We start from the raw sequence: 69,454 nt of genomic DNA on the forward strand, positions 1-69,454 counted from the left end.
ACCTAGGGGTTCACCTCTCTCCTAGACTTGCAGAATAGGCCCCAGGGTAAGCCCTGGCTCTCCACCTAGAGGCCTCCGACCCCAGCAAGCTACCCAGGGGTCCAACTGTCTCCCTGGACTTGCAGTAGAGAGCCCAGGGTGCCCCCTGTCCCTCCACCTAGGGGCCTCTGACCCCAGCAAGTTACCCAGGGGTCCACCTCTCACCCTGGACTTGCAGTATTGGCCTAGGGTGCCCCTTGGAGCTCCACCTAGGGGCCTCTGACCCCAGCAAGCTACCCAGGGGTCCACCTGTCTCCCTGGACTTGCAGTAGAGAGCCCAGGGTGCCCCCTGTCCCTCCACCTAGGGGCCTCTGACCCCAGCAAGTTACCCAGGGGTCCACCTCTCACCCTGGACTTGCAGTATTGGCCTAGGGTGCCCCTTGGAGCTCCACCTAGGGGCCTCTGACCCCAGCAAGCTACCCAGGGGTCCACCTGTCTCCCTGGACTTGCAGTAGAGAGCCCAGGGTGCCCCCTGTCCCTCCACCTAGGGGCCTCTTACCCCAGCAAGCTACCCAGGGGTCCACCTCTCTCCCTGGACTTGCAGTTGAGGCCCCAGGGTGCCCCCTTGCCCTCCACCTAGGGGCCTATGACCCCAGCAATCCACCCAGGGGTCCACCTCTCTCCCTGGACTTGCAGTATAGGCTCCAGGGTGCTTTCTGCCCCTCCACCTAAGGGCCTAGGACCCCAGCAAGCTACCCAGGGGTCCAAATCTAGTCCCTGGACTTGCAGTAGAGGCCCCAGGGTGCCCACAGGCCCTCCACGTAGCGGCCTCTGACCCCTACAAGCTACCCAGGGGTCCACCTCTCTCCCTGGACTTGCAAAAGGGGCCCCAGGGTGCCCCTGGCCTTCTGCCTAAGGGCCTCTGACCCCAGCAAGCTACCCAGGGGTCTACTTCTTTCCCTGGACTTAAATTCTAGGCCTTAGGGTACCCCTGGCCCTCCACCTAGGAGCCTCTGACATCAGCATGCTACCTAGGGGTTCACCTCTCTCCTAGACTTGCAGAATACGCCCCAGGGTAAGCCCTGGCTCTCCACCTAGAGGCCTCCGACCCCAGCAAGCTACCCAGGGGTCCAACTGTCTCCCTGGACTTGCAGTAGAGAGCCCAGGGTGCCCCCTGTCCCTCCACCTAGGGGCCTCTGACCCCAGCAAGTTACCCAGGGGTCCACCTCTCACCCTGGACTTGCAGTATTGGCCTAGGGTGCCCCTTGGAGCTCCACCTAGGGGCCTCTGACCCCAGCAAGCTACCCAGGGGTCCACCTGTCTCCCTGGACTTGCAGTAGAGAGCCCAGGGTGCCCCCTGTTCCTCCACCTAGGGGCCTCTGACCCCAGCAAGTTACCCAGGGGTCCACCTCTCACCCTGGACTTGCAGTATTGGCCTAGGGTGCCCCTTGGAGCTCCACCTAGGGGCCTCTGACCCCAGCAAGCTACCCAGGGGTCCACCTGTCTCCCTGGACTTGCAGTAGAGAGCCCAGGGTGCCCCCTGTCCCTCCACCTAGGGGCCTCTTACCCCAGCAAGCTACCCAGGGGTCCACCTCTCTCCCTGGACTTGCAGTTGAGGCCCCAGGGTGCCCCCTTGCCCTCCACCTAGGGGCCTCTGACCCCTGCAAGCTACCCAGGGGTCCACCTCTCTCCCTGGATTTGCAGTAGAGGCCCCAAGGTGCCCCCTTGCCCTCCAACTAGGGGCCTCTGACCCCAGCATGCTACCCAGGGGTCCACCTCTCTCCTTGGACTTGCAGTATAGGCCCCAGGGTGCTCCTTGGCCCTCCACCTAGGGGCCTCTGACCCCTGCAAAATACCCAGGGGTCCACAACTCTCCCTGGACTTGCAGAAGAGGCCCAAGGGTGCCCCCTGGCCCTCCACCTAGGGGCCTCTGACCCCTGCAAGCTACCAAGGGGTCAAACTCTCTCATTGGACTTGCAGTATAGACCCCGGGGTGCCCCCTGGCCCTCCACCTAGGGGCCTCTGACCCCAGCAAGCTACCCAGGGGTCCACCTCTCTCCCTGGACTTGCAGTAGAGGCCCCAGGGTGCCCACAGGCCCTCCATCTAGGGGCCTCTGACCCCTGCAAGTTACTCAGAGGTCCACCTCTCTCCCTGGACTTGCAGTTTAGGCCCTAGGGTGCCCCCTGGCCCTCCACCTTGGGGCCTCTGACCCCTACAAGCTACCCAGGGGTCCACCTCTCTCCCTTGACTTGCAGTATAGGTCCCATGGTGCCTCCTTGCCCTTCACCCAGGGGCCTCTGATCCCAGCATGCTACCTAGGGGTCCTCCTCTCTCCCTAGACTTGCAGCATAGGCCCCAGCGTAAGCCCTGGCTCTCCACCTAGGGGCCTCTGACCCCAGCAAGCTACCCAGGGGTCCACCTGTCTCCCTGGACTTGCAGTAGAGAGCCCAGTGTGCCCCCTGTCCCTCCACCTAGGGGCCTCTGACCCCAGCAAGTTACCCAGGGGTCCACCTCTCACCCTGGACTTGCAGTATTGGCCCAGGGTGCCCCCTGACCCTCCACCTAGGGGCCTAAAACCCCAGCAAGCTACCCAGGGGTCTTTTTCTCTCCCTGGACTTGCTTTAGAGGCCCCAGGGTGCCCACTGGCCCTCCACCTAGTGGGCCTCTGACCCCTGCAAGTTACCCAGGGGTCCACAACTCTCCCTGGAATTGCAGTAGAGGCCCCAGGGTGCCCCGTGGCCCTCCACCTAGGGGCCTCTGACCCCTGTAAGCCACCCAGGGGTCCACCTCTCTCATTGGACTTGCAGTATAGGCCCCGGGGTGCCCCCTGGCCCTCCACCTAGGGGCCTCTGACCCCAGCAAGTTACTCAGGAGTCCACCTCTCTCCCTGGACTTGCAGTTGAGGCCCCAGGGTGCCCCTGGCCCTCCAACTTGGGGCCTAAGACGCCAGCAAGCTACCCAGGGGTCGACCTCTCTCCCTGGACATGTAGTAGATGCCCCAGGGTGCCCCCTGGCCTTCTACCTAGGGGCCTCTGACCCCAGCAAGCCAACCAGGGGTCCACCTCTCTCCCTGGACTTGCAGTAGAGGCCCCAGGGTGCCCCCTGGCCATCTACCTTGGGGCCTCTGACCCCAGCAAGCTACCCAGGGGTCTACCTCTCAATTTGGACTTGCAGTATAGGCCCCAGGGTGCCCCTGGCCTTCTACCTAGGGGCCTCTGACCCCAGCAAGCTACACAGGGGTCCACATCTCTCCCTGGACTTGCAGTAGAGGCCCCAGGGTGCCCACAGGCCCTCCACCTAGGGGCCTCTGACCCCTACAAGCTACCCAGGGGTCCACCTCTCTCCCTGGACTTGCAGTATAGGTCCCAGGGTGCCCCTGGCCCTCCATCTAGGGGCCTCTGACCCCAGCAAGCTACCCAGGGGTCCATCTCTCTCCCTGGACTTGCAGTAGAGAACCCAGGATGCCCCCTGGCCCTCCACCTAGGGGCCTCTGACCCCTGCAAGTTTCCCAGGGGTCCATCTCTCTCCCTGGACTTGCAGTATAGGCCCCAGGGTGCCCCTGGCCCTACACCTAGGGGCCTCTGACCCCAGCAAGCTACCCAGTGGTCCACCTCTCTCCCTGGACGTGCAGTATAGGCCCTAGGGTGCCCCCTGGAGCTCCTCCTAGGGGCCTTAGACCCCAGCAAGCTACCCAGGTGTCAAACTCTCTCCCTTGACTTGCAGTAGAGGCCCAAGGGTGCCCTCTTGCCCTCCAACTACGGGCCCCTGACCCCAGCAAGGCTACCCAGGGGTCCGTCTCTCTCCCTGGACTTGCAGTATAGGCTCCAGGGTGCCTTCTGCCCCTCCACATAGGGGCCTAAGACCCAAAGAAGCTACCCAGGGGTCAACCTCTCTCCCTGGACTTGCAGTGGAGGCCCCAGGGTGCCCACAGGCCCTCCACCTAGGGGCCTCTGACCCCTCCTAGTGACCCAGGGGTCCACAACTCTCCCTGGACTTGCAGTATAGGCCCTAGGGTGCCCCCTGGAGCTCCACCTAGGGGACTAAGACCCCAGCAAGCTACCCAGGTGTCCACCTCTCTCCCTGGACTTGCAGTAGAGGCCCAAGGGTGCCCCCTTGCCCTCCACCTAGGGGCCTCTGACCCCAGCAAGCTACCCAGGGGTCCACCTCTCTCCCTGGACTTGCAGTATAGGCTCCAGGGTGCCTTCTGCCCCTCCACCTAAGGGCCTAAGACCCAGGCAAGCTACCCAGGGCTCCACATCTCTCCCTGGACTTGCAGTAGAGGCCCAAGGGTGCCCACAGGCCCTCCACCTAGGGGCCTCTGACCCCTACAAGCTACCCAGGGGTCCACCTCTCTCCCTGGACTTGCAGTATAGGTCCCAGGGTGCCTCCTTGCCCTCCACCCAGGGGCCTCTGACCCCAGCAAGCTACCCAGGGGTCCACCTCTCTCCCTTGACTTGCAGTATAGGCCCCAGGGTGCCCCATGGCCCTCCACCTAGGGGCCTCTGACCTCTGCAAGCTACCCTGGGGTCCACCTCTCTCCCTGGACTTGCAGTATAGGCCCCAGGGTGCCCCTTGACCCTCCACCTAGGGGCCTAAGACCCCAGCAAGCTACCCAGGGGTCAACCTCTCTCCCTGTACTTGCAGTAGAGGCCCCAGGGTGCCCACAGGGTCTCCACCTAGGGGCCTCTGACCCCTGCAAGTTACCCAGGGGTCCACAATTCTCCCTGGACTTGCAGAAGTGGCCCCAGGGTGCCCCCTGGCCCCCCACCTAGGGGCCTCTGACCCCAGCAAGCTACCCAGGGGTCCACCTCTCTCCCTGGACTTGCAGTAGAGGCCCCAGCGTGCCCACAGGCCCTCCATCTAGGGGCCTCTGACCCCTGCAAGTTACTCAGAGGTCCACCTCTCTCCCTGGACTTGCAGTTTAGGCCCTAGGGTGCCCCCTGGCCCTCCACCTAGGGGCCTCTGACCCCTACAAGCTACCCAGGGGTCCACCTCTCTCCCTGGACTTGCAGCATAGGCCCCAGGGTAAGCCCTGGCCCTCCACCTAGGGGCCTCTGACATCAGCATGCTACCTAGGGGTCCACCTGTCTCCCTGGACTTGCAGTAGAGAGCCCAGGGTGCCCCCTGTCCCTCCACCTAGGGGCCTCTGACCCCAGCAAGTTACCCAGGGGTCCACCTCTCACCCTGGACTTGCAATATTGGCCTATGGTGCCCTCTGGAGCTCCACCTAGGGGCCTCTGACCCCAGCAAGCTACCCAGGGGTCCACCTGTCTCCCTGGACTTGCAGTAGAGAGCCCAGGGTGCCCCCTGTCCCTCCACCTAGGGGCCTCTTACCCCAGCAAGCTACCCAGGGGTCCACTTTTCTCCCTGGACTTGCAGTATAGACTCCAGGGTGCCTTCTGCCCCTCCACCTAGGGGCCTAAGACCCCAGCAAGCATCCCAGGGGTCCACATCTCTCCCTGGACTTGCAGTAGAGGCCCCAGGGTGCCCAGAGGCCCTCCACCTAGGGGCCTCTGACCCCTGCAAGCTAACCAGGGGTCCACATCTCTCCCTGGACTTGCAGTAGAGGTCCCAGGGTGCAGCCTTGCCCTCCACCCAGGGGACTCTGACCCAAACAAGCTACCCAGGGGTCCACCTCTCTCCCTGGACTTGCAGTATAGGCCCCAAGGTTTCCCCTGGCCCTCCACATAGGGGCCTAAGACCCTAGCAAGATACCCAGGGGTCCACCTCTCTCCCTGGACTTGCAGTAGAGGCCCCAGGGTGCCCACAAGCCCTCCACCTAGGGGCCTCTGACCCCTGCAAGTTACTCAGGGGTCCACCTCTCTCCCTGGACTTGCAGTTTAGGCCCTAAGGTGCCCCCTGGCCCTCCACCTAGGGGCCTCTGACCACAGCAAGCTACCCAGGGGTCCACCTGTCTCCCTGCACATGCAGTAGAAAGCCCAAGGTGCCCCCTGTCCCTCCACCTAGGGGCCTCTGACCACAGCAAGCTACCCAGGGGTCCATCTCTCTCCCTGGACTTGCAGTAGAGGCCCCAGGGTGCCCACAAGCCCTCCACCTAGGGGCCTCTGACCCCTGCAAGTTACTCAGGGGTCCACCTCTCACCCTGGACTTGCAGTATAGGCCATAGGGTGCCCCCTGGAGCTCTTCCTAGGGGTCTAAGACCCCAGCAAGCTACCCAGGGGTCCACCTCTCTCCCTGGACTTGCAGTAGAGGCCCCAGGGTGCCCTCTTGCCTTCCACCTAGGGGCCTCTGACCCCTACAAGCTACCCAGGGATCCACATCTGTCCCTGGACTTGCAGTAGAGGCCCCAGGGTGCCCGCTGGCCCTCAACCAGTGGGCTTCTGACCACAGCATGCTACCCAGGGGTCCACCTCTCACCCTAGACTTGCAGTATAGGCCCCAGGGTGCCCCTTGGCCCTCCACCTAGGGGCCTCTGACCCCAGCAAGCTACCCAGGGGTCCACCTCTCTCCCTTGACTTGCACTATAGGCCCCAGGGTGCCCCCTGGCCCTCCACCTAGGGGCCTCTGACCCCAGCAAGCTACCCAGGGGTCCACCTTTCTCCCTGGACTTGCAGTATAGGCCCCAGGGTGCCCCCTGCCCCTCCACATAGGGGCCTAAGATCACACCCAGCTACCCAGAGGTCTACCTCTCTCCCTGGAATTGCAGTTTAGGCCCTAGGGTGCCCCCTGGCCCTCCACCTAGGGGCCTCTGACCCCTACAAGCTACCCAGGGGTCCACCTCTCTCCCTGGACTTGCAGTATAGGTCCCAGGGTGCCTCCTTGCCCTCCTACTAGGGGCCTCTGACCCCAGCATGCTACCTAGGGGTCCTCCTCTCTCCCTAGACTTGCAGCATAGGCCCCAGGGTAAGCCCTGGATCTCCACCTAGGGGCCTCTGACCCCAGCAAGCTACCCAGGGGTCCACCTGTCTCCCTGGACTTGCAGTAGAGACCCAGGGTGCCCCCTGTCCCTCCACCTAGGGGCCTCTGACCCCAGCAAGTTACCCAGGGGTCCACCTCTCACCCTGGTTTTGCGGTATTGGCCTAGGGTGCCCCATGGAGCTCCACCTAGGGGCCTCTGACCCCAGCAAGCTACCCAGGGGTCCACCTGTCTCCCTGGACTTGCAGTAGAGAGCCCAGGGTGCCCCCTGTCCCTCCATCTAGGGGCCTCTGACCCCAGCAAGCTACCCAGGGGTCCACCTCTCTCCCTGGAATTGCAGTAGAGGCCCCAGGGTGCCCCCTTGCCCTCCACCTAGGGGCCTCTGACACCTGCAAGCTACCCAGGGGTCCACCTCTCTCCCTGGACTTGCAGTAGAGGCCCTAAAGTGCCCCCTTGCCCTCTACCTAGGGGCCTCTGACCCCAGCATGCTACCCAGGGGTCCACCTCTCTCCTTGGACTTGCATTATAGGCCCCAGGGTGCTCCTTGGCCCTTCACCTAGGGATCTCTGACCCCAGCAGGCTACCCACGGGTCCACCTCTCTCCCTGGACTTGATATATAGTCCCCAGTTTGCCATATGGCCCTCCACATAAGGGCCTCTGACCCCAGCAAGTTACCCAGGGGTCCACCTCTCACCCTGGACTTGCAGTATAGGCCCTAGGGTGCCCCCTGGAGCTCCATCCAAGGGCCTAAGTCCCCAGCAAGCTACCCAGGGGTCCACCCCTCTCCCTGGACATGCAGTAGAGGCCCCAGGGAGCCCCCTTTCCTCCACCTAGGGGCCTCTGACCCCTACAAGCTACCCAGGGGTCCACCTCTCTCCTTGGACTTGCAGTAGAGGCCCCAGGGTGCCCCCTGGTCCTCCACCTAGGGGCCTCTGACCCCAGCATGCTACCCAGGGGTCCACCTCTCTCCTTGGACTAGATGTAGAGGCCCCAGGGTGCCCCCTTGCCCTCCACCTAGGGGCCTCTGACCCCAGCAATCCACCTAGGGGTCCACCTCTCTCCATGGACTTGCAGTATAGGCTCCAGGGTGCTTTCTGCCCCTCCACCTAAGGGCCTAAGACCCCAGCAAGCTACCCAGGGGTCCACATCTAGTCCCTGGACTTGCAGTAGAGGCCCCAGGGTGCCCACAGGCCCTCCACCTAGCGGCCTCTGACCCCTACAAGCTACCCAGGGGTCCACCTCTCTCCCTGGACTTGCAGTATAGGTCCCAGGGTGCCTCCTTGCCCTCCACCCAGGGGCCTCTGACCCCAGCAAGCTACCCAGGGTTCCACCTCTCTCCCTTGACTTGCAGTATAGGCCCCAGGGTGCCCCTGGCCCTCCACCTAGGGGCCTCTGACCTCTGCAAGCTACCCTGGGGTCCATCTTTCTCCCTGGACTTGCAGTATAGGCCCCAGGGTGCCCCTTGCCCCTCCACCTAGGGGCCTAAGACCCCAGCAAGCTACCCAGGGGTCCATCTTTCTCCCTGGACTTGCAGTAGAGGCCCCAGGGTGCCCCCTTGCCCTCCACCTAGGGGCCTCTGACCCCTGCAAGCTACCCAGGGGTCCACCTCTCTCCCTGGACTTGCAGTATAGGCCCCAGGGTGCTCCTTGGCCCTCCACCTAGGGACCTCTGACCCCAGCAGGCTACCCACGGGTCCACCTCTCTCCCTGGACTTGCAGGATAGGCCCCAGGGTGCCCCCTGGCCCTACACTTAGAGGCCTCTGACCCCAGCAAGCTACCCAGTGGTCCACCTCTCTCCCTGGACTTGCAGTATAGGCCCTAGGGTGCCCTCTGGAGCTCCACCTAGGGGCCTTAGACCCCAGCAAGGCTACCCAGGGGTCCACCTCTCTCCCTGGACTTGCAGTATAGGCACAAGGGTGCCTTCTGCCCCTCAACCTAAGGGCCTAAGACCCAAGCAAGCTATCCAGGGGTCCAGATCTCTCCCTGGACTTGCAGTAGAGGCCCCAGGGTGCCCACAGGCCCTCCACCTAGGGGCCTCTGACCCCTACAAGCTACCCAGGGGTCCACCTCTCTCCCTGGACTTGCAGTATAGGTCCCAGGGTGCCTCCTTGCCCTCCACCCAGGGGCCTCTGACCCCAGCTAGCTATCCAGGGGTCTACCTCTCTCCCTGGACTTGCAGTAGAGGCCCCAGGGTGCCCACTGGCCCTCCACCTAGGGGCCTCTGACCCCTGCAAGTTACCCAGGGGTCCACAACTCTCCCTGGAATTGCAGTAGAGGCCCCAGGGTGCCCCCTGGCCCTCCACCTAGGGGCCTCTGACCCCTGTAAGCCACCCAGGGGTCCACCTCTCTCCCTGGACTTGCAGTATAGGCCCCGGGATGCCCCCTGGCCCTCCACCTAGGGGCCTCTGACCCCAGCAAGTTACTCAGGAGTCCACCTCTCTCCATGGACTTGCAGTAGAGGCCCCAGGGTGCCCCCTGGCCCTCCAACTTGGGGCCTAAGACGCCAGCAAGCTACCCAGGGGTCTACCTCTCAATTTGGACTTGCAGTATAGGCCCCAGGGTGCCCCTTGGCCCTCCACCTAGGGGCCTCTGACCCCAGCAGGCTACCCAGGGGTCCACCTCTCTCCCTGGACTTGCAGGATAGAGCCCAGGGTGCACCCTGGCCCTCCACCTAGATGCCTCTGACCCCAGCAAGCTACCCAGGTGTCCAACTCTCTCCCTGGACTTGCAGTAGAGGCCCAAGGGTGACCCTGGCCCTCCACCTAGGGGCCTCTGACCTCTGCAAGCTACCCTGGGGTCCATCTTTCCCCCTGGACTTGCATTATAGACCCCAGGGTGCCCCTTGCCCCTCCACCTAGGGGCCTAAGACCCCAGCAAGCTACCCAGGGGTCAACCTCTCTCCCTGTACTTGCAGTAGAGGCCCCAGGGTGCCCACAGGCCCTCCACCTAGGGGCCTCTGACCCCTGCAAGCTACCCAGGGGTCAAACTCTCTCATTGGACTTGCAGTGTAGGCCTCGGGGTGCCCCCTGGCCCTCCACCTACGGGCCTCTGACCCCAGCAAGCTACCCAGGGGTCCACCTCTCTCCCTGGACTTGCAGTAGAGGCCCCAGGGTGACCACAGGCCCTCCATCTAGGGGCCTCTGACCCATGCAAGTTACTCAGGGGTCCACCTCTCTCCCTGGACTTGCAGTATAGGCCCTTAGGGTGCCCCCTGGCCCTCTACCTAGGGGCCTCTGACCCCATCAAGCGAAAAAGGGGTCTACCTCTCTCCCTGGACTTGCATTATAGGCCCCAGGGTGCCATATGGCCCTCCACCTAAGGGCCTCTGACCCCAGCAAGTTACCCAGGGGTCCACCTCTCACCCTGGACTTGCAGTATAGGCCCTAGGGTGCCCCCTGGAGCTCCATCTAAGGGCCTAAGTCCCCAGCAAGCTACCCAGGGGTCCACCCCTCTCCCTGGACATGCAGTAGAGGCCCCTGGGTGCCCCCTTTCCTCCACCTAGGGTCCTCTGACCTCTACAAGCTACCCAGGGGTCCACCTCTCTCCCTGGACTTGCAGTAGAGGCCCCAGGGTGCCCCCTGGTCCTCCACCTAGGGGCCTCTGACCCCAGCATGCTACCCAAGGGTCCACCTCTCTCCTTGGACTAGATGTAGAGGCCTCAGTGTGCCCCCTTGCCCTCCATCTAGAAGCCTCTGACCCCAGCAATCCACCCAGGGGTCCACCTCTCTCCCTGGACTTGCAGTAGAGGCCCCAGGGTGCCCCCTGGCCTTCTACCTAGGGGCCTCTGACCCAAGTAGGCTACCCATGGGTCCACCTCTCTCCCTGGACTTGCAGTAGAGGCCCCAGGGTGCCCCCTTGCCCTCCACCTAGGGGCCTATGACCCCTGCAAGCTACCCAGGGGTCCACCTCTCTCCCTGGACTTGCAGTAGAGGCCCCAGGGTCCCCCCTGGCCTTCTACCTAGGGGCCTCTAACCCCAGCAAGCTACCCAGGGGTCTACCTCTTTCCCTGGACATAAAGTATAGGCCTTAGGGTGCCCCCTGTCCCTCCACCTAGTGGCCTCTGACCCCAGCATGCTATCCAGGGGTCCACCTCTCTCCCTGGACTTTCAGCACAAGCCCCAGGGTGAGCCCTGGCCCTCCATATAGGGGCCCCTGACCCCAGCAAGCTACCCAGGGGTCCACCTGTCTCCCTGGACTTGCAGTAAAGAGCCCAGGGTGCCCCCTGTCCCTCCACCTAGGGGCCTCTGACCCCAGCAAGTTACCCAGGGGTCCACCTCTCTCCCTGGACTTGCAGTATAAGCCCCAGGGTGCCCCTTGGCCCTCCACCTAGGGGCCTCTGACCCCAGCAAGCTACCCAGGGGTCTACCTGTCTCCCTGGACTAGCAGTAGAGAGCCCAGGGTGCCCCCTGGCCTTCTACCTAGGGGCCTCTGACCCCAGCAAGCTACCCAGGGGTCTACCTCTCTCCCTGGACTTGCAGTATAGGCCCCAGTGTGCCCCATGGCCCTCCACCTAAGGGCCTCTGACCCCTGCAAGCTACCCAGGGGTCCACCTCTCTCCCTGGACTTGCAGTAGAGACCCCAGGGTGCTCCTTGGCCCTCCACCTAGGGATCTCTGACCCCAGCAGGCTACCCACGGGTCCACCTCTCTCCCTGGACATGCAGGATAGGCCCCAGGGTGCCCCCTGGCCCTCTACCTAGGGGCCTCTGACCCCATCAAGCTAAAAAGGGGTCTACCTCTCTCCCTGGACTTGCAATATAGGCCCCAGTTTGCCATATGGCCCTCCACCTAAGGGCCTCTGACCCCAGCAAGTTACCCAGGGGTCCACCTCTCACCCTGGACTTGCAGTATAGGCCCTAGGGTGCCCCCTGGAGCTCCATCTAAGGGCCTAAGTCCCCAGCAAGCTACCCAGGGGTCCACCCCTCTCCCTGGACATGCAGTGTAGGCCCCAGGGTGCCCCCTTTCCTCCACCTAGGGGCCTCTGACCCCTACAAGCTACCCAGGGGTCCACCTCTCTCCCTGGACTTGCAGTAGAGGCCCCAGGGTGCCCCCTGGTCCTCCACCTAGGGGCCTCTGACCCCAGCATGCTACCCAGGGGTCCACCTCTCTCCTTGGACTAGATGTAGAGGCCCCAGGGTGCCCCCTTGCCCTCCACCTAGGGGCCTATGACCCCAGCAATCCACCCAGGGGTCCACCTCTCTCCCTGGACTTGCAGTATAGGCTCCAGGGTGCTTTCTGCCCCTCCACCTAAGGGCCTAGGACCCCAGCAAGCTACCCAGGGGTCCAAATCTAGTCCCTGGACTTGCAGTAGAGGCCCCAGGGTGCCCACAGGCCCTCCACGTAGCGGCCTCTGACCCCTACAAGCTACCCAGGGGTCCACCTCTCTCCCTGGACTTGCAGTAGGGGCCCCAGGGTGCCCCTGGCCTTCTGCCTAAGGGCCTCTGACCCCAGCAAGCTACCCAGGGGTCTACTTCTTTCCCTGGACTTAAATTCTAGGCCTTAGGGTACCCCTGGCCCTCCACCTAGGAGCCTCTGACATCAGCATGCTACCTAGGGGTTCACCTCTCTCCTAGACTTGCAGAATAGGCCCCAGGGTAAGCCCTGGCTCTCCACCTAGAGGCCTCCGACCCCAGCAAGCTACCCAAGGGTCCAACTGTCTCCCTGGACTTGCAGTAGAGAGCCCAGGGTGCCCCCTGTCCCTCCACCTAGGGGCCTCTGACCCCAGCAAGTTACCCAGGGGTCCACCTCTCACCCTGGACTTGCAGTATTGGCCTAGGGTGCCCCTTGGAGCTCCACCTAGGGGCCTCTGACCCCAGCAAGCTACCCAGGGGTCCACCTGTCTCCCTGGACTTGCAGTAGAGAGCCCAGGGTGCCCCCTGTCCCTCCACCTAGGGGCCTCTTACCCCAGCAAGCTACCCAGGGGTCCACCTCTCTCCCTGGACTTGCAGTTGAGGCCCCAGGGTGCCCTCTTGCCCTCCACCTAGGGGCCTCTGACCCCTGCAAGCTACCCAGGGGTCCACCTCTCTCCCTGGATTTGCAGTAGAGGCCCCAAGGTGCCCCCTTGCCCTCCAACTAGGGGCCTCTGACCCCAGCATGCTACCCAGGGGTCCACCTCTCTCCTTGGACTTGCAGTATAGGCCCCAGGGTGCTCCTTGGCCCTCCACCTAGGGGCCTCTGACCCCTGCAAAATACCCAGGGGTCCACAACTCTCCCTGGACTTGCAGAAGAGGCCCAAGGGTGCCCCCTGGCCCTCCACCTAGGGGCCTCTGACCCCTGCAAGCTACCAAGGGGTCAAACTCTCTCATTGGACTTGCAGTATAGACCCCGGGGTGCCCCCTGGCCCTCCACCTAGGGGCCTCTGACCCCAGCAAGCTACCCAGGGGTCCACCTCTCTCCCTGGACTTGCAGTAGAGGCCCCAGGGTGCCCACAGGCCCTCCATCTAGGGGCCTCTGACCCCTGCAAGTTACTCAGAGGTCCACCTCTCTCCCTGGACTTGCAGTTTAGGCCCTAGGGTGCCCCCTGGCCCTCCACCTTGGGGCCTCTGACCCCTACAAGCTACCCAGGGGTCCACCTCTCTCCCTTGACTTGCAGTATAGGTCCCATGGTGCCTCCTTGCCCTTCACCCAGGGGCCTCTGATCCCAGCATGCTACCTAGGGGTCCTCCTCTCTCCCTAGACTTGCAGCATAGGCCCCAGCGTAAGCCCTGGCTCTCCACCTAGGGGCCTCTGACCCCAGCAAGCTACCCAGGGGTCCACCTGTCTCCCTGGACTTGCAGTAGAGAGCCCAGTGTGCCCCCTGTCCCTCCACCTAGGGGCCTCTGACCCCAGCAAGTTACCCAGGGGTCCACCTCTCACCCTGGACTTGCAGTATTGGCCCAGGGTGCCCCCTGACCCTCCACCTAGGGGCCTAAGACCCCAGCAAGCTACCCAGGGGTCTTTTTCTCTCCCTGGACTTGCTTTAGAGGCCCCAGGGTGCCCACTGGCCCTCCACCTAGTGGGCCTCTGACCCCTGCAAGTTACCCAGGGGTCCACAACTCTCCCTGGAATTGCAGTAGAGGCCCCAGGGTGCCCCGTGGCCCTCCACCTAGGGGCCTCTGACCCCTGTAAGCCACCCAGGGGTCCACCTCTCTCATTGGACTTGCAGTATAGGCCCCGGGGTGCCCCCTGGCCCTCCACCTAGGGGCCTCTGACCCCAGCAAGTTACTCAGGAGTCCACCTCTCTCCCTGGACTTGCAGTTGAGGCCCCAGGGTGCCCCTGGCCCTCCAACTTGGGGCCTAAGACGCCAGCAAGCTACCCAGGGGTCGACCTCTCTCCCTGGACATGTAGTAGATGCCCCAGGGTGCCCCCTGGCCTTCTACCTAGGGGCCTCTGACCCCAGCAAGCCACCCAGGGGTCCACCTCTCTCCCTGGACTTGCAGTAGAGGCCCCAGGGTGCCCCCTGGCCATCTACCTTGGGGCCTCTGACCCCAGCAAGCTACCCAGGGGTCTACCTCTCAATTTGGACTTGCATTATAGGCCCCAGGGTGCCCCTGGCCTTCTACCTAGGGGCCTCTGACCCCAGCAAGCTACACAGGGGTCCACATCTCTCCCTGGACTTGCAGTAGAGGCCCCAGGGTGCCCACAGGCCCTCCACCTAGGGGCCTCTGACCCCTACAAGCTACCCAGGGGTCCACCTCTCTCCCTGGACTTGCAGTATAGGTCCCAGGGTGCCCCTGGCCCTCCATCTAGGGGCCTCTGACCCCAGCAAGCTACCCAGGGGTCCATCTCTCTCCCTGGACTTGCAGTAGAGAACCCAGGATGCCCCCTGGCCCTCCACCTAGGGGCCTCTGACCCCTGCAAGTTTCCCAGGGGTCCATCTCTCTCCCTGGACTTGCAGTATAGGCCCCAGGGTGCCCCTGGCCCTACACCTAGGGGCCTCTGACCCCAGCAAGCTACCCAGTGGTCCACCTCTCTCCCTGGACGTGCAGTATAGGCCCTAGGGTGCCCCCTGGAGCTCCTCCTAGGGGCCTTAGACCCCAGCAAGCTACCCAGGTGTCAAACTCTCTCCCTTGACTTGCAGTAGAGGCCCAAGGGTGCCCTCTTGCCCTCCAACTACGGGCCCCTGACCCCAGCAAGGCTACCCAGGGGTCCACCTCTCTCCCTGGACTTGCAGTATAGGCTCCAGGGTGCCTTCTGCCCCTCCACATAGGGGCCTAAGACCCAAAGAAGCTACCCAGGGGTCAACCTCTCTCCCTGGACTTGCAGTGGAGGCCCCAGGGTGCCCACAGGCCCTCCACCTAGGGGCCTCTGACCCCTCCTAGTGACCCAGGGGTCCACAACTCTCCCTGGACTTGCAGTATAGGCCCTAGGGTGCCCCCTGGAGCTCCACCTAGGGGACTAAGACCCCAGCAAGCTACCCAGGGGTCCACCTCTCTCCCTGGACTTGCAGTATAGGTCCCAGGGTGCCCTCTTGCCCTCCAACTATGGGCCTCTGACCCCTGCAAGCTACCAAGGGGACCACCTCTCTCCCTAGACTTGCAGTATAGGCCCCAGGGTGCCCCCTGGCCCTCCACCTAAGGGCCTCTGACCCCTGCAAGCTACCCAGGGTTCACCTCTCTCCCTGGACTTGCAGTAGAGGCCCCAGGGTGCCCCCTTGCGCTCCACCTAGGGGCCTCTTACCCCAGCAAGCTACCCAGGGGTCCACCTCTCTCCCTGGACTTGCAGTAGAGGCCCCAGGGTGCCCCCTTGCGCTCCACCTAGGGGCCTCTTACCCCAGCAAGCCACCCAGGGGTCCACCTCTCTCCCTGGACTTGCAGTAGAGGCCCCAGGGTGCCCCCTGGCCTTCTACCTAAGGGCCTCTGACCCCAGCAAGCTACCCAGGGGTCTACCTCTTTCCCTGGACTTAAAGTATAGGCCTTAGGGTACCCCTGGCCCTCCACCTAGGGGCCTCTGACATCAGCATGCTACCTAGGGGTCCACCTCTCTCCCTAGACTTGCAGAATAGGCCCCAGGGTAAGCCCTGGCTCTCCACCTAGGGGCCTCCGACCCCAGCAAGCTACCCAGGGGTCCACCTGTCTCCCTGGACTTGCAGTAGAGAGCCCAGGGTGCCCCCTGTCCCTCCACCTAGGGGCCTCTGACCCCAGCAAGTTACCCAGGGGTCCACCTCTCACCCTGGACTTACAGTATTGGCCTAGGGTGCCCCCTGGAGCTCCACCTAGGGGCCTCTGACCCCAGCAAGCTACCCAGGGGTCCACCTGTCTCCCTGGACTTGCAGTAGAGAGCCCAGGGTGCCCCCTGTCCCTCCACCTAGGGGCCTCTGACCCCAGCGAGCTACCCAGGGGTCCACCTCTCTCCCTGGACTTGCAGTAGAGGCCCCAGGGTGCCCCCTTGCCCTCCACCTAGGGGCCTCTGACCCCTGCAAGCTACCCAGGGGTCCACCTCTCTCCCTGGATTTGCAGTAGAGGCCCCAAGGTGCCCCCTTGCCCTCCACCTAGGGGCCTCTGACCCCAGCATGCTACCCAGGGGTCCACCTCTCTCCTTGGACTTGCAGTATAGGCCCCAGGGTGCTCCTTGGCCCTCCACCTAGGGGCCTCTGACCCCAGCAGGCTACCCACGGGTCCACCTCTCTACCTGGACTTGCAGGATAGGCCCCAGGGTGCCCCCTGGCCCTACAACTAGGGGCCTCTGACCCCAGCAAGCTACCCAGTGGTCCACCTCTCTCCCTGGACTTGCAGTTTAGGCCCTAGGGTACCCTCTGGAGCTCCACCTAGGGGCCTAAGACCCCAGAAAGCTACCCAGGTGTCCACCTCTCTCCCTGGACTTGCAGTAAAGGCCCAAGGGTGCCCCCTTGCCCTCCACCTAGGGGCCTCTGACCACAGCAAGGCTACCTAGGGGTCCACCTCTCTCCCTGGACTTGCAATATAGGCACCAGGGTGCCTTCTGCCCCTCAACCTAAGGGTCTAAGACCCAAGCAAGCTACCCAGGGGTCCACATCTCTTCATGGACTTGCAGTAGAGGCCCCAGAGTGCCCACAGGCCCTCGACCTAGGGGCCTCTGACCCCTACAAGCTACCGACGGGTCCACCTCTCTCACTGGACATGCAGTATAGGTCCCAGGGTGCCCCCTGGCCCTCCACCTAGGGGCCTCTGATCCCTGCAAGCTACCCAAGGGTCCAACTTTCTCCCTGGACATGCAGTATAGGCCCCAGGGTGCCCCCTGACCCTCCACCTAGGGGCCTAAGACCCCAGCAAGCTACCCAGGGGTCTTTTTCTCTCCCTGGACTTGCTTTAGAGGCCCCAGGGTGCCCACTGGCCCTCCACCTAGGGGCCTCTGACCCCTGCAAGTTACCCAGGGGTCCACAACTCTCCCTGGATTTGCAGTAGAGGCCCCAGGGTGCCCCCTGGCCCTCCACTAGGGGCCTCTGACCCCTGTAAGCCACCCAGGGGTCCACCTCTCTCATTGGACTTGCAGTATATGCCCCTAGGGTGCCCCCTGGCCCTCCACCTAGGGGCCTCTGACCCCAGCAAGTTACTCAGGAGTCCACCTCTCTCCCTGGACTTGCAGTAGAGGCCCCAGGGTGCCCCCTGGCCCTCCAACTTGCGGCCTAAGACGCCAGCAAGCTACCCAGGGGTCGACATCTCTCCCAGGACATGTAGTAGATTCCCCAGGGTGCCCCTGGCCTTCTACCTAGGGGCCTCTGACCCCAGCAAGCTACCCAGGGGTCCACCTCTCTCCCTGGACTTGCAGTAGAGGCCCCAGGGTGCCCCCTGGCCCTCAACCAGTGGGCCTCTGACCCCAGCAAGCTACCCAGGAGTCCATCTCTCTCCCTGGACTTGCAGTAGAGAACCCAGGGTGCCCCCTGGCCCTCCACCTAGGGGCCTCTGACCCCTGCAAGTTACCCAGGGCTCCACAACTCTCCCTGGACTTGCAGTAGAGGCCCCATGGGTGCCCCCTGGCCCTCCACCTAGGGGCCTCTGACCCCAGCAGGCTACCCACGGGTCCACCTCTCTACCTGGACTTGCAGGATAGGCCCCAGGGTGCCCCCTGGCCCTACAACTAGGGGCCTCTGACCCCAGCAAGCTACCCAGTGGTCCACCTCTCTCCCTGGACTTGCAGTATAGGCCCTAGGGTACCCTCTGGAGCTCCACCTAGGGGCCTAAGACCCCAGAAAGCTACCCAGGTGTCCACCTCTCTCCCTGGACTTGCAGTAAAGGCCCAAGGGTGCCCCCTTGCCCTCCACCTAGGGGCCTCTGACCACAGCAAGGCTACCTAGCGGTCCACCTCTCTCCCTGGACTTGCAATATAGGCACCAGGGTGCCTTCTGCCCCTCAACCTAAGGGTCTAAGACCCAAGCAAGCTACCCAGGGGTCCACATCTCTTCATGGACTTGCAGTAGAGGCCCCAGGGTGCCCACAGGCCCTCGACCTAGGGGCCTCTGACCCCTACAAGCTACCGACGGGTCCACCTCTCTCACTGGACATGCAGTATAGGTCCCAGGGTGCCCCCTGGCCCTCCACCTAGGGGCCTCTGATCCCTGCAAGCTACCCAGGGGTCCAACTTTCTCCCTGGACATGCAGTATAGGCCCCAGGGTGCCCCCTGACCCTCCACCTAGGGGCCTAAGACCCCAGCAAGCTACCCAGGGGTCTTTTTCTCTCCCTGGACTTGCTTTAGAGGCCCCAGGGTGCCCACTGGCCCTCCACCTAGGGGCCTCTGACCCCTGCAAGTTACCCAGGGGTCCACAACTCTCCCTGGATTTGCAGTAGAGGCCCCAGGGTGCCCCCTGGCCCTCCACTAGGGGCCTCTGACCCCTGTAAGCCACCCAGGGGTCCACCTCTCTCATTGGACTTGCAGTATATGCCCCTAGGGTGCCCCCTGGCCCTCCACCTAGGGGCCTCTGACCCCAGCAAGTTACTCAGGAGTCCACCTCTCTCCCTGGACTTGCAGTAGAGGCCCCAGGGTGCCCCCTGGCCCTCCAACTTGGGGCCTAAGACGCCAGCAAGCTACCCAGGGGTTGACCTCTCTCCCAGGACATGTAGTAGATTCCCCAGGGTGCCCCTGGCCTTCTACCTAGGGGCCTCTGACCCCAGCAAGCTACCCAGGGGTCCACCTCTCTCCCTGGACTTGCAGTAGAGGCCCCAGGGTGCCCCCTGGCCTTCTACCTTGGGGCCTCTGACCCCAGCAAGCTACCCAGGGGTCTACCTCTCAATTTGGACTTGCAGGATAGGCCCCAGCGTGCCTTCTGCCTCTCCACCTAAGGGCCTAAGACCCCAGCAAGCTACCCAGGGGTCCACCTCTCTCCCTGGACATGAAGTATAGGTCCCAGGGAGCCCCCTGGCCCTCCACCTAGGGGCCTCTGACCCCAGCAGGCTACCCAGGGGTCCACCTCTCTCCCTGGACTTGCAGGATAGGCCCCAGGGTGCCCTCTTGCCCTCCAACTAGGGGCCTCTGACCCCAGCAAGGCTACCCAGGGGTCCACCTCTCTCCCTGGACTTGCAGTATAGGCTCCAGGGTGCCTTCTGCCCCTCCACCTAAGGGCCTAAGACCCCAGCAAGCTACCCAAGGGTCCACCTCTCTCCCTGGACATGCAGTATAGGTCCCAGGGAGCCCCCTGGCCCTCCACCTAGCGGCCTCTGACCCCTGCAAGCTACCCAGGGGTCCACTTATCTCCCTGGACATGCAATATAGGCACCAGGGTGCCCCCTGCCCCTCCACCTAGGGGCTTAAGACCCAAGCAAGCTACCCAGGGGTCTACCTCTCTCCCTGGACCTGCAGTAGAGGCCCCAGGGTGCCCACAGGCCCTCCACCTAGGGGCCTCTGACCCCTCCAAGTGACCCAGGGGTCCACAACTCTCCCTGGACTTGCAGTAGAGAACCCAGGATGCCCCCTGGCCCTCCACCTAGGGGCCTCTGACCCCAGCCAGCTACCCAGTGGTCCAACTCTATCCCTGGACATGCAGTATAGGCCCTAGGGTGCCCCCTGGAGCTCCACCTAGGGGACTAAGACCCCAGCAAGCTAGCCAGGTGTCCACCTCTCTCCCTGGACTTGCAGTAGAGGCCCAAGGGTGCCCCCTTGCCCTCCACCTAGGGGCCTCTGACCCCAGCAAGCTACCCAGGGGTCCACCTCTCTCCTTGGACTTGCAGTATAGGCCCCAGGGTGCTCCTTGGCCCTCCACCTAGGGACCTCTGACCCCAGCAGGCTACCCACGGGTCCACCTCTCTCCCTGGACTTGCAGGATAGGCCCCAGGGTGCCCCCTGGCCCTACACTTAGAGGCCTCTGACCCCAGCAAGCTACCCAGTGGTCCACCTCTCTCCCTGGACTTGCAGTATAGGCCCTAGGGTGCCCTCTGGAGCTCCACCTAGGGGCCTTAGACCCCAGCAAGGCTACCCAGGGGTCCACCTCTCTCCCTGGACTTGCAGTATAGGCACAAGGGTGCCTTCTGCCCCTCAACCTAAGGGCCTAAGACCCAAGCAAGCTATCCAGGGGTCCAGATCTCTCCCTGGACTTGCAGTAGAGGCCCCAGGGTGCCCACAGGCCCTCCACCTAGGGGCCTCTGACCCCTACAAGCTACCCAGGGGTCCACCTCTCTCCCTGGACTTGCAGTATAGGTCCCAGGGTGCCTCCTTGCCCTCCACCCAGGGGCCTCTGACCCCAGCTAGCTATCCAGGGGTCTACCTCTCTCCCTGGACTTGCAGTAGAGGCCCCAGGGTGCCCACTGGCCCTCCACCTAGGGGCCTCTGACCCCTGCAAGTTACCCAGGGGTCCACAACTCTCCCTGGAATTGCAGTAGAGGCCCCAGGGTGCCCCCTGGCCCTCCACCTAGGGGCCTCTGACCCCTGTAAGCCACCCAGGGGTCCACCTCTCTCCCTGGACTTGCAGTATAGGCCCCGGGATGCCCCCTGGCCCTCCACCTAGGGGCCTCTGACCCCAGCAAGTTACTCAGGAGTCCACCTCTCTCCATGGACTTGCAGTAGAGGCCCCAGGGTGCCCCCTGGCCCTCCAACTTGGGGCCTAAGACGCCAGCAAGCTACCCAGGGGTCTACCTCTCAATTTGGACTTGCAGTATAGGCCCCAGGGTGCCCCTTGGCCCTCCACCTAGGGGCCTCTGACCCCAGCAGGCTACCCAGGGGTCCACCTCTCTCCCTGGACTTGCAGGATAGAGCCCAGGGTGCACCCTGGCCCTCCACCTAGATGCCTCTGACCCCAGCAAGCTACCCAGGTGTCCAACTCTCTCCCTGGACTTGCAGTAGAGGCCCAAGGGTGACCCTGGCCCTCCACCTAGGGGCCTCTGACCTCTGCAAGCTACCCTGGGGTCCATCTTTCCCCCTGGACTTGCATTATAGACCCCAGGGTGCCCCTTGCCCCTCCACCTAGGGGCCTAAGACCCCAGCAAGCTACCCAGGGGTCAACCTCTCTCCCTGTACTTGCAGTAGAGGCCCCAGGGTGCCCACAGGCCCTCCACCTAGGGGCCTCTGACCCCTGCAAGCTACCCAGGGGTCAAACTCTCTCATTGGACTTGCAGTGTAGGCCTCGGGGTGCCCCCTGGCCCTCCACCTACGGGCCTCTGACCCCAGCAAGCTACCCAGGGGTCCACCTCTCTCCCTGGACTTGCAGTAGAGGCCCCAGGGTGACCACAGGCCCTCCATCTAGGGGCCTCTGACCCATGCAAGTTACTCAGGGGTCCACCTCTCTCCCTGGACTTGCAGTATAGGCCCTTAGGGTGCCCCCTGGCCCTCTACCTAGGGGCCTCTGACCCCATCAAGCTAAAAAGGGGTCTACCTCTCTCCCTGGACTTGCATTATAGGCCCCAGGGTGCCATATGGCCCTCCACCTAAGGGCCTCTGACCCCAGCAAGTTACCCAGGGGTCCACCTCTCACCCTGGACTTGCAGTATAGGCCCTAGGGTGCCCCCTGGAGCTCCATCTAAGGGCCTAAGTCCCCAGCAAGCTACCCAGGGGTCCACCCCTCTCCCTGGACATGCAGTAGAAGCCCCTGGGTGCCCCCTTTCCTCCACCTAGGGTCCTCTGACCTCTACAAGCTACCCAGGGGTCCACCTCTCTCCCTGGACTTGCAGTAGAGGCCCCAGGGTGCCCCCTGGTCCTCCACCTAGGGGCCTCTGACCCCAGCATGCTACCCAAGGGTCCACCTCTCTCCTTGGACTAGATGTAGAGGCCTCAGTGTGCCCCCTTGCCCTCCATCTAGAAGCTTCTGACCCCAGCAATCCACCCAGGGGTCCACCTCTCTCCCTGGACTTGCAGTAGAGGCCCCAGGGTGCCCCCTGGCCTTCTACCTAGGGGCCTCTGACCCAAGCAGGCTACCCATGGGTCCACCTCTCTCCCTGGACTTGCAGTAGAGGCCCCAGGGTGCCCCTTGTCCCTCCACCTAGGGGCCTCTGACCCCAGCAAGTTACCCAGGGGTCCACCTCTCTCCCTGGACTTGCAGTAGAGGCCCCAGGGTGCCCCCTTGCCCTCCACCTAGGGGCCTATGACCCCTGCAAGCTACCCAGGGGTCCACCTCTCTCCCTGGACTTGCAGTAGAGGCCCCAGGGTCCCCCCTGGCCTTCTACCTAGGGGCCTCTAACCCCAGCAAGCTACCCAGGGGTCTACCTCTTTCCCTGGACATAAAGTATAGGCCTTAGGGTGCCCCCTGTCCCTCCACCTAGTGGCCTCTGACCCCAGCATGCTATCCAGGGGTCCACCTCTCTCCCTGGACTTTCAGCACAAGCCCCAGGGTGAGCCCTGGCCCTCCATATAGGGGCCCCTGACCCCAGCAAGCTACCCAGGGGTCCACCTGTCTCCCTGGACTTGCAGTAAAGAGCCCAGGGTGCCCCCTGTCCCTCCACCTAGGGGCCTCTGACCCCAGCAAGTTACCCAGGGGTCCACCTCTCTCCCTGGACTTGCAGTATAAGCCCCAGGGTGCCCCTTGGCCCTCCACCTAGGGGCCTCTGACCCCAGCAAGCTACCCAGGGGTCTACCTGTCTCCCTGGACTAGCAGTAGAGAGCCCAGGGTGCCCCCTGGCCTTCTACCTAGGGGCCTCTGACCCCAGCAAGCTACCCAGGGGTCTACCTCTCTCCCTGGACTTGCAGTATAGGCCCCAGTGTGCCCCATGGCCCTCCACCTAAGGGCCTCTGACCCCTGCAAGCTACCCAGGGGTACACCTCTCTCCCTGGACTTGCAGTAGAGACCCCAGGGTGCTCCTTGGCCCTCCACCTAGGGATCTCTGACCCCAGCAGGCTACCCACGGGTCCACCTCTCTCCCTGGACATGCAGGATAGGCCCCAGGGTGCCCCCTGGCCCTCTACCTAGGGGCCTCTGACCCCATCAAGCTAAAAAGGGGTCTACCTCTCTCCCTGGACTTGCAATATAGGCCCCAGTTTGCCTTATGGCCCTCCACCTAAGGGCCTCTGACCCCAGCAAGTTACCCAGGGGTCCACCTCTCACCCTGGACTTGCAGTATAGGCCCTAGGGTGCCCCCTGGAGCTCCATCTAAGGGCCTAAGTCCCCAGCAAGCTACCCAGGGGTCCACCCCTCTCCCTGGACATGCAGTGTAGGCCCCAGGGTGCCCCCTTTCCTCCACCTAGGGGCCTCTGACCCCTACAAGCTACCCAGGGGTCCACCTCTCTCCCTGGACTTGCAGTAGAGGCCCCAGGGTGCCCCCTGGTCCTCCACCTAGGGGCCTCTGACCCCAGCATGCTACCCAGGGGTCCACCTCTCTCCTTGGACTAGATGTAGAGGCCCCAGGGTGCCCCCTTGCCCTCCACCTAGGGGCCTATGACCCCAGCAATCCACCCAGGGGTCCACCTCTCTCCCTGGACTTGCAGTATAGGCTCCAGGGTGCTTTCTGCCCCTCCACCTAAGGGCCTAGGACCCCAGCAAGCTACCCAGGGGTCCAAATCTAGTCCCTGGACTTGCAGTAGAGGCCCCAGGGTGCCCACAGGCCCTCCACGTAGCGGCCTCTGACCCCTACAAGCTACCCAGGGGTCCACCTCTCTCCCTGGACTTGCAGTAGGGGCCCCAGGGTGCCCCTGGCCTTCTGCCTAAGGGCCTCTGACCCCAGCAAGCTACCCAGGGGTCTACTTCTTTCCCTGGACTTAAATTCTAGGCCTTAGGGTACCCCTGGCCCTCCACCTAGGAGCCTCTGACATCAGCATGCTACCTAGGGGTTCACCTCTCTCCTAGACTTGCAGAATAGGCCCCAGGGTAAGCCCTGGCTCTCCACCTAGAGGCCTCCGACCCCAGCAAGCTACCCAAGGGTCCAACTGTCTCCCTGGACTTGCAGTAGAGAGCCCAGGGTGCCCCCTGTCCCTCCACCTAGGGGCCTCTGACCCCAGCAAGTTACCCAGGGGTCCACCTCTCACCCTGGACTTGCAGTATTGGCCTAGGGTGCCCCTTGGAGCTCCACCTAGGGGCCTCTGACCCCAGCAAGCTACCCAGGGGTCCACCTGTCTCCCTGGACTTGCAGTAGAGAGCCCAGGGTGCCCCCTGTCCCTCCACCTAGGGGCCTCTTACCCCAGCAAGCTACCCAGGGGTCCACCTCTCTCCCTGGACTTGCAGTTGAGGCCCCAGGGTGCCCCCTTGCCCTCCACCTAGGGGCCTCTGACCCCTGCAAGCTACCCAGGGGTCCACCTCTCTCCCTGGATTTGCAGTAGAGGCCCCAAGGTGCCCCCTTGCCCTCCAACTAGGGGCCTCTGACCCCAGCATGCTACCCAGGGGTCCACCTCTCTCCTTGGACTTGCAGTATAGGCCCCAGGGTGCTCCTTGGCCCTCCACCTAGGGGCCTCTGACCCCTGCAAAATACCCAGGGGTCCACAACTCTCCCTGGACTTGCAGAAGAGGCCCAAGGGTGCCCCCTGGCCCTCCACCTAGGGGCCTCTGACCCCTGCAAGCTACCAAGGGGTCAAACTCTCTCATTGGACTTGCAGTATAGACCCCGGGGTGCCCCCTGGCCCTCCACCTAGGGGCCTCTGACCCCAGCAAGCTACCCAGGGGTCCACCTCTCTCCCTGGACTTGCAGTAGAGGCCCCAGGGTGCCCACAGGCCCTCCATCTAGGGGCCTCTGACCCCTGCAAGTTACTCAGAGGTCCACCTCTCTCCCTGGACTTGCAGTTTAGGCCCTAGGGTGCCCCCTGGCCCTCCACCTTGGGGCCTCTGACCCCTACAAGCTACCCAGGGGTCCACCTCTCTCCCTTGACTTGCAGTATAGGTCCCATGGTGCCTCCTTGCCCTTCACCCAGGGGCCTCTGATCCCAGCATGCTACCTAGGGGTCCTCCTCTCTCCCTAGACTTGCAGCATAGGCCCCAGCGTAAGCCCTGGCTCTCCACCTAGGGGCCTCTGACCCCAGCAAGCTACCCAGGGGTCCACCTGTCTCCCTGGACTTGCAGTAGAGAGCCCAGTGTGCCCCCTGTCCCTCCACCTAGGGGCCTCTGACCCCAGCAAGTTACCCAGGGGTCCACCTCTCACCCTGGACTTGCAGTATTGGCCCAGGGTGCCCCCTGACCCTCCACCTAGGGGCCTAAGACCCCAGCAAGCTACCCAGGGGTCTTTTTCTCTCCCTGGACTTGCTTTAGAGGCCCCAGGGTGCCCACTGGCCCTCCACCTAGTGGGCCTCTGACCCCTGCAAGTTACCCAGGGGTCCACAACTCTCCCTGGAATTGCAGTAGAGGCCCCAGGGTGCCCCGTGGCCCTCCACCTAGGGGCCTCTGACCCCTGTAAGCCACCCAGGGGTCCACCTCTCTCATTGGACTTGCAGTATAGGCCCCGGGGTGCCCCCTGGCCCTCCACCTAGGGGCCTCTGACCCCAGCAAGTTACTCAGGAGTCCACCTCTCTCCCTGGACTTGCAGTTGAGGCCCCAGGGTGCCCCTGGCCCTACAACTTGGGGCCTAAGACGCCAGCAAGCTACCCAGGGGTCGACCTCTCTCCCTGGACATGTAGTAGATGCCCCAGGGTGCCCCCTGGCCTTCTACCTAGGGGCCTCTGACCCCAGCAAGCCACCCAGGGGTCCACCTCTCTCCCTGGACTTGCAGTAGAGGCCCCAGGGTGCCCCCTGGCCATCTACCTTGGGGCCTCTGACCCCAGCAAGCTACCCAGGGGTCTACCTCTCAATTTGGACTTGCATTATAGGCCCCAGGGTGCCCCTGGCCTTCTACCTAGGGGCCTCTGACCCCAGCAAGCTACACAGGGGTCCACATCTCTCCCTGGACTTGCAGTAGAGGCCCCAGGGTGCCCACAGGCCCTCCACCTAGGGGCCTCTGACCCCTACAAGCTACCCAGGGGTCCACCTCTCTCCCTGGACTTGCAGTATAGGTCCCAGGGTGCCCCTGGCCCTCCATCTAGGGGCCTCTGACCCCAGCAAGCTACCCAGGGGTCCATCTCTCTCCCTGGACTTGCAGTAGAGAACCCAGGATGCCCCCTGGCCCTCCACCTAGGGGCCTCTGACCCCTGCAAGTTTCCCAGGGGTCCATCTCTCTCCCTGGACTTGCAGTATAGGCCCCAGGGTGCCCCTGGCCCTACACCTAGGGGCCTCTGACCCCAGCAAGCTACCCAGTGGTCCACCTCTCTCCCTGGACGTGCAGTATAGGCCCTAGGGTGCCCCCTGGAGCTCCTCCTAGGGGCCTTAGACCCCAGCAAGCTACCCAGGTGTCAAACTCTCTCCCTTGACTTGCAGTAGAGGCCCAAGGGTGCCCTCTTGCCCTCCAACTACGGGCCCCTGACCCCAGCAAGGCTACCCAGGGGTCCACCTCTCTCCCTGGACTTGCAGTATAGGCTCCAGGGTGCCTTCTGCCCCTCCACATAGGGGCCTAAGACCCAAAGAAGCTACCCAGGGGTCAACCTCTCTCCCTGGACTTGCAGTGGAGGCCCCAGGGTGCCCACAGGCCCTCCACCTAGGGGCCTCTGACCCCTCCTAGTGACCCAGGGGTCCACAACTCTCCCTGGACTTGCAGTATAGGCCCTAGGGTGCCCCCTGGAGCTCCACCTAGGGGACTAAGACCCCAGCAAGCTACCCAGGGGTCCACCTCTCTCCCTGGACTTGCAGTATAGGTCCCAGGGTGCCCTCTTGCCCTCCAACTATGGGCCTCTGACCCCTGCAAGCTACCAAGGGGACCACCTCTCTCCCTAGACTTGCAGTATAGGCCCCAGGGTGCCCCCTGGCCCTCCACCTAAGGGCCTCTGACCCCTGCAAGCTACCCAGGGTTCACCTCTCTCCCTGGACTTGCAGTAGAGGCCCCAGGGTGCCCCCTTGCGCTCCACCTAGGGGCCTCTTACCCCAGCAAGCTACCCAGGGGTCCACCTCTCTCCCTGGACTTGCAGTAGAGGCCCCAGGGTGCCCCCTTGCGCTCCACCTAGGGGCCTCTTACCCCAGCAAGCCACCCAGGGGTCCACCTCTCTCCCTGGACTTGCAGTAGAGGCCCCAGGGTGCCCCCTGGCCTTCTACCTAAGGGCCTCTGACCCCAGCAAGCTACCCAGGGGTCTACCTCTTTCCCTGGACTTAAAGTATAGGCCTTAGGGTACCCCTGGCCCTCCACCTAGGGGCCTCTGACATCAGCATGCTACCTAGGGGTCCACCTCTCTCCCTAGACTTGCAGAATAGGCCCCAGGGTAAGCCCTGGCTCTCCACCTAGGGGCCTCCGACCCCAGCAAGCTACCCAGGGGTCCACCTGTCTCCCTGGACTTGCAGTAGAGAGCCCAGGGTGCCCCCTGTCCCTCCACCTAGGGGCCTCTGACCCCAGCAAGTTACCCAGGGGTCCACCTCTCACCCTGGACTTACAGTATTGGCCTAGGGTGCCCCCTGGAGCTCCACCTAGGGGCCTCTGACCCCAGCAAGCTACCCAGGGGTCCACCTGTCTCCCTGGACTTGCAGTAGAGAGCCCAGGGTGCCCCCTGTCCCTCCACCTAGGGGCCTCTGACCCCAGCGAGCTACCCAGGGGTCCACCTCTCTCCCTGGACTTGCAGTAGAGGCCCCAGGGTGCCCCCTTGCCCTCCACCTAGGGGCCTCTGACCCCTGCAAGCTACCCAGGGGTCCACCTCTCTCCCTGGATTTGCAGTAGAGGCCCCAAGGTGCCCCCTTGCCCTCCACCTAGGGGCCTCTGACCCCAGCATGCTACCCAGGGGTCCACCTCTCTCCTTGGACTTGCAGTATAGGCCCCAGGGTGCTCCTTGGCCCTCCACCTAGGGGCCTCTGACCCCAGCAGGCTACCCACGGGTCCACCTCTCTACCTGGACTTGCAGGATAGGCCCCAGGGTGCCCCCTGGCCCTACAACTAGGGGCCTCTGACCCCAGCAAGCTACCCAGTGGTCCACCTCTCTCCCTGGACTTGCAGTTTAGGCCCTAGGGTACCCTCTGGAGCTCCACCTAGGGGCCTAAGACCCCAGAAAGCTACCCAGGTGTCCACCTCTCTCCCTGGACTTGCAGTAAAGGCCCAAGGGTGCCCCCTTGCCCTCCACCTAGGGGCCTCTGACCACAGCAAGGCTACCTAGGGGTCCACCTCTCTCCCTGGACTTGCAATATAGGCACCAGGGTGCCTTCTGCCCCTCAACCTAAGGGTCTAAGACCCAAGCAAGCTACCCAGGGGTCCACATCTCTTCATGGACTTGCAGTAGAGGCCCCAGAGTGCCCACAGGCCCTCGACCTAGGGGCCTCTGACCCCTACAAGCTACCGACGGGTCCACCTCTCTCACTGGACATGCAGTATAGGTCCCAGGGTGCCCCCTGGCCCTCCACCTAGGGGCCTCTGATCCCTGCAAGCTACCCAAGGGTCCAACTTTCTCCCTGGACATGCAGTATAGGCCCCAGGGTGCCCCCTGACCCTCCACCTAGGGGCCTAAGACCCCAGCAAGCTACCCAGGGGTCTTTTTCTCTCCCTGGACTTGCTTTAGAGGCCCCAGGGTGCCCACTGGCCCTCCACCTAGGGGCCTCTGACCCCTGCAAGTTACCCAGGGGTCCACAACTCTCCCTGGATTTGCAGTAGAGGCCCCAGGGTGCCCCCTGGCCCTCCACTAGGGGCCTCTGACCCCTGTAAGCCACCCAGGGGTCCACCTCTCTCATTGGACTTGCAGTATATGCCCCTAGGGTGCCCCCTGGCCCTCCACCTAGGGGCCTCTGACCCCAGCAAGTTACTCAGGAGTCCACCTCTCTCCCTGGACTTGCAGTAGAGGCCCCAGGGTGCCCCCTGGCCCTCCAACTTGGGGCCTAAGACGCCAGCAAGCTACCCAGGGGTCGACATCTCTCCCAGGACATGTAGTAGATTCCCCAGGGTGCCCCTGGCCTTCTACCTAGGGGCCTCTGACCCCAGCAAGCTACCCAGGGGTCCACCTCTCTCCCTGGACTTGCAGTAGAGGCCCCAGGGTGCCCCCTGGCCCTCAACCAGTGGGCCTCTGACCCCAGCAAGCTACCCAGGAGTCCATCTCTCTCCCTGGACTTGCAGTAGAGAACCCAGGGTGCCCCCTGGCCCTCCACCTAGGGGCCTCTGACCCCTGCAAGTTACCCAGGGCTCCACAACTCTCCCTGGACTTGCAGTAGAGGCCCCATGGGTGCCCCCTGGCCCTCCACCTAGGGGCCTCTGACCCCAGCAGGCTACCCACGGGTCCACCTCTCTACCTGGACTTGCAGGATAGGCCCCAGGGTGCCCCCTGGCCCTACAACTAGGGGCCTCTGACCCCAGCAAGCTACCCAGTGGTCCACCTCTCTCCCTGGACTTGCAGTATAGGCCCTAGGGTACCCTCTGGAGCTCCACCTAGGGGCCTAAGACCCCAGAAAGCTACCCAGGTGTCCACCTCTCTCCCTGGACTTGCAGTAAAGGCCCAAGGGTGCCCCCTTGCCCTCCACCTAGGGGCCTCTGACCACAGCAAGGCTACCTAGCGGTCCACCTCTCTCCCTGGACTTGCAATATAGGCACCAGGGTGCCTTCTGCCCCTCAACCTAAGGGTCTAAGACCCAAGCAAGCTACCCAGGGGTCCACATCTCTTCATGGACTTGCAGTAGAGGCCCCAGGGTGCCCACAGGCCCTCGACCTAGGGGCCTCTGACCCCTACAAGCTACCGACGGGTCCACCTCTCTCACTGGACATGCAGTATAGGTCCCAGGGTGCCCCCTGGCCCTCCACCTAGGGGCCTCTGATCCCTGCAAGCTACCCAGGGGTCCAACTTTCTCCCTGGACATGCAGTATAGGCCCCAGGGTGCCCCCTGACCCTCCACCTAGGGGCCTAAGACCCCAGCAAGCTACCCAGGGGTCTTTTTCTCTCCCTGGACTTGCTTTAGAGGCCCCAGGGTGCCCACTGGCCCTCCACCTAGGGGCCTCTGACCCCTGCAAGTTACCCAGGGGTCCACAACTCTCCCTGGATTTGCAGTAGAGGCCCCAGGGTGCCCCCTGGCCCTCCACTAGGGGCCTCTGACCCCTGTAAGCCACCCAGGGGTCCACCTCTCTCATTGGACTTGCAGTATATGCCCCTAGGGTGCCCCCTGGCCCTCCACCTAGGGGCCTCTGACCCCAGCAAGTTACTCAGGAGTCCACCTCTCTCCCTGGACTTGCAGTAGAGGCCCCAGGGTGCCCCCTGGCCCTCCAACTTGGGGCCTAAGACGCCAGCAAGCTACCCAGGGGTTGACCTCTCTCCCAGGACATGTAGTAGATTCCCCAGGGTGCCCCTGGCCTTCTACCTAGGGGCCTCTGACCCCAGCAAGCTACCCAGGGGTCCACCTCTCTCCCTGGACTTGCAGTAGAGGCCCCAGGGTGCCCCCTGGCCTTCTACCTTGGGGCCTCTGACCCCAGCAAGCTACCCAGGGGTCTACCTCTCAATTTGGACTTGCAGGATAGGCCCCAGCGTGCCTTCTGCCTCTCCACCTAAGGGCCTAAGACCCCAGCAAGCTACCCAGGGGTCCACCTCTCTCCCTGGACATGAAGTATAGGTCCCAGGGAGCCCCCTGGCCCTCCACCTAGGGGCCTCTGACCCCAGCAGGCTACCCAGGGGTCCACCTCTCTCCCTGGACTTGCAGGATAGGCCCCAGGGTGCCCTCTTGCCCTCCAACTAGGGGCCTCTGACCCCAGCAAGGCTACCCAGGGGTCCACCTCTCTCCCTGGACTTGCAGTATAGGCTCCAGGGTGCCTTCTGCCCCTCCACCTAAGGGCCTAAGACCCCAGCAAGCTACCCAAGGGTCCACCTCTCTCCCTGGACATGCAGTATAGGTCCCAGGGAGCCCCCTGGCCCTCCACCTAGCGGCCTCTGACCCCTGCAAGCTACCCAGGGGTCCACTTATCTCCCTGGACATGCAATATAGGCACCAGGGTGCCCCCTGCCCCTCCACCTAGGGGCTTAAGACCCAAGCAAGCTACCCAGGGGTCTACCTCTCTCCCTGGACCTGCAGTAGAGGCCCCAGGGTGCCCACAGGCCCTCCACCTAGGGGCCTCTGACCCCTCCAAGTGACCCAGGGGTCCACAACTCTCCCTGGACTTGCAGTAGAGAACCCAGGATGCCCCCTGGCCCTCCACCTAGGGGCCTCTGACCCCAGCCAGCTACCCAGTGGTCCAACTCTATCCCTGGACATGCAGTATAGGCCCTAGGGTGCCCCCTGGAGCTCCACCTAGGGGACTAAGACCCCAGCAAGCTAGCCAGGTGTCCACCTCTCTCCCTGGACTTGCAGTAGAGGCCCAAGGGTGCCCCCTTGCCCTCCACCTAGGGGCCTCTGACCCCAGCAAGCTACCCAGGGGTCCACCTCTCTCCTTGGACTTGCAGTATAGGCCCCAGGGTGCTCCTTGGCCCTCCACCTAGGGACCTCTGACCCCAGCAGGCTACCCACGGGTCCACCTCTCTCCCTGGACTTGCAGGATAGGCCCCAGGGTGCCCCCTGGCCCTACACTTAGAGGCCTCTGACCCCAGCAAGCTACCCAGTGGTCCACCTCTCTCCCTGGACTTGCAGTATAGGCCCTAGGGTGCCCTCTGGAGCTCCACCTAGGGGCCTTAGACCCCAGCAAGGCTACCCAGGGGTCCACCTCTCTCCCTGGACTTGCAGTATAGGCACAAGGGTGCCTTCTGCCCCTCAACCTAAGGGCCTAAGACCCAAGCAAGCTATCCAGGGGTCCAGATCTCTCCCTGGACTTGCAGTAGAGGCCCCAGGGTGCCCACAGGCCCTCCACCTAGGGGCCTCTGACCCCTACAAGCTACCCAGGGGTCCACCTCTCTCCCTGGACTTGCAGTATAGGTCCCAGGGTGCCTCCTTGCCCTCCACCCAGGGGCCTCTGACCCCAGCTAGCTATCCAGGGGTCTACCTCTCTCCCTGGACTTGCAGTAGAGGCCCCAGGGTGCCCACTGGCCCTCCACCTAGGGGCCTCTGACCCCTGCAAGTTACCCAGGGGTCCACAACTCTCCCTGGAATTGCAGTAGAGGCCCCAGGGTGCCCCCTGGCCCTCCACCTAGGGGCCTCTGACCCCTGTAAGCCACCCAGGGGTCCACCTCTCTCCCTGGACTTGCAGTATAGGCCCCGGGATGCCCCCTGGCCCTCCACCTAGGGGCCTCTGACCCCAGCAAGTTACTCAGGAGTCCACCTCTCTCCATGGACTTGCAGTAGAGGCCCCAGGGTGCCCCCTGGCCCTCCAACTTGGGGCCTAAGACGCCAGCAAGCTACCCAGGGGTCTACCTCTCAATTTGGACTTGCAGTATAGGCCCCAGGGTGCCCCTTGGCCCTCCACCTAGGGGCCTCTGACCCCAGCAGGCTACCCAGGGGTCCACCTCTCTCCCTGGACTTGCAGGATAGAGCCCAGGGTGCACCCTGGCCCTCCACCTAGATGCCTCTGACCCCAGCAAGCTACCCAGGTGTCCAACTCTCTCCCTGGACTTGCAGTAGAGGCCCAAGGGTGACCCTGGCCCTCCACCTAGGGGCCTCTGACCTCTGCAAGCTACCCTGGGGTCCATCTTTCCCCCTGGACTTGCATTATAGACCCCAGGGTGCCCCTTGCCCCTCCACCTAGGGGCCTAAGACCCCAGCAAGCTACCCAGGGGTCAACCTCTCTCCCTGTACTTGCAGTAGAGGCCCCAGGGTGCCCACAGGCCCTCCACCTAGGGGCCTCTGACCCCTGCAAGCTACCCAGGGGTCAAACTCTCTCATTGGACTTGCAGTGTAGGCCTCGGGGTGCCCCCTGGCCCTCCACCTACGGGCCTCTGACCCCAGCAAGCTACCCAGGGGTCCACCTCTCTCCCTGGACTTGCAGTAGAGGCCCCAGGGTGACCACAGGCCCTCCATCTAGGGGCCTCTGACCCATGCAAGTTACTCAGGGGTCCACCTCTCTCCCTGGACTTGCAGTATAGGCCCTTAGGGTGCCCCCTGGCCCTCTACCTAGGGGCCTCTGACCCCATCAAGCTAAAAAGGGGTCTACCTCTCTCCCTGGACTTGCATTATAGGCCCCAGGGTGCCATATGGCCCTCCACCTAAGGGCCTCTGACCCCAGCAAGTTACCCAGGGGTCCACCTCTCACCCTGGACTTGCAGTATAGGCCCTAGGGTGCCCCCTGGAGCTCCATCTAAGGGCCTAAGTCCCCAGCAAGCTACCCAGGGGTCCACCCCTCTCCCTGGACATGCAGTAGAAGCCCCTGGGTGCCCCCTTTCCTCCACCTAGGGTCCTCTGACCTCTACAAGCTACCCAGGGGTCCACCTCTCTCCCTGGACTTGCAGTAGAGGCCCCAGGGTGCCCCCTGGTCCTCCACCTAGGGGCCTCTGACCCCAGCATGCTACCCAAGGGTCCACCTCTCTCCTTGGACTAGATGTAGAGGCCTCAGTGTGCCCCCTTGCCCTCCATCTAGAAGCTTCTGACCCCAGCAATCCACCCAGGGGTCCACCTCTCTCCCTGGACTTGCAGTAGAGGCCCCAGGGTGCCCCCTGGCCTTCTACCTAGGGGCCTCTGACCCAAGCAGGCTACCCATGGGTCCACCTCTCTCCCTGGACTTGCAGTAGAGGCCCCAGGGTGCCCCTTGTCCCTCCACCTAGGGGCCTCTGACCCCAGCAAGTTACCCAGGGGTCCACCTCTCTCCCTGGACTTGCAGTAGAGGCCCCAGGGTGCCCCCTTGCCCTCCACCTAGGGGCCTATGACCCCTGCAAGCTACCCAGGGGTCCACCTCTCTCCCTGGACTTGCAGTAGAGGCCCCAGGGTCCCCCCTGGCCTTCTACCTAGGGGCCTCTAACCCCAGCAAGCTACCCAGGGGTCTACCTCTTTCCCTGGACATAAAGTATAGGCCTTAGGGTGCCCCCTGTCCCTCCACCTAGTGGCCTCTGACCCCAGCATGCTATCCAGGGGTCCACCTCTCTCCCTGGACTTTCAGCACAAGCCCCAGGGTGAGCCCTGGCCCTCCATATAGGGGCCCCTGACCCCAGCAAGCTACCCAGGGGTCCACCTGTCTCCCTGGACTTGCAGTAAAGAGCCCAGGGTGCCCCCTGTCCCTCCACCTAGGGGCCTCTGACCCCAGCAAGTTACCCAGGGGTCCACCTCTCTCCCTGGACTTGCAGTATAAGCCCCAGGGTGCCCCTTGGCCCTCCACCTAGGGGCCTCTGACCCCAGCAAGCTACCCAGGGGTCTACCTGTCTCCCTGGACTAGCAGTAGAGAGCCCAGGGTGCCCCCTGGCCTTCTACCTAGGGGCCTCTGACCCCAGCAAGCTACCCAGGGGTCTACCTCTCTCCCTGGACTTGCAGTATAGGCCCCAGTGTGCCCCATGGCCCTCCACCTAAGGGCCTCTGACCCCTGCAAGCTACCCAGGGGTCCACCTCTCTCCCTGGACTTGCAGTAGAGACCCCAGGGTGCTCCTTGGCCCTCCACCTAGGGATCTCTGACCCCAGCAGGCTACCCACGGGTCCACCTCTCTCCCTGGACATGCAGGATAGGCCCTAGGGTGCCCCCTGGCCCTCTACCTAGGGGCCTCTGACCCCATCAAGCTAAAAAGGGGTCTACCTCTCTCCCTGGACTTGCAATATAGGCCCCAGTTTGCCTTATGGCCCTCCACCTAAGGGCCTCTGACCCCAGCAAGTTACCCAGGGGTCCACCTCTCACCCTGGACTTGCAGTATAGGCCCTAGGGTGCCCCCTGGAGCTCCATCTAAGGGCCTAAGTCCCCAGCAAGCTACCCAGGGGTCCACCCCTCTCCCTGGACATGCAGTGTAGGCCCCAGGGTGCCCCCTTTCCTCCACCTAGGGGCCTCTGACCCCTACAAGCTACCCAGGGGTCCACCTCTCTCCCTGGACTTGCAGTAGAGGCCCCAGGGTGCCCCCTGGTCCTCCACCTAGGGGCCTCTGACCCCAGCATGCTACCCAGGGGTCCACCTCTCTCCTTGGACTAGATGTAGAGGCCCCAGGGTGCCCCCTTGCCCTCCACCTAGGGGCCTATGACCCCAGCAATCCACCCAGGGGTCCACCTCTCTCCCTGGACTTGCAGTATAGGCTCCAGGGTGCTTTCTGCCCCTCCACCTAAGGGCCTAGGACCCCAGCAAGCTACCCAGGGGTCCAAATCTAGTCCCTGGACTTGCAGTAGAGGCCCCAGGGTGCCCACAGGCCCTCCACGTAGCGGCCTCTGACCCCTACAAGCTACCCAGGGGTCCACCTCTCTCCCTGGACTTGCAGTAGGGGCCCCAGGGTGCCCCTGGCCTTCTGCCTAAGGGCCTCTGACCCCAGCAAGCTACCCAGGGGTCTACTTCTTTCCCTGGACTTAAATTCTAGGCCTTAGGGTACCCCTGGCCCTCCACCTAGGAGCCTCTGACATCAGCATGCTACCTAGGGGTTCACCTCTCTCCTAGACTTGCAGAATAGGCCCCAGGGTAAGCCCTGGCTCTCCACCTAGAGGCCTCCGACCCCAGCAAGCTACCCAAGGGTCCAACTGTCTCCCTGGACTTGCAGTAGAGAGCCCAGGGTGCCCCCTGTCCCTCCACCTAGGGGCCTCTGACCCCAGCAAGTTACCCAGGGGTCCACCTCTCACCCTGGACTTGCAGTATTGGCCTAGGGTGCCCCTTGGAGCTCCACCTAGGGGCCTCTGACCCCAGCAAGCTACCCAGGGGTCCACCTGTCTCCCTGGACTTGCAGTAGAGAGCCCAGGGTGCCCCCTGTCCCTCCACCTAGGGGCCTCTTACCCCAGCAAGCTACCCAGGGGTCCACCTCTCTCCCTGGACTTGCAGTTGAGGCCCCAGGGTGCCCCCTTGCCCTCCACCTAGGGGCCTCTGACCCCTGCAAGCTACCCAGGGGTCCACCTCTCTCCCTGGATTTGCAGTAGAGGCCCCAAGGTGCCCCCTTGCCCTCCAACTAGGGGCCTCTGACCCCAGCATGCTACCCAGGGGTCCACCTCTCTCCTTGGACTTGCAGTATAGGCCCCAGGGTGCTCCTTGGCCCTCCACCTAGGGGCCTCTGACCCCTGCAAAATACCCAGGGGTCCACAACTCTCCCTGGACTTGCAGAAGAGGCCCAAGGGTGCCCCCTGGCCCTCCACCTAGGGGCCTCTGACCCCTGCAAGCTACCAAGGGGTCAAACTCTCTCATTGGACTTGCAGTATAGACCCCGGGGTGCCCCCTGGCCCTCCACCTAGGGGCCTCTGACCCCAGCAAGCTACCCAGGGGTCCACCTCTCTCCCTGGACTTGCAGTAGAGGCCCCAGGGTGCCCACAGGCCCTCCATCTAGGGGCCTCTGACCCCTGCAAGTTACTCAGAGGTCCACCTCTCTCCCTGGACTTGCAGTTTAGGCCCTAGGGTGCCCCCTGGCCCTCCACCTTGGGGCCTCTGACCCCTACAAGCTACCCAGGGGTCCACCTCTCTCCCTTGACTTGCAGTATAGGTCCCATGGTGCCTCCTTGCCCTTCACACAGGGGCCTCTGATCCCAGCATGCTACCTAGGGGTCCTCCTCTCTCCCTAGACTTGCAGCATAGGCCCCAGCGTAAGCCCTGGCTCTCCACCTAGGGGCCTCTGACCCCAGCAAGCTACCCAGGGGTCCACCTGTCTCCCTGGACTTGCAGTAGAGAGCCCAGTGTGCCCCCTGTCCCTCCACCTAGGGGCCTCTGACCCCAGCAAGTTACCCAGGGGTCCACCTCTCACCCTGGACTTGCAGTATTGGCCCAGGGTGCCCCCTGACCCTCCACCTAGGGGCCTAAGACCCCAGCAAGCTACCCAGGGGTCTTTTTCTCTCCCTGGACTTGCTTTAGAGGCCCCAGGGTGCCCACTGGCCCTCCACCTAGTGGGCCTCTGACCCCTGCAAGTTACCCAGGGGTCCACAACTCTCCCTGGAATTGCAGTAGAGGCCCCAGGGTGCCCCGTGGCCCTCCACCTAGGGGCCTCTGACCCCTGTAAGCCACCCAGGGGTCCACCTCTCTCATTGGACTTGCAGTATAGGCCCCGGGGTGCCCCCTGGCCCTCCACCTAGGGGCCTCTGACCCCAGCAAGTTACTCAGGAGTCCACCTCTCTCCCTGGACTTGCAGTTGAGGCCCCAGGGTGCCCCTGGCCCTCCAACTTGGGGCCTAAGACGCCAGCAAGCTACCCAGGGGTCGACCTCTCTCCCTGGACATGTAGTAGATGCCCCAGGGTGCCCCCTGGCCTTCTACCTAGGGGCCTCTGACCCCAGCAAGCCACCCAGGGGTCCACCTCTCTCCCTGGACTTGCAGTAGAGGCCCCAGGGTGCCCCCTGGCCATCTACCTTGGGGCCTCTGACCCCAGCAAGCTACCCAGGGGTCTACCTCTCAATTTGGACTTGCATTATAGGCCCCAGGGTGCCCCTGGCCTTCTACCTAGGGGCCTCTGACCCCAGCAAGCTACACAGGGGTCCACATCTCTCCCTGGACTTGCAGTAGAGGCCCCAGGGTGCCCACAGGCCCTCCACCTAGGGGCCTCTGACCCCTACAAGCTACCCAGGGGTCCACCTCTCTCCCTGGACTTGCAGTATAGGTCCCAGGGTGCCCCTGGCCCTCCATCTAGGGGCCTCTGACCCCAGCAAGCTACCCAGGGGTCCATCTCTCTCCCTGGACTTGCAGTAGAGAACCCAGGATGCCCCCTGGCCCTCCACCTAGGGGCCTCTGACCCCTGCAAGTTTCCCAGGGGTCCATCTCTCTCCCTGGACTTGCAGTATAGGCCCCAGGGTGCCCCTGGCCCTACACCTAGGGGCCTCTGTCCCCAGCAAGCTACCCAGTGGTCCACCTCTCTCCCTGGACGTGCAGTATAGGCCCTAGGGTGCCCCCTGGAGCTCCTCCTAGGGGCCTTAGACCCCAGCAAGCTACCCAGGTGTCAAACTCTCTCCCTTGACTTGCAGTAGAGGCCCAAGGGTGCCCTCTTGCCCTCCAACTACGGGCCCCTGACCCCAGCAAGGCTACCCAGGGGTCCACCTCTCTCCCTGGACTTGCAGTATAGGCTCCAGGGTGCCTTCTGCCCCTCCACATAGGGGCCTAAGACCCAAAGAAGCTACCCAGGGGTCAACCTCTCTCCCTGGACTTGCAGTGGAGGCCCCAGGGTGCCCACAGGCCCTCCACCTAGGGGCCTCTGACCCCTCCTAGTGACCCAGGGGTCCACAACTCTCCCTGGACTTGCAGTATAGGCCCTAGGGTGCCCCCTGGAGCTCCACCTAGGGGACTAAGACCCCAGCAAGCTACCCAGGGGTCCACCTCTCTCCCTGGACTTGCAGTATAGGTCCCAGGGTGCCCTCTTGCCCTCCAACTATGGGCCTCTGACCCCTGCAAGCTACCAAGGGGACCACCTCTCTCCCTAGACTTGCAGTATAGGCCCCAGGGTGCCCCCTGGCCCTCCACCTAAGGGCCTCTGACCCCTGCAAGCTACCCAGGGTTCACCTCTCTCCCTGGACTTGCAGTAGAGGCCCCAGGGTGCCCCCTTGCGCTCCACCTAGGGGCCTCTGACCCCAGCAAGCTACCCAGGGGTCCACCTCTCTCCCTGGACTTGCAGTAGAGGCCCCAGGGTGCCCCCTTGCGCTCCACCTAGGGGCCTCTTACCTCAGCAAGCCACCCAGGGGTCCACCTCTCTCCCTGGACTTGCAGTAGAGGCCCCAGGGTGCCCCCTGGCCTTCTACCTAAGGGCCTCTGACCCCAGCAAGCTACCCAGGGGTCTACCTCTTTCCCTGGACTTAAAGTATAGGCCTTAGGGTACCCCTGGCCCTCCACCTAGGGGCCTCTGACATCAGCATGCTACCTAGGGGTCCACCTCTCTCCCTAGACTTGCAGAATAGGCCCCAGGGTAAGCCCTGGCTCTCCACCTAGGGGCCTCCGACCCCAGCAAGCTACCCAGGGGTCCACCTGTCTCCCTGGACTTGCAGTAGAGAGCCCAGGGTGCCCCCTGTCCCTCCACCTAGGGGCCTCTGACCCCAGCAAGTTACCCAGGGGTCCACCTCTCACCCTGGACTTACAGTATTGGCCTAGGGTGCCCCCTGGAGCTCCACCTAGGGGCCTCTGACCCCAGCAAGCTACCCAGGGGTCCACCTGTCTCCCTGGACTTGCAGTAGAGAGCCCAGGGTGCCCCCTGTCCCTCCACCTAGGGGCCTCTGACCCCAGCGAGCTACCCAGGGGTCCACCTCTCTCCCTGGACTTGCAGTAGAGGCCCCAGGGTGCCCCCTTGCCCTCCACCTAGGGGCCTCTGACCCCTGCAAGCTACCCAGGGGTCCACCTCTCTCCCTGGATTTGCAGTAGAGGCCCCAAGGTGCCCCCTTGCCCTCCACCTAGGGGCCTCTGACCCCAGCATGCTACCCAGGGGTCCACCTCTCTCCTTGGACTTGCAGTATAGGCCCCAGGGTGCTCCTTGGCCCTCCACCTAGGGGCCTCTGACCCCAGCAGGCTACCCACGGGTCCACCTCTCTACCTGGACTTGCAGGATAGGCCCCAGGGTGCCCCCTGGCCCTACAACTAGGGGCCTCTGACCCCAGCAAGCTACCCAGTGGTCCACCTCTCTCCCTGGACTTGCAGTATAGGCCCTAGGGTACCCTCTGGAGCTCCACCTAGGGGCCTAAGACCCCAGAAAGCTACCCAGGTGTCCACCTCTCTCCCTGGACTTGCAGTAAAGGCCCAAGGGTGCCCCCTTGCCCTCCACCTAGGGGCCTCTGACCACAGCAAGGCTACCTAGGGGTCCACCTCTCTCCCTGGACTTGCAATATAGGCACCAGGGTGCCTTCTGCCCCTCAACCTAAGGGTCTAAGACCCAAGCAAGCTACCCAGGGGTCCACATCTCTTCATGGACTTGCAGTAGAGGCCCCAGAGTGCCCACAGGCCCTCGACCTAGGGGCCTCTGACCCCTACAAGCTACCGACGGGTCCACCTCTCTCACTGGACATGCAGTATAGGTCCCAGGGTGCCCCCTGGCCCTCCACCTAGGGGCCTCTGATCCCTGCAAGCTACCCAAGGGTCCAACTTTCTCCCTGGACATGCAGTATAGGCCCCAGGGTGCCCCCTGACCCTCCACCTAGGGGCCTAAGACCCCAGCAAGCTACCCAGGGGTCTTTTTCTCTCCCTGGACTTGCTTTAGAGGCCCCAGGGTGCCCACTGGCCCTCCACCTAGGGGCCTCTGACCCCTGCAAGTTACCCAGGGGTCCACAACTCTCCCTGGATTTGCAGTAGAGGCCCCAGGGTGCCCCCTGGCCCTCCACTAGGGGCCTCTGACCCCTGTAAGCCACCCAGGGGTCCACCTCTCTCATTGGACTTGCAGTATATGCCCCTAGGGTGCCCCCTGGCCCTCCACCTAGGGGCCTCTGACCCCAGCAAGTTACTCAGGAGTCCACCTCTCTCCCTGGACTTGCAGTAGAGGCCCCAGGGTGCCCCCTGGCCCTCCAACTTGGGGCCTAAGACGCCAGCAAGCTACCCAGGGGTCGACCTCTCTCCCAGGACATGTAGTAGATTCCCCAGGGTGCCCCTGGCCTTCTACCTAGGGGCCTCTGACCCCAGCAAGCTACCCAGGGGTCCGCCTCTCTCCCTGGACTTGCAGTAGAGGCCCCAGGGTGCCCCCTGGCCCTCAACCAGTGGGCCTCTGACCCCAGCAAGCTACCCAGGAGTCCATCTCTCTCCCTGGACTTGCAGTAGAGAACCCAGGGTGCCCCCTGGCCCTCCACCTAGGGGCCTCTGACCCCTGCAAGTTACCCAGGGCTCCACAACTCTCCCTGGACTTGCAGTAGAGGCCCCATGGGTGCCCCCTGGCCCTCCACCTAGGGGCCTCTGACCCCAGCAGGCTACCCACGGGTCCACCTCTCTACCTGGACTTGCAGGATAGGCCCCAGGGTGCCCCCTGGCCCTACAACTAGGGGCCTCTGACCCTAGCAAGCTACCCAGTGGTCCACCTCTCTCCCTGGACTTGCAGTATAGGCCCTAGGGTACCCTCTGGAGCTCCACCTAGGGGCCTAAGACCCCAGAAAGCTACCCAGGTGTCCACCTCTCTCCCTGGACTTGCAGTAAAGGCCCAAGGGTGCCCCCTTGCCCTCCACCTAGGGGCCTCTGACCACAGCAAGGCTACCTAGCGGTCCACCTCTCTCCCTGGACTTGCAATATAGGCACCAGGGTGCCTTCTGCCCCTCAACCTAAGGGTCTAAGACCCAAGCAAGCTACCCAGGGGTCCACATCTCTTCATGGACTTGCAGTAGAGGCCCCAGGGTGCCCACAGGCCCTCGACCTAGGGGCCTCTGACCCCTACAAGCTACCGACGGGTCCACTTCTCTCACTGGACATGCAGTATAGGTCCCAGGGTGCCCCCTGGCCCTCCACCTAGGGGCCTCTGATCCCTGCAAGCTACCCAGGGGTCCAACTTTCTCCCTGGACATGCAGTATAGGCCCCAGGGTGCCCCCTGACCCTCCACCTAGGGGCCTAAGACCCCAGCAAGCTACCCAGGGGTCTTTTTCTCTCCCTGGACTTGCTTTAGAGGCCCCAGGGTGCCCACTGGCCCTCCACCTAGGGGCCTCTGACCCCTGCAAGTTACCCAGGGGTCCACAACTCTCCCTGGATTTGCAGTAGAGGCCCCAGGGTGCCCCCTGGCCCTCCACTAGGGGCCTCTGACCCCTGTAAGCCACCCAGGGGTCCACCTCTCTCATTGGACTTGCAGTATATGCCCCTAGGGTGCCCCCTGGCCCTCCACCTAGGGGCCTCTGACCCCAGCAAGTTACTCAGGAGTCCACCTCTCTCCCTGGACTTGCAGTAGAGGCCCCAGGGTGCCCCCTGGCCCTCCAACTTGGGGCCTAAGACGCCAGCAAGCTACCCAGGGGTCGACCTCTCTCCCAGGACATGTAGTAGATTCCCCAGGGTGCCCCTGGCCTTCTACCTAGGGGCCTCTGACCCCAGCAAGCTACCCAGGGGTCCACCTCTCTCCCTGGACTTGCAGTAGAGGCCCCAGGGTGCCCCCTGGCCTTCTACCTTGGGGCCTCTGACCCCAGCAAGCTACCCAGGGGTCTACCTCTCAATTTGGACTTGCAGTATAGGCCCCAGGGTGCCCCTTGGCCCTCCACCTAGGGGCCTCTGACCCCAGCAGGCTACCCAGGGGTCCACCTCTCTCCCTGGACTTGCAGGATAGGCCCCAGCGTGCCTTCTGCCTCTCCACCTAAGGGCCTAAGACCCCAGCAAGCTACCCAGGGGTCCACCTCTCTCCCTGGACATGAAGTATAGGTCCCAGGGAGCCCCCTGGCCCTCCACCTAGGGGCCTCTGACCCCAGCAGGCTACCCAGGGGTCCACCTCTCTCCCTGGACTTGCAGGATAGGCCCCAGGGTGCCCTCTTGCCCTCCAACTAGGGGCCTCTGACCCCAGCAAGGCTACCCAGGGGTCCACCTCTCTCCCTGGACTTGCAGTATAGGCTCCAGGGTGCCTTCTGCCCCTCCACCTAAGGGCCTAAGACCCCAGCAAGCTACCCAAGGGTCCACCTCTCTCCCTGGACATGCAGTATAGGTCCCAGGGAGCCCCCTGGCCCTCCACCTAGCGGCCTCTGACCCCTGCAAGCTACCCAGGGGTCCACTTATCTCCCTGGACATGCAATATAGGCACCAGGGTGCCCCCTGCCCCTCCACCTAGGGGCTTAAGACCCAAGCAAGCTACCCAGGGGTCTACCTCTCTCCCTGGACCTGCAGTAGAGGCCCCAGGGTGCCCACAGGCCCTCCACCTAGGGGCCTCTGACCCCTCCAAGTGACCCAGGGGTCCACAACTCTCCCTGGACTTGCAGTAGAGAACCCAGGATGCCCCCTGGCCCTCCACCTAGGGGCCTCTGACCCCAGCCAGCTACCCAGTGGTCCAACTCTATCCCTGGACATGCAGTATAGGCCCTAGGGTGCCCCCTGGAGCTCCACCTAGGGGACTAAGACCCCAGCAAGCTAGCCAGGTGTCCACCTCTCTCCCTGGACTTGCAGTAGAGGCCCAAGGGTGCCCCCTTGCCCTCCACCTAGGGGCCTCTGACCCCAGCAAGCTACCCAGGGGTCCACCTCTCTCCCTGGACTTGCAGTATAGGCTCCAGGGTGCCTTCTGCCCCTCCACCTAAGGGCCTAAGACCACAGCAAGCTACCCAGGGGTCCACATCTCTCCCTGGACTTGCAGTAGAGGCCAAAGGGTGCCCACAGGCCCTCCACCTAGGGGCCTCTGACCGCTACAAGCTACCCAGGGGTCCACCTCTCTCCCTGGACTTGCAGTATAGGTCCCAGGGTGCCTCCTTGCCCTCCACCCAGGGGCCTCTGACCCCAGCAAGCTACCCAGGGGTCCACCTCTCTCCCTTGACTTGCAGTATAGGCCCCAGGGTGCCCCTGGCCCTCCACCTAGGGGCCTCTGACCTCTGCAAGCTACCCTGGGGTCCACCTTTCTCCCTGGACTTGCAGTATAGACCCCAGGGTGCCCCTTTCCCCTCCACCTAGGGGCCTAAGACCCCAGCAAGCTACCCAGGGGTCAACCTCTCTCCCTGTACTTGCAGTAGAGGCCCCAGGGTGCCCACAGGCCCTCCACCTAGGGGCCTCTAACCCCTGCAAGTTACCCAGGGGTCCACAACTCTCCCTGGACTTGCAGTAGAGGCCCCAGGGTGCCCCCTGGCCCTCCACCTAGGGGTCTCTGACCCCTGCAAGCTACCCAGGGGTCAAACTCTCACATTGGACTTGCAGTATAGGCCCCGGGGTGCCCCTTGGCCCTCCACCTAGGGGCCTCTGACCCCAGCAAGCTACCCAGGGGTCCACCTCTCTACCTGGACTTGCAGTAGAGGCCCCAGGGTGTTCACAGGCCCTCCAACTAGGGGCGTCTGACCCCTGCGAGTTACTCAGGGGTCCACCTCTCTCGCTGGACTTGCAGTTTAGGCCCTAGGGTGCCCCCTGGCCCTCCACCTAGGGGCCTCTGACCCCAGCAAGCTACCCAGGGGTCCACCTCTCTCCCTGTACTTGCAGTATAGGCCCTTAGGGTGCCCCCTGGCCCTCTACCTAGGGGCCTCTGACCCCATCAAAATAAAAAGGGGTCTACCTCTCTCCCTGGACTTGCAGTATAGGCCCCAGTTTGCCATATGGCCCTCCACCTAAGGGCCTCTGACCCCAGCAAGTTACCCAGGGGTCCACATCTCACCCTGGACTTGCAGTATAGGCCCTAGGGTGCCCCCTGGAGCTCCATCTAAGGGCCTAAGTCCCCAGCAAGCTACCCAGGGGTCCACCCCTCTCCCTGGACATGCAGCAGAGGCCCCAGGGTGCCCCCTTTCCTCCACCTATCGGCCTCTGACCCCTACAAGCTACCCAGGGGTCCACCTCTCTCCCTGGACTTGCAGTAGAGGCCCCAGGGTGCCCCCTGGTCCTCCACCTAGGGGCCTCTGACCCCAGCAATCCACCCAGGGGTCCACCTCTCTCCCTGGACTTGCAGTATAGGCCCTAGGGTGCCCCCTGGAGCTCCATCTAAGGGCCTAAGTCCCCAGCAAGCTACCCAGGGGTCCACCCCTCTCCCTGGACATGCAGTAGAGGCCCCAGTGTGCCCCCTTTCCTCCACCTAGGGGCCTCTGAACCCTACAAGCTACCCAGGGGTCCACATCTCTCCCTGGACTTGCAGTAGAGGCCCCAGGGTGCCCCCTGGTCCTCCACCTAGGGGCCTCTGACCCCAGCAATCCAACCAGGGGTCCACCTCTCTCCCTGGACTTGCAGTATAGGTCCCAGGGTGCCTCCTTGCCCTCCACCCAGGGGCCTCTGACCCCAACAAGCTATCCAGGGGTCCACAACTCTCCCTGGACTTGCAGAAGAGGCCCAAGGGTGCCCCCTGGCCCTCCACCTAGGGGCCTCTGACCCCTGCAAGCTACCAAGGGGTCAAACTCTCTCATTGGACTTGCAGTATAGACCCCGGGGTGCCCCCTGGCCCTCCACCTAGGGGCCTCTGACCCCAGCATGCTACCCAAGGGTCCACCTCTCTCCTTGGACTTGCAGTAGAGGCCCCAGGGTGCCCCATGTCCCTCCACCTAGGGGCCTCTGACCCAAGCAGGCTACCCATGGGTCCACCTCTCTCCCTGGACTTGCAGTAGAGGCCCCAGGGTGCCCCATGTCCCTCCACCTAGGGGCCTCTGACCCCAGCAAGTTACCCTGGGGTCCACCTCTCTCCCTGGACTTGCAGTAGAGGCCCCAGGGTGCCCCCTTGCCCTCCACCTAGGGGCCTATGACCCCTGCAAGCTACCCAGGGGTCCACCTCTCTCCCTGGACATAAAGTATAGGCCTTAGGGTGCCCCCTGTCCCTCCACCTAGTGGCCTCTGACCCCAGCATGCTATCCAGGGGTCCACCTCTCTCCCTGGACTTTCAGCACAAGCCCCAGGGTGAGCCCTGGCCCTCCACATAGGGGCCCCTGACCCCAGCAAGCTACCCAGGGGTCCATCTGTCTACCTGGACTTGCAGTAGAGAGCCCAGGGTGCCCCCTGTCCCTCCACCTAGGGGCCTCTGACACCAGCAAGTTACCCAGGGGTCCACCTCTCTCCCTAGACTTGCAGTATATTCCCTAGGGTGCCCCCAGGAGCTCCACCTAGGGGCCTAAGACCCCTGCAAGCTACCCAGGTGTCCACCTCTCTCCCTGGACTTGCAATGGAGGCCCCAGGGTGCTCCCTTGCCCTATACCTAGGGGCCTCTGACCCCAGCAAGCATTCCAGGGGTCCACCTCTCTCCCTGGACTTGCAGTAGAAGCCCCAGGGTGCCCGCTGCCCTTCTACCTAGGGGCCTCTGACCCCAGCAAGCTACCCAGGGGTCTACCTCTTTCCGTGGACATAAAGTATAGGCCTTAGGGTGCCCCCTGGCCGTCCACCTAGTGGCCTCTGACCCCAGCATGCTACCCAGGGGTCCACCTCTCTCCCTGGACTTGCAGTAGAGAGCCCAGGGTGCCCCCTGGAGCTCCATCTTGGGGCCTCTGACCCCAGCATGCTACCCAGGGGTCCACCTCTCTCCCTGGACTTGCAGTAGAGGCCCCAGGGTGCCCCCTGGCCCTCCACCTAGGGGCCTCTGACCCCTGCAAGTTACCCAGGGCTCCACAACTCTCCCTGGACTTGCAGTAGAGGCCCCAGGGTGCCCCCTATCCCTCCACCTAGGGGCCTCTGACCCCAGCAAGCTACCCAGGGGTCTACATCTTTCCCTGGACTTGCAGTAGAGGCCCCAGGGTGCCCCCTTGCCCTCCACCTAGGGGCCTCTGACCCCAGCAAGCTACCCAGGGTTCTACCTCTCACCCTGGACTTGTAGTATAGGCCCTAAGGTGCCCCCTGGAGCTCCACCTAGGGGCCTAAGACCCCAGCAAGCTACCCAGGGGTCCACATCTCTCCCTGGAATTGCAGTAGAGGCCCCAGGGTGCCCCCTGGCCCTCCACCTAGGGGCCTCTGACCCCAGCATGCTACCCAGGGGTCCACCTCTCTCCCTGGACTTGCAGTAAAGGCCCCAGGGTGCCCCCTTGCCCTCCACCTAGGGGCCTCTGACCCCAGCAAGCCACCCAGGGGTCCACCTCTCTCCCTGGACTTGCAGTAGAGGCCCCAGGATGCCCCCTGGCCTTCTACCTAGGGGCCTCTGACCCCAGCAAGCTACCCAGGGGTCTACCTCTCTCCCTGGACTTGCAGTAAAGGCCCCAGTGTGCCCCATGGCCCTCCACCTAAGGGCCTTTGACCCCAGCAAGCTACCCAGGTTTCTACCTCTTTCCCTGGACATAAAGTATAGGCCTTAGGGTGCCCCCTGGCCCTCCACCTAGTGGCCTCTGACCCCAGCATGCTACCCAGGGGTCCACCTGTCTCCCTGGACTTGCAGTAGAGAGCCCAGGGTGCCCCTTGCCCTCAACCTGGGGGCCTCTGACCCCAGCATGCTACCCAGGGGTCCACCTCTCTCCCTGGACTTGCAGTATAGGCACCAGGGTGCCTTCTGCCCCTCAACCTAAGGGCCTAAGAACCAAGCAAGCTACCCAGGGGTCCACATCTCTTCATGGACTTGCAGTAGAGGCCCCAGGGTGCCCACAGGCCCTCCACCTAGGGGCCTCTGACCCCTACAAGCTACCCAGGGGTCCACCTCTCTCACTAGACATGCAGTATAGGTCCCAGGGTGCCCCCTGGCCCTCCACCTAGGGGCCTCTGATCCCTGCAAGCTACCCAGGGGTCCAACTTTCTCCCTGGACATGCAGTATAGGCCCCAGGGTGCCCCCTGACCCTCCACCTAGGGGCCTAAGACCCCAGCAAGCTACCCAGGGGTCTTTTTCTCTCCCTGGACTTGCTTTAGAGGCCCCAGGGTGCCCACTGGCCCTCCACCTAGTGGGCCTCTGACCCCTGCAAGTTACCCAGGGGTCCACAACTCTCCCTGGAATTGCAGTAGAGGCCCCAGGGTGCCCCCTGGCCCTCCACCTAGGGGCCTCTGACCCCTGTAAGCCACCCAGGGGTCCACCTCTCTCATTGGACTTGCAGTATAGGCCCCGGGGTGCCCCCTGGCCCTCCACCTAGGGGTCTCTGACCCCAGCAAGTTACTCAGGAGTCCACCTCTCTCCCTGGACTTGCAGTTGAAGCCCCAGGGTGCCCCTGGCCCTCCAACTTGGGGCCTAAGACGCCAGCAAGCTACCCAGGGGTCGACCTCTCTCCCTGGACATGTAGTAGATGCCCCAGGGTGCCCCCTGGCCTTCTACCTAGGGGCCTCTGACCCCAGCAAGCCACCCAGGGGTCCACCTCTCTCCCTGGACTTGCAGTTGAGGCCCCAGGGTGCCCCCTGGCCATCTACCTTGGGGCCTCTGACCCCAGCAAGCTACCCAGGGGTCTACCTCTCAATTTGGACTTGCAGTATAGGCCCCAGGGTGCCCCTTTGCCCTCCACCTTGGGGCCTCTGACCCCAGCAGGCTACCCAGGGTTCCACCTCTCCCTGGACTTGCAGGATAGGCCACAGGGTGCCCCCTGGAGCTCCTCCTAGGGGCCTTAGACCCCAGCAAGCTACCCAGGTGTCAAACTCTCTCCCTGGACTTGCAGTAGAGGCCCAAGGGTGCCCTCTTGCCCTCCAACTACGGGCCTCTGACCCCAGCAAGGCTACAGAGGGGTCCACCTCTCTCCCTGGACTTGCAGTATAGGCTCCAGGGTGCCTTCTGCCCCTCCACCTAAGGGTCTAAGACCCCAGCATGCTACCCAGGGGTCCACCTCTCTCCCTGGACTTGCAATATAGGCCCCAGGGTGCCCCTTGCCCCTCCACCTAGGGGCCTAAGACCCAAGCAAGCTACCCAGGGGTCAACCTCTCTCCCTGGACTTGCAGTGGAGGCCCCAGGGTGCCCACAGGCCCTCCACCTAGGGGCCTCTGACCCCTCCTAGTGACCCAGGGGTCCACAACTCTCCCTGGACTTGCAGTAGAGAACCCAGGGTGCCCCCTGGCCCTCCACCTAGGAGCCTCTGACCCCTGCAAGTTACCCAGGGGTCCACCTCTCTCCCTGGACTTGTAGGATAGGCCCCAGGGTGCCCCTGGCCCTACACCTAGGGGCCTCTGACCCCAGCCAGCTACCCAGTGGTCCACTTCTCTCTTTGGACTTGCAGTATAGGCCCTAGGGTGCCCCCTGGAGCTCCACCTAGGGGACTAAGACCCCAGAGAGCTACCCAGGTGTCCACCTCTCTCCCTGGACTTGCAGTAGAGGCCCAAGGGTGCCCCCTTGCCCTCCACCTAGGGGCCTCTGACCCCAGCAAGCTACCCAGGGGTCCATCTCTCTCCCTGGACTTGCAGTAGAGAACCCAGGATGCCCCCTGGCCCTCCACCTAGGGGCCTCTGACCCCTGCAAGTTACCCAGGGGTCCACCTCTCTCCCTGGACTTGCAGGATAGGCCCCAGGGTGCCCCTGGCCCTACACCTAGGGGCCTCTGACCCCAGCCAGCTACCCAGTGGTCCACCTCTCTCCCTGGACTTGCAGTATAGGCCCTAGGGTGCCCCCTGGAGCTCCACCTAGGGGACTAAGACCCCAGCAAGCTACCCAGGTGTCCACCTCTCTCCCTGGACTTGCAGTAGATGCCCAAGGGTGCCCCCTTGCCCTCCACCTAGGGGCCTCTGACCCCAGCAAGCTACCCAGGGGTCCACCTCTCTCCCTGGACTTGCAGTATAGGCTCCAGGGTGCCTTCTGCCCCTCCACCTAAGGGCCTAAGACCCCAGCAAGCTACCCAGGGGTCCACATCTCTCCCTGGACACGCAGTAGAGGCCCAAGGGTGCCCACAGGCCCTCCACCTAGGGGCTTCTGACCCCTACAAGCTACCCAGGGGTCCACCTCTCTCCCTGGACTTGCAGTGTAGGTCCCAGGGTGCCTCCTTGCCCTCCACCCAGGGGCCTCTGACCCCAGCAAGCTACCCAGGGGTCCACCTCTCTCCATTGACTTGCATTATAGGCCCCAGGGTGCCCCTGGCCCTCCACCTAGGGGCCTCTGACCTCTGCAAGCTACCCTGGGGTCCACCTCTCTCCCTGGACTTGCAGTATAGGCCCCAGGGTGCCCCTTGACCCTCCACCTAGGGGCCTAAGACCCCAGCAAGCTACCCAGGGGTCAACCTCTCTCCCTGTACTTGCAGTAGAGGCCCCAGGGTGCTCACAGGGTCTCCACCTAGGGGCCGCTGACCCCTGCAAGTTACCCAGGGGTCCACAATTCTCCCTGGACTTGCAGAAGAGGCCCCAGGGTGCCCCCTGGCCCTCCACCTAGGGGCCTCTGACCCCAGCAAGCTACCCAGGGGTCCACCTCTCTCCCTGGACTTGCAGTAGAGGTCCCAGGGTGCCCACAGGCCCTCCATCTAGGGGCATCTGACCCCTGCAAGTTTATCAGAGGTCCACCTCTCTCCCTGGACTTGCAGTTTAGGCCCTAGATTGCCCCCTGGCCCTCCACCTAGGGGCCTCTGACCCCTACAAGCTACCCAGGGGTCCACCTCTCTCCCTAGACTTGCAGCATAGGCCCCAGGGTAAGCCCTGGAACTCCACCTAGGGGCCTCTGACATCAGCATGCTACCTAGGGGTCGACCTGTCTCCCTGGACTTGCAGTAGAGAGCCCAGGGTGCCCCCTGTCCCTCCACCTAGGGGCCTCTGACCCCAGCAAGTTACCCAGGGGTCCACCTCTCACCCTGGACTTGCAGTATTGGCCTACGGTGCCCCCTGGAGCTCCACTTAGGGGCCTCTGACCCCAGCAAGCTACCCAGGGGTCCACCTGTCTCCCTGGACTTGCAGTAGAGAGCCCAGGGTGCCCCCTGTCCCTCCACCTAGGGGCCTCTTACCCCAGCAAGCTACCCAGGGGTCCACCTTTCTCCCTGGACTTGCAGTATAGACTCCAGGGTGCCTTCTGCCCCTCCACCTAGGGGCCTAAGACCCCAGCAAGCTACCCAGGGGTCCACATCTCTCCCTGGACTTGCAGCAGAGGCCCCAGGGTGCCCAGGGGCCCTCCACCTAGGGGCCTATGACCCCTGCAAGCTAACCAGGGGTCCACATCTCTCCCTGGACTTGCAGTAGAGGTCCCAGGGTGCCCCCTTGCCCTCCACCCAGGGGACTCTGACCCAAGCAAGCTACCCAGGGGTCCACCTCTCTCCGTGGACTTGCAGTATAGGCCCCAAGGTTCCCCCTGGCCCTCCACCTAGGGGCCTAAGACCCCAGCAAGCTACCCAGGGGTCCACCTCTCTCCCTGGACTTGCAGTAGAGGCCCCAGGGTGCCCACAAGCCCTCCACCTAGGGGCCTCTGACCCTTGCAAGTTACTCAGGGGTCCACCTCTCTCCCTGGACTTGCAGTTTAGGCCCTAAGGTGCCCCCTGGCCCTCCACCTAGGGGCCTCTGACCACAGCAAGCTACCCAGGGGTCCACCTGTCTCCCTGCACATGCAGTAGAAAGCCCAAGGTGCCCCCTGTCCCTCCACCTAGGGGCCTCTGACCACATCAAGCTACCCAGGGGTCCACCTCTCTCCCTGGACTTGCAGTAGAGGCCCCAGGGTGCCCACAAGCCCTCCACCTAGGGGCCTCTGACCCCTGCAAGTTACTCAGGGGTCCACCTCTCACCCTGGACTTGCAGTATAGGCCATAGGGTGCCCCCTGGAGCTCCTCCTAGGGGCCTAAGACCCCAGCAAGCTACCCGGGGGTCCACCTCTCTCCCTGGACTTGCAGTAGAGGCCCCAGGGTGCCCACAAGCCCTCCACCTAGGGGCCTCTGACCCCTGCAAGTTACTCAGGGGTCCACCTCTCACCCTGGACTTGCAGTATAGGCCATAGGGTGCCCCCTGGAGCTCCTCCTAGGGGCCTAAGACCCCAGCAAGCTACCCAGGTGTCCACATCTCTCCCTGGACTTGCAGTAGAGGCCCCAGGGTGCCCGCTGGCCCTCAACCAGTGGGCTTCTGACCCCAGCATGCTACCCAGGGGTCCACCTCTCACCCTAGACTTGCAGTATAGGCCCCAGGGTGCCCCTTGGCCCTCCACCTAGGGGCCTCTGACCCCAGCAAGCTACCCAGGGGTCCACCTCTCACCCTAGACTTGCAGTATAGGCCCCAGGGTGCCCCCTGCCCCTCCACCTAGGGGCCTAAGATCACACCCAGCTACCCAGAGGTCTACCTCTCTCCCTGGAATTGCAGTAGAGGCCCCAGGGTGCCCACAGGCCCTCCACCTAAGGGCCTCTGACCCCTGCAAGCTACCCAGGGGTCCACCTCTCTCCTTGGACTTGCAGTATACGCCCTGGGGTGCCGCCTGGCCCTCCACCTAGGGGCCTCTGACCCCAGCAAGTTACTCTGGGGTCCATCTCTCTCACTGGACTTGCAGTAAAAGCCTTAGGGTGCCCCCTGGCCCTCCACCTAGGGGCCTAAGACCCCAGCAAGCTACACACGGATCCACCTCTCTCCCTGGACTTGCAGTAGAGGCCCCAGGGTGCCCCTGGCCTTCTACCTAGGGGTCTCTGACCCCAGCAAGCCACCCAGGGGTCCACCTCTCTCCCTGGACTTGCAGTATAGGCCCCAAGGTTCCCCCTGGCCCTCCACCTAGGGGCCTAAGACCCCAGCAAGCTACCCAGGGGTCCACCTCTCTCCCTGGACTTGCAGTAGAGGCCCCAGGGTGCCCACAAGCCCTCCACCTAGGGGCCTCTGACCCCTGCAAGTTACTCAGGGGTCCACCTCTCTCCCTGGACTTGCAGTTTAGGCCCTAAGGTGCCCCTGGCCCTCCACCTAGGGGCCTCTGACCACAGCAAGCTACCCAGGGGTCCACCTGTCTCCCTACACATGCAGTAGAAAGCCCAAGGTGCCCCCAGTCCCTCCACCTAGGGGCCTCTGACCATAGCAAGCTACCCAGGGGTCCACTTCTCTCCCTGGACTTGCAGTAGAGGCCCCAGGGTGCCCACAAGCCCTCCACCTAGGGGCCTCTGACCCCTGCAAGTTACTCAGGGGTCCACCTCTCACCCTGGACTTGCAGTATAGGCCATAGGGTGCCCCCTGCCCCTCCACCTAGGGGCCTAAGATCACACCCAGCTACCCAGAGGTCTACCTCTCTCCCTGGAATTGCAGTAGAGGCCCCAGGGTGCCCACAGGCCCTCCACCTAAGGGCCTCTGACCCCTGCAAGCTACCCAGGGGTCCACATCTCTCCTTGTACTTGCAGTATACGCCCCGGGGTGCCCCCTGGCCCTCCACCTAGGGGCCTCTGACCCCAGCAAGTTACTCTGGGGTCCATCTCTCTCCCTGGACTTGCAGTAAAAGCCTTAGGGTGCCCCCTGGCCCTCCACCTAGGGGCCTAAGACCCCAGCAAGCTACACACGGATCCACCTCTCTCCCTGGACTTGCAGTAGAGGCCCCAGGGTGCCCCTGGCCTTCTACCTAGGGGCCTCTGACCCCAGCAAGCCACCCAGGGGTCCACCTTTCTCCCTGGACTTGCAGGAAAGGGGCCCAGGGTGCCCCCTGGCCTTTTACCTAGGGGAGTCTGACCCCAGCAAGCTACCCAGGGGTCCACCTCTCTCCCTGGACTTGCAGCATAGGCCCCAGTGTGAGCCCTGGCCCTCTACTTAGGGGCCTCTGACCCCAGCAAGCTACCCAGGGGTCCACCTGTCTCCCTGGACTTGCAGTAGAGAGCCCAGGGTGCCCCCTGTCCCTCCACATAGGGGCCTTTGACCCCAGCAAGTTACCCAGGGGTCCACCTCTAACCCTGGACTTGCAGTAGAGGCCCTAGGGTGCCCCCTGGAACTCCATCTAGGGGCCTAAGACCCCAGCAAGCTACCCAGGGGTCCACATCTCACCCTGGACTTGCAGCATAGGCCCTAGGGTGCCGCCTGCAGCTCCACCTAGGGGCCTAAGACCCCTGCAAGCTACCCAGTTGTCCACCTCTCTCTCTGGACTTGCAGTAGAGGCCACAGAGTGCTCCCTTGCCTTCCACCTGGGGGCCTTTGACCCCAGCAAGCTACCCAGGGGTCCACCTCTCTCCCTGGACTTGCAGTATAATCTCCAGGGTGCCTTCTGCCCCTCCACCTAGGGGCCTCTGACCGCTGCAAGCTACTCAGGGGTCCACCTCTCTCTTTGCACTTGCAGTATAGGCCCCAGGGTGCCCCCTGGCCCTCCACCCAGGGACCTCTGACCCCAGCAAGTTACTCAGGGGTCCACCTCTCTCTCTGGACTTGCAGTATAGGCCCCAGGGTGCCCCCTGGCCTTCTACCTAGGAGCCTCTGACCCCAGCAAGCTACCCAGGGGTCCACCTCTCTCCCTGGACTTGCAGTATAGGCCCCAGGGTGCCCCCTGGCCCTCCACCTAAGGGCCTCTGACCTCTGCAAGCTACCAAGGGGTCCAACTCTCTCCCTGGACTTGCAGTAGAGGCCCCAGGGTGCCCCCTTGCCCTCCACCTAGGGGCCTCTGACCCCAGCAAGCCAACAAGGTGTCCACCTCTCTCCCTGGACTTGCAGTAGAGGCCCCAGGGTGCCCCCTGGCCTTCTACCTAGGGGCCTCTGACCCCAGCAAGCTACCCAGGGGTCTACCTCTCTCCCTGGACTTGCAGTAGAGGCCCCAGGGTGCCCCCTGGCCTTCTACCTAGGAGCCTCTGACCCCAGCAAGCTACCCAGGGGTCTACCTCTTTCCCTGGACATAAAGTAGAGGCCTTAGGGTGCCCCCTGGCCCTCCACCTAGTGGCCTCTGACCCCAGCATGCTACCCAGGGGTCCACCTCTCTCCCTGGACTTGCAGCACAAGCCCCAGGGTGCCCCCTGGCCCTCCACATAGGGGCCTCTGACCCCAGCAAGCTACCCAGGGGTCTACCTCTCTCCCTGGACTTGCAGTAGAGGCCCCAGGGTGCCCCCTGGCCTTTTACCTAGGGACCTCTGACCCCAGCAAGCTACCCAGGGGTCTACCTCTTTCCCTGGACATAAAGTATAGGCCTTAGGGTGCCCCCTGGCCCTCCACCTAGTGGCCTCTGACCCCAGCAAGCTACCCAGGGGTCCACCTCTCTCCCTGGACTGGCAGCACAATCCCCAGGGTGAGCCCTGGCCCTCCACGTAGGGGCCCCTGACCCCAGCAAGCTACCCAGGGGTCCACCTGTCTCCCTGGACTTGCAGTAGAGAGCCCATGGTGCCCCCTGTCCCTCCACCTAGGGGCCTCTGACCCCAGCAAGTTACCCAGGGGTCCACCTCTCTCCATGGACTTCCAGGATAGGCCCCAGTGTGCCCCCTGGCCCTACACCTAGGGGCATCTGACCCCAGCAAGCTACCCAGTGGTCCACCTCTCACCCTGGACTTGCAGTATAGGCCCTAGGGTGCCCCCTGGAGCTGCACCTAGGGGCCTAAGACTCCTGCAAACTACCCAGGTGTCCACCTCTCTCCCTGGACTTGCAATGGAGGCCCCAGGGTGCTCCCTTGCCCTCCACCTAGGGGCCTCTGACCCCAGCAAGCTACTCAGGGGTCCACCTCTCTCCCTGGACTTGCAGTATAGGCACTAGGGTGCCCCCTGGAGCTCCACCTAGGGGCCTAAGACCCCAGCAAGCTACCCTGTGGTCCACCTCCCACCCTGGACTTGCAGTATAGGCCCTAGGGTGCCCCCTGGAGCTGCACCTAGGGGCCTAAGACTCCTGCAAACTACCCAGGTGTCCACCTCTCTCCCTGGACTTGCAATGGAGGCCCCAGGGTGCTCCCTTGCCATCCACCTAGGGGCCTCTGACCCCAGCAAGCTACCCAGGGGTCCACCTGTCTCCCTGGACTTGCAGTAGAGAGCCCAGGGTGCCCCCTGTCCCTCCACCTAGGGGCCTCTGACCCCAGCAAGCCACCCAGGGGTCAACCTCTCTCCCTGGACTTGCAGTAGAGGCCCCAGGGTGCCCCCTTGCCCTCCACATAGGGGCCTCTGACCCCAGCATGCTACCCAGGGGTCCACCTCTGTCCTTGGACTTGCAGTAGAGGCCCCAGGGTGCCCCCTTGCCCTCCACCTAGGGTCCTCTGACGCCAGCAAGCAAACAAGGGGTCAACCTTTCTCCCTGGACTTGCAGTAGAGGCCCCAGGGTGCCCCCTGGCCTTCTACCTAGGGCCCTCTGACCCCAGCAAGCTACCCACGGGTCCACCTCTCTCCCTGGACTTGCAGGATAGCCCCCAGGGTACCCCCTGGAGCTCCACCTAGGGGCCTAAGACCCCAGCAAGCTACCCAGGGGTCCATCTCTCTCCCTGGTCATGCACTATAGGTCCCAGGGTGCCCCCTTGCCCTCCACCCAGGGGCATCTGACCCCAGCAAGCTACCCAGGGGTCCATCTCTCTCCCTGGACTTGCAGTATAGGCTCCAGGGTGCCTTTTGCCCCTCCACCTAGGGGCCTAAGACCCCAGAAAGCTACCCAGGGGTCCGCATCTCTCCCTGGACTTGCAGTAGAGGCCCCAAGGTGCCCACAGGCCCTCCACCTAGGGGCCTCTGACGCCTGCAAGTTACCCAGGGCTCCACAACTCTCCCTGGACTTGCAGTAGAGAGCCCAGGGTGCCCCCTGTCCCTCCACATAGGGGCCTTTGACCCCAGCAAGTTACCCAGGGGTCCACCTCTAACCCTGGACTTGCAGTATAGGCCCTAGGGTGCCCCTTGGAACTCCATCTAGGGGCCTAAGACCCCAGCAAGCTACCCAGGGGTCCACATCTCACCCTGGACTTGCAGCATAGGCCCTAGGGTGCCGCCTGCAGCTCCACCTAGGGGCCTAAGACCCCTGCAAGCTACCCAGTTGTCCACCTCTCTCTCTGGACTTGCAGTAGAGGCCACAGAGTGCTAACTTGCCTTCCACCTGGGGGCCTTTGACCCCAGCAAGCTACCCAGGGGTCCACCTCTCTCCCTGGACTTGCAGTATAATCTCCAGGGTGCCTTCTGCCCCTCCACCTAGGGGCCTCTGACCGCTGCAAGCTACTCAGGGGTCCACCTCTCTCTTTGCACTTGCAGTATAGGCCCCGGGGTGCCCCCTGGCCCTCCACCCAGGGACCTCTGACCCCAGCAAGTTACTCAGGGGTCCACCTCTCTCCCTGGACTTGCAGTATAGGCCCCAGGGTGCCCCCTGGCCTTCTACCTAGGAGCCTCTGACCCCAGCAAGCTACCCAGGGGTCCACCTCTCTCCCTGGACTTGCAGTATAGGCCCCAGGGTGCCCCCTGGCCCTCCACCTAAGGGCCTCTGACCTCTGCAAGCTACCAAGGGGTCCAACTCTCTCCCTGGACTTGCAGTAGAGGCCCCAGGGTGCCCCCTTGCCCTCCACCTAGGGGCCTCTGACCCCAGCAAGCCAACAAGGGGTCCACCTCTCTCCCTGGACTTGCAGTAGAGGCCCCAGGGTGCCCCCTGGCCTTCTACCTAGGGGCCTCTGACCCCAGCAAGCTACCCAGGGGTCTACCTCTCTCCCTGGACTTGCAGTAGAGGCCCCAGGGTGCCCCCTGGCCTTCTACCTAGGAGCCTCTGACCCCAGCAAGCTACCCAGGGGTCTACCTCTTTCCCTGGACATAAAGTAGAGGCCTTAGGGTGCCCCCTGGCCCTCCACCTAGTGGTCTCTGACCCCAGCATGCTACCCAGGGGTCCACCTCTCTCCCTGGACTTGCAGCACAAGCCCCAGGGTGCCCCCTGGCCCTCCACATAGGGGCCTCTGACCCCAGCAAGCTACCCAGGGGTCTACCTCTCTCCCTGGACTTGCAGTAGAGGCCCCAGGGTGCCCCCTGGCCTTTTACCTAGGGACCTCTGACCCCAGCAAGCTACCCAGGGGTCTACCTCTTTCCCTGGACATAAAGTATAGGCCTTAGGGTGCCCCCTGGCCCTCCACCTAGTGGCCTCTGACCCCAGCATGCTACCCAGGGGTCCACCTCTCTCCCTGGACTGGCAGCACAATCCCCAGGGTGAGCCCTGGCCCTCCACGTAGGGGCCCCTGACCCCAGCAAGCTACCCAGGGGTCCACCTGTCTCCCTGGACTTGCAGTAGAGAGCCCATGGTGCCCCCTGTCCCTCCACCTAGGGGCCTCTGACCCCAGCAAGTTACCCAGGGGTCCACCTCTCTCCATGGACTTCCAGGATAGGCCCCAGTGTGCCCCCTGGCCCTACACCTAGGGGCCTCTGACCCCAGCAAGCTACCCAGTGGTCCACCTCTCACCCTGGACTTGCAGTATAGGCCCTAGGGTGCCCCCTGGAGCTGCACCTAGGGGCCTAAGACTCCTGCAAACTACCCAGGTGTCCACCTCTCTCCCTGGACTTGCAATGGAGGCCCCAGGGTGCTCCCTTGCCCTCCACCTAGGGGCCTCTGACCCCAGCAAGCTACTCAGGGGTCCACCTCTCTCCCTGGACTTGCAGTATAGGCACTAGGGTGCCCCCTGGAGCTCCACCTAGGGGCCTAAGACCCCAGCAAGCTACCCTGTGGTCCACCTCCCACCCTGGACTTGCAGTATAGGCCCTAGGGTGCCCCCTGGAGCTGCACCTAGGGGCCTAAGACTCCTGCAAACTACCCAGGTGTCCACCTCTCTCCCTGGACTTGCAATGGAGGCCCCAGGGTGCTCCCTTGCCCTCCACCTAGGGGCCTCTGACCCCAGCAAGCTACCCAGGGGTCCACCTGTCTCCCTGGACTTGCAGTAGAGGCCCCAGGGTGCCCCCTGGCCTTCTACCTAGGGCCCTCTGACCCCAGCAAGCTACCCACGGGTCCACCTCTCTCCCTGGACTTGCAGGATAGCCCCCAGGGTACCCCCTGGAGCTCCACCTAGGGGCCTAAGACCCCAGCAAGCTACCCAGGGGTCCATATCTCTCCCTGGTCATGCACTATAGGTCCCAGGGTGCCCCCTTGCCCTCCACCCAGGGGCATCTGACCCCAGCAAGCTACCCAGGGGTCCATCTCTCTCCCTGGACTTGCAGTATAGGCTCCAGGGTGCCTTTTGCCCCTCCACCTAGGGGCCTAAGACCCCAGAAAGCTACCAGCTACCCAGGGGTCCGCATCTCTCCCTGGACTTGCAGTAGAGGCCCCAAGGTGCCCACAGGCCCTCCACCTAGGGGCCTCTGACGCCTGCAAGTTACCCAGGGCTCCACAACTCTCCCTGGACTTGCAGTAGAGGCCCTAAGGTGCCCCCTGGCCCTCCACCTAGGGGCCTCTGACCCCTGCAAGCTACCCAGGGGTCCACCTCTCTCCCTGGACTTGCAGTATAGGTCCCAGGGTGCCCCCTTGCTCTCCACCCAGGGGCCTCTGACCCCAGCAAGCTACCCAGGGGTCCACCGCTCTCCCCGGACTTGCAGTATAGGCCCAAAGGTGCCCCCTGGCCCTCCAACTAGGGGCCTCTGACCCCTGCAAGCTACCCAGGGGTCCACCTTTCTACCTGGACTTGCAGTATAGGCTCCAGGGTGGCTTCTGCCCCTCCACCTAGGGGCCTCTGACCCCAGCAAGCTACCCAGGGGTCCACCTGTCTCCCTGGACTTGCAGTAGAGAGCCCAGGGTGCCCCCTGTCCCTCCACATAGGGGCCTTTGACCCCAGCAAGTTACCCAGGGGTCCACCTCTAACCCTGGACTTGCAGTATAGGCCCTAGGGTGCCCCCTGGAACTCCATCTAGGGGCCTAAGACCCCAGCAAGCTACCCAGGGGTCCACATCTCACCCTGGACTTGCAGCATAGGCCCTAGGGTGCCGCCTGCAGCTCCACCTAGGGGCCTAAGACCCCTGCAAGCTACCCAGTTGTCCACCTCTCTCTCTGGACTTGCAGTAGAGGCCACAGAGTGCTCCCTTGCCTTCCACCTGGGGGCCTTTGACCCCAGCAAGCTACCCAGGGGTCCACCTCTCTCCCTGGACTTGCAGTATAATCTCCAGGGTGCCTTCTGCCCCTCCACCTAGGGGCCTCTGACCGCTGCAAGCTACTCAGGGGTCCACCTCTCTCTTTGCACTTGCAGTATAGGCCCCAGGGTGCCCCCTGGCCCTCCACCCAGGGACCTCTGACCCCAGCAAGTTACTCAGGGGTCCACCTCTCTCCCTGGACTTGCAGTATAGGCCCCAGGGTGCCCCCTGGCCTTCTACCTAGGAGCCTCTGACCCCAGCAAGCTACCCAGGGGTCCACCTCTCTCCCTGGACTTGCAGTATAGGCCCCAGGGTGCCCCCTGGCCCTCCACCTAAGGGCCTCTGACCTCTGCAAGCTACCAAGGGGTCCAACTCTCTCCCTGGACTTGCAGTAGAGGCCCCAGGGTGCCCCCTTGCCCTCCACCTAGGGGCCTCTGACCCCAGCAAGCCAACAAGGGGTCCACCTCTCTCCCTGGACTTGCAGTAGAGGCCCCAGGGTGCCCCCTGGCCTTCTACCTAGGGGCCTCTGACCCCAGCAAGCTACCCAGGGGTCTACCTCTCTCCCTGGACTTGCAGTAGAGGCCACAGGGTGCCCCCTGGCCCTCCACCTAGTGGCCTCTGACCCCAGCATGCTACCCAGGGGTCCACCTCTCTCCCTGGACTTGCAGCACAAGCCCCAGGGTGCCCCCTGGCCCTCCACATAGGGGCCTCTGACCCCAGCAAGCTACCCAGGGGTCTACCTCTCTCCCTGGACTTGCAGTAGAGGCCCCAGGGTGCCCCCTGGCCTTTTACCTAGGGACCTCTGACCCCAGCAAGCTACCCAGGGGTCTACCTCTTTCCCTGGACATAAAGTATAGGCCTTAGGGTGCCCCCTGGCCCTCCACCTAGTGGCCTCTGACCCCAGCATGCTACCCAGGGGTCCACCTCTCTCCCTGGACTGGCAGCACAATCCCCAGGGTGAGCCCTGGCCCTCCACGTAGGGGCCCCTGACCCCAGCAAGCTACCCAGGGGTCCACCTGTCTCCCTGGACTTGCAGTAGAGAGCCCATGGTGCCCCCTGTCCCTCCACCTAGGGGCCTCTGACCCCAGCAAGTTACCCAGGGGTCCACCTCTCTCCATGGACTTCCAGGATAGGCCCCAGTGTGCCCCCTGGCCCTACACCTAGGGGCCTCTGACCCCAGCAAGCTACCCAGTGGTCCACCTCTCACCCTGGACTTGCAGTATAGGCCCTAGGGTGCCCCCTGGAGCTGCACCTAGGGGCCTAAGACTCCTGCAAACTACCCAGGTGTCCACCTCTCTCCCTGGACTTGCAATGGAGGCCCCAGGGTGCTCCCTTGCCCTCCACCTAGGGGCCTCTGACCCCAGCAAGCTACTCAGGGGTCCACCTCTCTCCCTGGACTTGCAGTATAGGCCCTAGGGTGCCCCCTGGAGCTGCACCTAGGGGCCTAAGACTCCTGCAAACTACCCAGGTGTCCACCTCTCTCCCTGGACTTGCAATGGAGGCCCCAGGGTGCTCCCTTGCCCTCCACCTAGGGGCCTCTGACCCCAGCAAGCTACTCAGGGGTCCACCTCTCTCCCTGGACTTGCAGTATAGGCACTAGGGTGCCCCCTGGAGCTCCACCTAGGGGCCTAAGACCCCAGCAAGCTACCCTGTGGTCCACCTCCCACCCTGGACTTGCAGTATAGGCCCTAGGGTGCCCCCTGGAGCTGCACCTAGGGGCCTAAGACTCCTGCAAACTACCCAGGTGTCCACCTCTCTCCCTGGACTTGCAATGGAGGCCCCAGGGTGCTCCCTTGCCCTCCACCTAGGGGCCTCTGACCCCAGCAAGCTACCCAGGGGTCCACCTGTCTCCCTGGACTTGCAGTAGAGGCCCCAGGGTGCCCCCTGGCCTTCTACCTAGGGCCCTCTGACCCCAGCAAGCTACCCACGGGTCCACCTCTCTCCCTGGACTTGCAGGATAGCCCCCAGGGTACCCCCTGGAGCTCCACCTAGGGGCCTAAGACCCCAGCAAGCTACCCAGGGGTCCATATCTCTCCCTGGTCATGCACTATAGGTCCCAGGGTGCCCCCTTGCCCTCCACCCAGGGGCATCTGACCCCAGCAAGCTACCCAGGGGTCCATCTCTCTCCCTGGACTTGCAGTATAGGCTCCAGGGTGCCTTTTGCCCCTCCACCTAGGGGCCTAAGACCCCAGAAAGCTACCAGCTACCCAGGGGTCCGCATCTCTCCCTGGACTTGCAGTAGAGGCCCCAAGGTGCCCACAGGCCCTCCACCTAGGGGCCTCTGACGCCTGCAAGTTACCCAGGGCTCCACAACTCTCCCTGGACTTGCAGTAGAGGCCCTAAGGTGCCCCCTGGCCCTCCACCTAGGGGCCTCTGACCCCTGCAAGCTACCCAGGGGTCCACCTCTCTCCCTGGACTTGCAGTATAGGTCCCAGGGTGCCCCCTTGCTCTCCACCCAGGGGCCTCTGACCCCAGCAAGCTACCCAGGGGTCCACCGCTCTCCCCGGACTTGCAGTATAGGCCCAAAGGTGCCCCCTGGCCCTCCAACTAGGGGCCTCTGACCCCTGCAAGCTACCCAGGGGTCCACCTTTCTACCTGGACTTGCAGTATAGGCTCCAGGGTGGCTTCTGCCCCTCCACCTAGGGGCCTCTGACCCCAGCAAGCTACCCAGGGGTCCACCTGTCTCCCTGGACTTGCAGTAGAGAGCCCAGGGTGCCCCCTGTCCCTCCACATAGGGGCCTTTGACCCCAGCAAGTTACCCAGGGGTCCACCTCTAACCCTGGACTTGCAGTATAGGCCCTAGGGTGCCCCCTGGAACTCCATCTAGGGGCCTAAGACCCCAGCAAGCTACCCAGGGGTCCACATCTCACCCTGGACTTGCAGCATAGGCCCTAGGGTGCCGCCTGCAGCTCCACCTAGGGGCCTAAGACCCCTGCAAGCTACCCAGTTGTCCACCTCTCTCTCTGGACTTGCAGTAGAGGCCACAGAGTGCTCCCTTGCCTTCCACCTGGGGGCCTTTGACCCCAGCAAGCTACCCAGGGGTCCACCTCTCTCCCTGGACTTGCAGTATAATCTCCAGGGTGCCTTCTGCCCCTCCACCTAGGGGCCTCTGACCGCTGCAAGCTACTCAGGGGTCCACCTCTCTCTTTGCACTTGCAGTATAGGCCCCAGGGTGCCCCCTGGCCCTCCACCCAGGGACCTCTGACCCCAGCAAGTTACTCAGGGGTCCACCTCTCTCCCTGGACTTGCAGTATAGGCCCCAGGGTGCCCCCTGGCCTTCTACCTAGGAGCCTCTGACCCCAGCAAGCTACCCAGGGGTCCACCTCTCTCCCTGGACTTGCAGTATAGGCCCCAGGGTGCCCCCTGGCCCTCCACCTAAGGGCCTCTGACCTCTGCAAGCTACCAAGGGGTCCAACTCTCTCCCTGGACTTGCAGTAGAGGCCCCAGGGTGCCCCCTTGCCCTCCACCTAGGGGCCTCTGACCCCAGCAAGCCAACAAGGGGTCCACCTCTCTCCCTGGACTTGCAGTAGAGGCCCCAGGGTGCCCCCTGGCCTTCTACCTAGGGGCCTCTGACCCCAGCAAGCTACCCAGGGGTCTACCTCTCTCCCTGGACTTGCAGTAGAGGCCCCAGGGTGCCCCCTGGCCCTCCACCTAGTGGCCTCTGACCCCAGCATGCTACCCAGGGGTCCACCTCTCTCCCTGGACTTGCAGCACAAGCCCCAGGGTGCCCCCTGGCCCTCCACATAGGGGCCTCTGACCCCAGCAAGCTACCCAGGGGTCTACCTCTCTCCCTGGACTTGCAGTAGAGGCCCCAGGGTGCCCCCTGGCCTTTTACCTAGGGACCTCTGACCCCAGCAAGCTACCCAGGGGTCTACCTCTTTCCCTGGACATAAAGTATAGGCCTTAGGGTGCCCCCTGGCCCTCCACCTAGTGGCCTCTGACCCCAGCATGCTACCCAGGGGTCCACCTCTCTCCCTGGACTGGCAGCACAATCCCCAGGGTGAGCCCTGGCCCTCCACGTAGGGGCCCCTGACCCCAGCAAGCTACCCAGGGGTCCACCTGTCTCCCTGGACTTGCAGTAGAGAGCCCATGGTGCCCCCTGTCCCTCCACCTAGGGGCCTCTGACCCCAGCAAGTTACCCAGGGGTCCACCTCTCTCCATGGACTTCCAGGATAGGCCCCAGTGTGCCCCCTGGCCCTACACCTAGGGGCCTCTGACCCCAGCAAGCTACCCAGTGGTCCACCTCTCACCCTGGACTTGCAGTATAGGCCCTAGGGTGCCCCCTGGAGCTGCACCTAGGGGCCTAAGACTCCTGCAAACTACCCAGGTGTCCACCTCTCTCCCTGGACTTGCAATGGAGGCCCCAGGGTGCTCCCTTGCCCTCCACCTAGGGGCCTCTGACCCCAGCAAGCTACTCAGGGGTCCACCTCTCTCCCTGGACTTGCAGTATAGGCACTAGGGTGCCCCCTGGAGCTTCACCTAGGGGCCTAAGACCCCTGCAAGCTACCCAAGTGTCCACCTCTCTCCCTGGACTTGCAATGGAGGGCCCAGGGTGCTCCCTTGCCCTCCACCTAGGGGCCTCTGAACCCAGCAAGCTACCCAGGGGTCCACCTCTCTCCCTGGACTTGCAGTATAGGCCCCAAAGTGCCCCTTGGCCTTCCACCTAGGGGCCTCTGACCCCAGCAAGCTACCCAGGGGTCCACCTGTCTCCCTGGACTTGCAGTAGAGAGGCCAGGGTGCCCCCTGTCCCTCCACCTAGGGGCCTCTGACCCCAGCAAGCCACCCAGGGGTCAACCTATCTCCTTGGACTTACAGTAGAGGCCCCAGGGTGCCCCCTGGTCTTCTACCTAAGGGCCTCTGATCCCAGCAAGCTACCCAGGGTTCTATCTCTCACCCTGGACTTGCAGTATAGGCCCTAGGGTGCCCCCTGGAGCTCCACCTAGGGGCCTAAGACCCCAGCAAGCTACCCAGGGGTCAACCTCTCTCCCTGGACTTGCAGTAGAGGCCCCAGGGTGCCCCCTTGCCCTCCACATAGGGGCCTCTGACCCCAGCATGCTACCCAGGGGTCCACCTCTGTCCTTGGACTTGCAGTAGAGGCCCCAGGGTGCCCCCTTGCCCTCCACCTAGGGTCCTCTGACGCCAGCAAGCAAACAAGGGGTCAACCTTTCTCCCTGGACTTGCAGTAGAGGCCCCAGGGTGCCCCCTGGCCTTCTACCTAGGGCCCTCTGACCCCAGCAAGCTACCCACGGGTCCACCTCTCTCCCTGGACTTGCAGGATAGCCCCCAGGGTACCCCCTGGAGCTCCACCTAGGGGCCTAAGACCCCAGCAAGCTACCCAGGGGTCCATCTCTCTCCCTGGTCATGCAGTATAGGCCCAAAGGTGCCCCCTGGCCCTCCAACTAGGGGCCTCTGACCCCAGCAAGCTACCCAGGGGTCCACCTTTCTACCTGGACTTGCAGTATAGGCTCCAGGGTGGCTTCTGCCCCTCCACCTAGGGGCCTCTGACCCCAGCAAGCTACCCAGGGGTCCACCTGTCTCCCTCGACTTGCAGTAGAGAGCCCAGGGTGCCCCCTGTCCCTCCACATAGGGGCCTTTGACCCCAGCAAGTTACCCAGGGGTCCACCTCTAACCCTGGACTTGCAGTATAGGCCCTAGGGTGCCCCCTGGAACTCCATCTAGGGGCCTAAGACCCCAGCAAGCTACCCAGGGGTCCACATCTCACCCTGGACTTGCAGCATAGGCCCTAGGGTGCCGCCTGCAGCTCCACCTAGGGGCCTAAGACCCCTGCAAGCTACCCAGTTGTCCACCTCTCTCTCTGGACTTGCAGTAGAGGCCACAGAGTGCTCCCTTGCCTTCCACCTGGGGGCCTTTGACCCCAGCAAGCTACCCAGGGGTCCACCTCTCTTCCTGGACTTGCAGTATAATCTCCAGGGTGCCTTCTGCCCCTCCACCTAGGGGCCTCTGACCGCTGCAAGCTACTCAGGGGTCCACCTCTCTCTTTGCACTTGCAGTATAGGCCCCAGGGTGCCCCCTGGCCCTCCACCCAGGGACCTCTGACCCCAGCAAGTTACTCAGGGGTCCACCTCTCTCCCTGGACTTGCAGTATAGGCCCCAGGGTGCCCCCTGGCCCTCCACCTAAGGGCCTCTGACCTCTGCAAGCTACCAAGGGGTCCAACTCTCTCCCTGGACTTGCAGTAGAGGCCCCAGGGTGCCCCCTTGCCCTCCACCTAGGGGCCTCTGACCCCAGCAAGCCAACAAGGGGTCCACCTCTCTCCCTGGACTTGCAGTAGAGGCCCCAGGGTGCCCCCTGGCCTTCTACCTAGGGGCCTCTGACCCCAGCAAGCTACCCAGGGGTCTACCTCTCTCCCTGGACTTGCAGTAGAGGCCCCAGGGTGCCCCCTGGCCTTCTACCTAGGAGCCTCTGACCCCAGCAAGCTACCCAGGGGTCTACCTCTTTCCCTGGACATAAAGTAGAGGCCTTAGGGTGCCCCCTGGCCCTCCACCTAGTGGCCTCTGACCCCAGCATGCTACCCAGGGGTCCACCTCTCTCCCTGGACTTGCAGCACAAGCCCCAGGGTGCCCCCTGGCCCTCCACATAGGGGCCTCTGACCCCAGCAAGCTACCCAGGGGTCTACCTCTCTCCCTGGACTTGCAGTAGAGGCCCCAGGGTGCCCCCTGGCCTTTTACCTAGGGACCTCTGACCCCAGCAAGCTACCCAGGGGTCTACCTCTTTCCCTGGACATAAAGTATAGGCCTTAGGGTGCCCCCTGGCCCTCCACCTAGTGGCCTCTGACCCCAGCATGCTACCCAGGGGTCCACCTCTCTCCCTGGACTGGCAGCACAATCCCCAGGGTGAGCCCTGGCCCTCCACGTAGGGGCCCCTGACCCCAGCAAGCTACCCAGGGGTCCACCTGTCTCCCTGGACTTGCAGTAGAGAGCCCGTGGTGCCCCCTGTCCCTCCACCTAGGGGCCTCTGACCCCAGCAAGTTACCCAGGGGTCCACCTCTCTCCATGGACTTCCAGGATAGGCCCCAGTGTGCCCCCTGGCCCTACACCTAGGGGCCTCTGACCCCAGCAAGCTACCCAGTGGTCCACCTCTCACCCTGGACTTGCAGTATAGGCCCTAGGGTGCCCCCTGGAGCTGCACCTAGGGGCCTAAGACTCCTGCAAACTACCCAGGTGTCCACCTCTCTCCCTGGACTTGCAATGGAGGCCCCAGGGTGCTCCCTTGCCCTCCACCTAGGGGCCTCTGACCCCAGCAAGCTACTCAGGGGTCCACCTCTCTCCCTGGACTTGCAGTATAGGCACTAGGGTGCCCCCTGGAGCTTCACCTAGGGGCCTAAGACCCCTGCAAGCTACCCAAGTGTCCACCTCTCTCCCTGGACTTGCAATGGAGGGCCCAGGGTGCTCCCTTGCCCTCCACCTAGGGGCCTCTGAACCCAGCAAGCTACCCAGGGGTCCACCTCTCTCCCTGGACTTGCAGTATAGGCCCCAAAGTGCCCCTTGGCCTTCCACCTAGGGGCCTCTGACCCCAGCAAGCTACCCAGGGGTCCACCTGTCTCCCTGGACTTGCAGTAGAGAGCCCAGGGTGCCCCCTGTCCCTCCACCTAGGGGCCTCTGACCCCAGCAAGCCACCCAGGTGTCAACCTATCTCCTTGGACTTACAGTAGAGGCCCCAGGGTGCCCCCTGGTCTTCTACCTAAGGGCCTTTGATCCCAGCAAGCTACCCAGGGTTCTATCTCTCACCCTGGACTTGCAGTATAGGCCCTAGGGTGCCCCCTGGAGCTCCACCTAGGGGCCTAAGACCCCAGCAAGCTACCCAGGGGTCAACCTCTCTCCCTGGACTTGCAGTAGAGGCCCCAGGGTGCCCCCTTGCCCTCCACATAGGGGCCTCTGACCCCAGCATGCTACCCAGGGGTCCACCTCTGTCCTTGGACTTGCAGTAGAGGCCCCAGGGTGCCCCCTTGCCCTCCACCTAGGGTCCTCTGACGCCAGCAAGCAAACAAGGGGTCAACCTTTCTCCCTGGACTTGCAGTAGAGGCCCCAGGGTGCCCCCTGGCCTTCTACCTAGGGCCCTCTGACCCCAGCAAGCTACCCACGGGTCCACCTCTCTCCCTGGACTTGCAGGATAGCCCCCAGGGTACCCCCTGGAGCTCCACCTAGGGGCCTAAGACCCCAGCAAGCTACCCAGGGGTCCATCTCTCTCCGTGGTCATGCACTATAGGTCCCAGGGTGCCCCCTTGCCCTCCACCCAGGGGCATCTGACCCCAGCAAGCTACCCAGGGGTCCATCTCTCTCCCTGGACTTGCAGTATAGGCTCCAGGGTGCCTTTTGCCCCTCCACCTAGGGGCCTAAGACACCAGAAAGCTACCCAGGGGTCCGCATCTCTCCCTGGACTTGCAGTAGAGGCCCCAAGGTGCCCACAGGCCCTCCACCTAGGGGCCTCTGACGCCTGCAAGTTACCCAGGGCCCCACAACTCTCCCTGGACTTGCAGTAGAGGCCCTAAGGTGCCCCCTGGCCCTCCACCTAGGGGCCTCTGACCCCTGCAAGCTACCCAGGGGTCCACCTCTCTCCCTGGACTTGCAGTATAGGTCCCAGGGTGCCCCCTTGCTCTCCACCCAGGGGCCTCTGACCCCAGCAAGCTACCCAGGGGTCCACCGCTCTCCCCGGACTTGCAGTATAGGCCCAAAGGTGCCCCCTGGCCCTCCAACTAGGGGCCTCTGACCCCTGCAAGCTACCCAGGGGTCCACCTTTCTACCTGGACTTGCAGTATAGGCTCCAGGGTGGCTTCTGCCCCTCCACCTAGGGGCCTAAGACCCCAGCAAGCTACCCAGGGGTCCACATCTCTCCCTGGACTTGCAGTAGAGGCCCCAGGGTGCCCACAGGCCCTCCACCTAGGGGCCTATGACCCCTGCAAGCTACCCAGGGGGCCACCTCTCTCCTTGGACTTGCAGTAGAGGCCCCAGGGTGCCCCCTGGCCCTCCACCTAGGGGCCTCTGACCCCTGCAAGTTACCCAGGGCTACACAACTCTCCCTGGACTTGCATTAGAGGCCCCAGGGTGCCCCCTGGCCCTCCACCTAGGGGCATCTGACCCCAACAAGTTACTCAGGGGTCCACCTTTCTCTCTGGACTTGCAGTATTGGCCCTAGGGTTCACCCTGGCCCTCCACCTAGGGGCCTCTGACCCCAGCAGGCTACCCACGGGTCCACCTCTCTCCCTGGACTTGCAGGATAGGCCCCAGGGTGCCCCCTGGCCCTACACCTAGGGGCCTCTGACCCCAGCAAGCTACCCAGGGGTCCACCTCTCTCCCTGGACTTGCAGTATAGGCCCCAGGGTGCCCCCTGGCCCTCGACCTAGGGGCCGCTGACCCCATCAAGCTACCAAGGGGTCCAACTCTCTCCCTGGACTTGCAGTATAGGCCCCAGGGTGCCCCATGGCCCTCCATCTAAGGGCCTTTGACCCCTGCAAGCTACCCAGGGGTCCACCTCTGTCCCTGGACTTACAGTAGAGGCCCCAGGGTGCCCCCTTGCCCTCCACCTAGAGGCCTCTGACCCCAGCAAGCCACCCAGGGGTCCACCTCTCTCCCTGGACTTGCAGTAGAGGCCCCAGGGTGCCCCCTTGCCCTCTACCTAGGGGCCTCTGACCCTAGCAAGCTACCCAGGGGTTTACCTCTCTCCCTGGACTTTCAGTAGAGGCCCCATGGTGCCCCCTTGCCCTCCACCTAGGGGCCTCTGACCCCAGCAAGACACCCAGGGGTCCACCTCTCTTCCTGGACTTGCAGTAGAGGCCCCAGGGTAGCCCCTGGCCTTCTACCTAGGGGCCTCTGACCCCAGCAAGCTACCCAGGGGTCTACCTCTTTCCTTGGACATAAAGTATAGGCCTTAGGGTGCCCCCTGGCCCTCCACATAGTGGCCTCTGACCCCAGCATGCTACCCAGGGGTCCACCTCTCTCCCTGGACTTGCAGTAGAGGCCACAGGGTGCCCCCTGGCCCTACACCTAGGGGCCTCTGACCCCAGCAAGCTACCCAGGGGTCCACTTGTATCCCTGGAC

The sequence above is a fragment of the Danio rerio genome, chromosome 8, assembly GCF_052040795.2.
Source record: "Danio rerio strain M-AB ecotype USA chromosome 8, GRCz13ab, whole genome shotgun sequence".
Taxonomy (NCBI): domain Eukaryota; kingdom Metazoa; phylum Chordata; class Actinopteri; order Cypriniformes; family Danionidae; genus Danio; species Danio rerio.